At 49.2% G+C, this 72,089-nt stretch overlaps 1 protein-coding gene across 1 annotated transcript; it reads left to right on the top strand.

The window, feature by feature from the left end:
* The first annotated feature begins 15,418 nt into the window (after positions 1 to 15,418).
* On the top strand, positions 15,419 to 44,255 carry LOC140736279 (neuronal acetylcholine receptor subunit alpha-2-like). Its single transcript, XM_073062234.1, has 6 exons — positions 15,419 to 15,549; positions 23,231 to 23,382; positions 31,406 to 31,450; positions 31,547 to 31,656; positions 38,496 to 39,783; positions 40,711 to 44,255. The coding sequence occupies exons 1-6, from the start codon at positions 15,468 to 15,470 to the stop codon at positions 40,834 to 40,836; spliced, it is 1,803 nt and encodes a 600-aa protein (XP_072918335.1). The 5' UTR covers positions 15,419 to 15,467; the 3' UTR covers positions 40,837 to 44,255.
* The last annotated feature ends 27,834 nt before the right edge of the window (positions 44,256 to 72,089 follow it).

Genomic DNA, 72,089 nt, shown 5'->3' with positions numbered 1-72,089 from the left:
ATATTGAATTGAGCTTTTCCCCCAGCAATGGGGGCTGTGTGGTATTGAATTGAGCTTTTCCCCAGCAATGGGGGCTGTGTGGTATTGAATGGAGCTTTTTCCCCAGCAATGGGGGCTGTGTGGTATTGAACGGAGCTTTTCCCCAGCAATGGGGGCTGTGTGATATTGAATTGAGCTTTTCCCCAGCAATGGGGGCTGTGTGGTATTGAATTGAGCTTTTCCCCAGCAATGGGGGTTGTGTGATATTGAATTGAGCTTTTCCCCAGCAATGGGGGCAGTGTGGTATTGAATGGAGCTTTTCCCCAGCAATGGGGGCTGTGTGGTATTGAACGGAGCTTTTCCCCCAGCAATGGGGGTTGTGTGGTATTGAACGGAGCTTTTTACCCAGCAATGGGGGCTGTGTGGTATTGAACGGAGCTTTTCCCCATCAATGGGGGCTGTGTGATATTGAATTGAGCTTTTCCCCCAGCAATGGGGGCTGTGTGGTATTGAACGGAGCTTTTCCCCCAGCAATGGGGGCTGTGTGGTATTGAATTGAGCTTTTCCCCAGCAATGGGGGCTGTGTGGTATTGAACGGAGCTTTTCCCCAGCAATGGGGGCTGTGTGGTATTGAATTGAGCTTTTCCCCAGCAATGGGGGCTGTGTGGTATTGAACGGAGCTTTTCCCCAGCAATGGGGGCTGTGTGGTATTGAACGGAGCTTTTCCCCAGCAATGGGGGCTGTGTGGTATTGAACGGAGCTTTTCCCCAGCAATGGGGGCTGTGTGGTATTGAATTGAGATTTTCCCCAGCAATGGGGGCTGTGTGGTATTGAATTGAGGCTTTTCCCCAGCAATGGGGGCTGTGTGGTATTGAATTGAGCTTTTCCCCAGCAATGGGGGCTGTGTGGTATTGAATGGAGCTTTTCCCCAGCAATGGGGGCTGTGTGATATGAATTGAGCTTTTCCCCAGCAATGGGGTCTGTGTGGTATTGAACGGAGCTTTTCCCCAGCAATGGGGGCTGTGTGGAATTGAACGGAGCTTTTCCCCAGCAATGGGGGCTGTGTGGTATTGAACGGAGCTTTTCCCCAGCAATGGGGGCTGTGTGGTATTGAATTGAGCTTTTCCCCAGCAATGGGGGCTGTGTGGTATTGAATTGAGCTTTTCCCCAGCAATGGGGGCTGTGTGGTATTGAATTGAGCTTTTCCCCAGCAATGGGGGCTGTGTGGTATTGAATTGAGCTTTTCCCCAGCAATGGGGGCTGTGTGGTATTGAACGGAGCTTTTCCCCAGCAATGGGGGTTGTGTGGTATTGAACGGAGCTTTTCCCCCAGCAATGGGGGCTGTGTGGTATTGAATTGAGCTTTTCCCCAGCAATGGGGGCTGTGTGGTATTGAACGGAGCTTTTCCCCAGCAATGGGGGCTGTTGTGGTATTGAATTGAGCTTTTCCCCAGCAATGGGGGCTGTGTGGTATTGAACGGAGCTTTTCCCCAGCAATGGGGGCTGTGTGGTATTGAATTGAGCTTTTCCCCAGCAATGGGGGGCTGTGTGGTATTGAATTGAGCTTTTCCCCCAGCAATGGGGGCTGTGTGGTATTGAATTGAGCTTTTCCCCAGCAATGGGGGCTGTGTGGTATTGAACGGAGCTTTTCCCCAGCAATGGGGCCTGTGTGGTATTGAATGGAGCTTTTTCCCCAGCAATGGGGGCTGTGTGGTATTGAATTGAGCTTTTTCCCCAGCAATGGGGGCTGTGTGGTATTGAACGGAGCTTTTTCCCCCAGCATGGGGGCTGTGTGGTATTGAATTGAGCTTTTCCCCAGCAATGGGGGCTGTGTGGTATTGAATTGAGCTTTTCCCCAGCAATGGGGGCTGTGTGGTATTGAATTGAGCTTTTCCCCAGCAATGGGGGCTGTGTGGTATTGAACGGAGCTTTTCCCCAGCAATGGGGGCTGTGTGGTATTGAACGGAGCTTTTCCCCAGCAATGGGGGCTGTGTGGTATTGAACGGAGCTTTTCCCCAGCAATGGGGCCTGTGTGGTATTGAACGGAGCTTTTCCCCCAGCAATGGGGGTTGTGTGGTATTGAACGGAGCTTTTCCCCAGCAATGGGGGCTGTGTGGTATTGAACGGAGCTTTTCCCCAGCAATGGGGGCTGTGTGGTATTGAATGGAGCTTTTCCCCAGCAATGGGGGCTGTGTGGTATTGAATTGAGCTTTTCCCCAGCAATGGGGGCTGTGTGGTATTGAATTGAGCTTTTCCCCAGCAATGGGGGCTGTGTGGTATTGAACGGAGCTTTTCCCCAGCAATGGGGCCTGTGTGGTATTGAACGGAGCTTTTCCCCAGCAATGGGGGTTGTGTGGTATTGAACGGAGCTTTTCCCCAGCAATGGGGGCTGTGTGATATTGAATTGAGCTTTTCCCCAGCAATGGGGGCTGTGTGGTATTGAATTGAGCTTTTCCCCAGCAATGGGGGCTGTGGTGGTATTGAACGGAGCTTTTCCCCAGCAATGGGGCGTGTGTGGTATTGAACGGGAGCTTTTCCCCCAGCAATGGGGGCTGTGTGGTATTGAACGGAGCCTTTTCCCCAGCAATGGGGGCTGTGTGGTATTGAATTGAGCTTTTCCCCAGCAATGGGGGCTGTGTGGTATTGAATTGAGCTTTTCCCCAGCAATGGGGGGCTGTGTGGTATTGAATTGAGCTTTTCCCCAGCAATGGGGGCTGTGTGGTATTGAATTGAGCTTTTCCCCAGCAATGGGGGCTGTGTGGTATTGAATTGAGCTTTTCCCCAGCAATGGGGGCTGTGTGGTATTGAACGGAGCTTTTCCCCAGCAATGGGGGTTGTGTGGTATTGAACGGAGCTTTTCCCCCAGCAATGGGGGCTGTGTGGTATTGAATTGAGCTTTTCCCTCCCCAGCAATGGGGGCTGTGTGGTATTGAACGGAGCTTTTCCCCAGCAATGGGGGCTGTGTGGTATTGAATTGAGCTTTTTCCCCAGCAATGGGGGCTGTGTGGTATTGAACGGAGCTTTTCCCCAGCAATGGGGGGCTGTGTGGTATTGAATTGAGCTTTTCCCCAGCAATGGGGGCTGTGTGGTATTGAATTGAGCTTTTCCCCAGCAATGGGGGCTGTGTCGGTATTGAATTGAGCTTTTCCCCAGCAATGGGGGCTGTGTGGTATTGAACGGAGCTTTTCCCCCAGCAATGGGGCCTGTGTGGTATTGAATGGAGCTTTTCCCAGCAATGGGGGGCTGTGTGGTATTGAATTGAGCTTTTCCCCAGCAATGGGGGCTGTGTGGTATTGAACGGAGCTTTTCCCCAGCAATGGGGGCTGTGTGGTATTGAATTGAGCTTTTCCCCAGCAATGGGGGCTGTGTGGTATTGAATTGAGCTTTTCCCCAGCAATGGGGGCTGTGTGGTATTGAATTGAGCTTTTCCCCAGCAATGGGGGCTGTGTGGTATTGAACGGAGCTTTTCCCCAGCAATGGGGGCTGTGTGGTATTGAACGGAGCTTTTCCCCCAGCAATGGGGGCTGTGTGGTATTGAACGGAGCTTTTCCCCAGCAATGGGGCCTGTGTGGTATTGAACGGAGCTTTTCCCCCAGCAATGGGGGTTGTGTGGTATTGAACGGAGCTTTTCCCCAGCAATGGGGGCTGTGTGGTATTGAACGGAGCTTTTCCCCAGCAATGGGGGCTGTGTTGGTATTGAATGGAGCTTTTCCCCAGCAATGGGGGCTGTGTGGTATTGAATTGAGCTTTTCCCCAGCAATGGGGGCTGTGTGGTATTGAATTGAGCTTTTCCCCAGCAATGGGGGCTGTGTGGTATTGAACGGAGCTTTTCCCCCCAGCAATGGGGCCTGTGTGGTATTGAACGGAGCTTTTCCCCAGCAATGGGGGTTGTGTGGTATTGAACGGAGCTTTTCCCCAGCAATGGGGGCTGTGTGATATTGAATTGAGCTTTTCCCCCAGCAATGGGGGCTGTGTGGTATTGAATTGAGCTTTTCCCCAGCAATGGGGGCTGTGTGGTATTGAACGGAGCTTTTCCCCAGCAATGGGGCCTGTGTGGTATTGAACGGAGCTTTTCCCCCAGCAATGGGGGTTGTGTGGTATTGAACGGAGCTTTTCCCCAGCAATGGGGGCTGTGTGGTATTGAATTGAGCTTTTCCCCCAGCAATGGGGGCTGTGTGGTATTGAACGGAGCTTTTCCCCCAGCAATGGGGGCTGTGTGGTATTGAATTGAGCTTTTCCCCAGCAATGGGGGCTGTGTGGTATTGAACGGAGCTTTTCCCCAGCAATGGGGGCTGTGTGGTATTGAATGGAGCTTTTCCCCCAGCAATGGGGGGCTGTGTGGTATTGAATTGAGGTTTTCCCCCAGCAATGGGGGCTGTGTGGTATTGAATTGAGCTTTTCCCCAGCAATGAGGGCTGTGTGGTATTGAACGGAGCTTTTCCCCAGCAATGGGGGCTGTGTGTTATTGAACGAGCTTTTCCCCAGCAATGGGGGCTGTGTGGTATTGAATTGAGCTTTTCCCCAGCAATGGGGGGCTGTGTGGTATTGAATTGAGCTTTTCCCCCAGCAATGGGGGTTGTGTGGTATTGAACGGAGCTTTTCCCCAGCAATGGGGGCTGTGTGGTATTGAATTGAGCTTTTCCCCAGCAATGGGGGCTGTGTGGTATTGAACGGAGCTTTTCCCCCAGCAATGGGGGCTGTGTGGTATTGAATTGAGCTTTTCCCCAGCAATGGGGGCTGTGTGGTATTGAACGGAGCTTTTCCCCAGCAATGGGGGCTGTGTGGTATTGAATGGAGCTTTTCCCCAGCAATGGGGGCTGTGTGATATTGAATTGAGCTTTTTCCCCAGCAATGGGGGCTGTGTGGTATTGAATTGAGCTTTTCCCCCAGCAATGGGGGCTGTGTGGTATTGAACGGAGCTTTCCCCAGAAATGGGGGCTGTGTGATATTGAATTGAGCTTTTCCCCAGCAATGGGGGCTGTGTGGTATTGAACGGAGCTTTTCGCCCAGCAATGGGGGCTGTGTGATATTGAATTGAGCTTTTCCCCAGCAATGGGGCCTGTGTGGTATTGAACGGAGCTTTTCCCAGCAATGGGGGCTGTGTGGTATTGAACGGAGCTTTTCCCCAGCAATGGGGGCTGTGTGGTATTGAACGGAGCTTTTCCCCAGCAATGGGGGCTGTGTGGTATTGAATTGAGCTTTTTCCCCAGCAATGGGGGCTGTGTGATATTGAATTGAGCTTTTCCCCAGCAATGGGGGCTGTGTGGTATTGAACGGTAGCTTTTCCCCAGCAATGGGGGCTGTGTGATATTGAATTGAGCTTTTCCCCAGCAATGGGGGCTGTGTGGTATTGAATTGAGCTTTTCCCAGCAATGGGGGCTGTGTGGTATTGAATTGAGCTTTTCCCCAGCAATGGGGGCTGTGTTGTATTGAACGGAGCTTTTCCCCAGCAATGGGGGCTGTGTGGTATTGAACGGAGCTTTTCCCCAGCAATGGGGGCTGTGTGGTATTGAACGGAGCTTTTCCCCAGCAATGGGGGCTGTGTGGTATTGAACGGAGCTTTTCCCCAGCAATGGGGGCTGTGTGGTATTGAACGGAGCTTTTCCCCAGCAATGTGGGCTGTGTGGTATTGATCGGAGCTTTTCCCCCAGCAATGGGGGCTGTGTGGTATTGAATTGAGCTTTTCCCCAGCAATGGGGGCTGTGTGGTATTGAATTGAGCTTTTCCCCAGCAATGGGGGCTGTGTGGTATTGAATTGAGCTTTTCCCCCAGCAATGGGGGCTGTGTGGTATTGAATTGAGCTTTTCCCCAGCAATGGGGGCTGTGTGGTATTGAACGGAGCTTTTCCCCAGCAATGGGGGCTGTGTGGTATTGAATTGAGCTTTTCCCCAGCAATGGGGGCTGTGTGGTATTGAATTGAGCTTTTCCCCAGCAATGGGGGCTGTGTGGTATTGAATTGAGCTTTTCCCCAGCAATGGGGGCTGTGTGGTATTGAACGGAGCTTTTCCCCAGCAATGGGGCTGTGTGGTATTGAACGGAGCTTTTCCCCAGCAATGGGGGCTGTGTGGTATTGAATTGAGCTTTTCCCCCAGCAATGGGAGCTGTGTGGTATTGAATTGAGCTTTTCCCCAGCAATGGGGGCTGTGTGATATTGAATTCAGCTTTTCCCCAGCAATGGGGGCTGTGTGGTATTGAACGGAGCTTTTCCCCAGCAATGGGGGCTGTGTGGATATTGAATTGAGCTTTTCCCCAGCAATGAGGGCTGTGTGTTATTGAACGGAGCTTTTCCCCAGCAATGGGGGGCTGTGTGATATTGAATTGAGCTTTTCCCCAGCAATGAGGGGCTGTGTGTTATTGAACGGAGCTTTTCCCCAGCAATGGGGGCTGTGTGGTATTGAATGGAGCTTTTCCCCAGCAATGGGGGCTGTGTGGTATTGAGCGGTAGCTTTTCCCCAGCAATGGGGGCTGTGTGGTATTGAATTGAGCTTTTCCCCAGCAATGGGGGCTGTGTGGTATTGAATTGAGCTTTTCCCCAGCAATGGGGGGCTGTGTGGTATTGAATTGAGCTTTTCCCCCAGCAATGGGGGCTGTGTGGTATTGAACGGAGCTTTTCCCCAGCAATGGGGGCTGTGTGGTATTGAATGGAGCTTTTCCCCAGCAATGGGGGCTGTGTGGTATTGAATGGAGCTTTTCCCCAGCAATGGGGGCTGTGTGATATTGAACGGAGCTTTTCCCCAGCAATGGGGGCTGTGTGGTATTGAATGGAGCTTTTCCCCAGCAATGGGGGCTGTGTGGTATTGAATGGAGCTTTTCCCCAGCAATGGGGGCTGTGTGATATTGAATTGAGCTTTTCCCCAGCAATGGGGCTGTGTGGTATTGAACGGAGCTTTTCCCCAGCAATGGGGGCCTGTGTGGTATTGAACGGAGCTTTTCCCCAGCAATGGGGGCTGTGTGGTATTGAATGGAGCTTTTCCCCAGCAATGGGGCTGTGTGGTATTGAATGGAGCTTTTCCCCCAGCTATGGGGGCTGTGTGGTATTGAATTGAGCTTTTCCCCAGCAATGGGGGCTGTGTGGTATTGAACGGAGCTTTTCCCCAGCTATGAGGGCTGTGTGGTATTGAATTGAGCTTTTCCCCAGCAATGGGGGCTGTGTGGTATTGAATTGAGCTTTTCCCCAGCAATGGGGGCTGTGTGGTATTGAACGGAGCTTTTCCCCAGCAATGGGGGCTGTGTGGTATTGGAACGGGCAGCTTTTCCCCAGCAATGGGGGCTGTGTGGTATTGAACGGAGCTTTTCCCCAGCAATGGGGGCTGTGTGGTATTGAATTGAGGCTTTTCCCCAGCAATGGGGGCTGTGTGGTATTGAATTGAGCTTTCCCCAGCAATGGGGGCTGTGTGGTATTGAATTGAGCTTTTCCCCAGCAATGGGGGCTGTGTGGTATTGAATTGAGCTTTTTCCCCAGCAATGGGGGCTGTGTGGTATTGAATGGAGCTTTTCCCCAGCAATGGGGGCTGTGTGGTATTGAATTGAGCTTTTCCACCAGCAATGGGGGCTGTGTGGTATTGAATGGAGCTTTTCCCCAGCAATGGGGGCTGTGTGGTATTTGAATTGAGCTTTTCCCCAGCAATGGGGGCTGTGTGGTATTGAATTGAGCTTTTCCCCAGCAATGGGGGCTGTGTGGTATTGAATGGAGCTTTTTCCCCAGCAATGGGGGCTGTGTGGGTATTGAATTGAGCTTTTCCCCAGCAATGGGGGCTGTGTGGTATTGAACGGAGCTTTTCCCCCAGCAATGGGGGGGGGGGGGCTGTGTGATATTGAATTGAGCTTTTCCCCAGCAATGGGGGCTGTGTGGTATTGAATGGAGCTTTTCCCCAGCAATGGGGGCTGTGTGTTATTGACGGAGCTTTTCCCCAGCAATGGGGGCTGTGTGGTATTGAACGGAGCTTTTCCCCAGCAATGGGGCCTGTGTGGTATTGAACGGAGCTTTTCCCCAGCAATGGGGGTTGTGTGGTATTGAACGGAGCTTTTCTCCAGCAATGGGGGCTGTGTGATATTGAATGAGCTTTTCCCCAGCAATGGGGGCTGTGTGGTAATGGAATTGAGCTTTTCCCCAGCAATGGGGGCTGTGTGGTATTGAATGGAGCTTTTCCCCAGCAATGGGGCCCTGTGTGGTATTGAACGGAGCTTTTCCCCAGCAATGGGGGTTGTGTGGTATTGAACGGAAGCTTTTCCCCAGCAATGGGGGCTGTGTGGTATTGAATTGAGCTTTTCCCCAGCAATGGGGGCTGTGTGGTATTGAACGGAGCTTTTCCCCAGCAATGGGGGCTGTGTGGTATTGAATGAGCTTTTCCCCAGCAATGGGGGCTGTGTGGTATTGAACGGAGCTTTTTCCCCAGCAATGGGGGCTGTGTGGTATTGAATGGAGCTTTTCCCCAGCAATGGTGGCTGTGTATATTGAATTGAGCTTTTCCCCAGCAATGGGGGCTGTGTGGTATTGAATTGAGCTTTTCCCAGCAATGGGGGCTGTGTGTTATTGAACGGAGCTTTTCCCCAGCAATGGGGGCTGTGTGGTATTGAACGGAGCTTTTCCCCCCAGCAATGGGGGCTGTGTGTTATTGAACGGAGCTTTTTCCCCAGCAATGGGGGCTGTGTGGTATTGAATTGAGCTTTTCCCCAGCAATGGGGGCTGTGTGGTATTGAATTGGCTTTTCCCCAGCAATGGGGGTTGTGTGGTATTGAACGGAGCTTTTCCCCAGCAATGGGGGCTGTGTGGTATTGAATTGAGCTTTTCCCAGCAATGGGGGCTGTGTGGTATTGAACGGGAGCTTTTCCCCAGCAATGGGGGCTGTGTGGTATTTAATTGAGCTTTTCCCCAGCAATGGGGGCTGTGTGGGTATTGAACGGAGCTTTTCCCCAGCAATGGGGGCTGTGTGGTATTGAATGGAGCTTTTCCCCAGCAATGGGGGCTGTGTGATATTGAATTGAGCTTTTCCCCAGCAATGGGGGCTGTGTGGTATTGAATTGAGCCTTTTCCCCAGCAATGGGGGCTGTGTGGTATTGAACGGAGCTTCTTCCCCAGCAATGGGGGCTGTGTGATATTGAATTGAGCTTTTCCCCAGCAATGGGGGCTGTGTGGTATTGAACGGAGCTTTTCCCCAGCAATGGGGGCTGTGTGATATTGAATTGAGCTTTTCCCCAGCAATGGGGCCTGTGTGGTATTGAACGGAGCTTTTCCCCCCAGCAATGGGGGCTGTGTGGTATTGAACGGAGCTTTTCCCCAGCCAATGGGGGGCGTGGTGTGGTATTGAACGGAGCTTTCCCCAGCAATGGGGCTGTGTGGTATTGAATTGAGCTTTTCCCCAGCAATGGGGGCAGTGTGATATTGAATTGAGCTTTTCCCCAGCAATGGGGGCTGTGTGGTATTGAACGGAGCTTTTCCCCAGCAATGGGGGCTGTGTGATATTGAATTGAGCTTTTCCCCAGCAATGGGGGGCTGTGTGGTATTGAATTGAGCTTTTCCCCAGCAATGGGGGCTGTGTGGTATTGAATTGAGCTTTTCCCCAGCAATGGGGGCTGTGTGGGTATTGAACGGAGCTTTTCCCCTGCAATGGGGGCTGTGTGGTATTGAACGGAGCTTTTCCCCAGCAATGGGGGCTGTGTGGTATTGAACGGAGCTTTTCCCCAGCAATGGGGGCTGTGTGGTATTGAACGGAGCTTTTCCCCAGCAATGGGGCTGTGTGGTATTGAACGGAGCTTTTCCCCCAGCAATGTGGGCTGTGTGGTATTGAACCGAGCTTTTCCCCAGCAATGGGGGCTGTGTGGTATTGAATTGAGCTTTTCCCCCAGCAATGGGGGCTGTGTGGTATTGAATTGAGCTTTTCCCCAGCAATGGGGGCTGTGTGGTATTGAATTGAGCTTTTCCCCAGCAATGGGGGCTGTGTGGTATTGAATTGAGCTTTTCCCCAGCAATGGGGGCTGTGTGGTATTGAACGGAGCTTTTCCCCAGCAATGGGGGCTGTGTGGTATTGAATTGAGCTTTTCCCCCAGCAATGGGGGCTGTGTGGTATTGAATTGAGCTTTTCCCCAGCAATGGGGGCTGTGTGGTATTGAATTGAGCTTTTCCCCCAGCAAATGGGGGGCTGTGTGGTATTGAACGAGCTTTTCCCCAGCAATGGGGGCTGTGTGGTATTGAATGGAGCTTTTCCCCAGCAATGGGGCTGTCGTGGTATTGAATTGAGCTTTTCCCCAGCAATGGGGGCTGTGTGGTATTGAATTGAGCTTTTCCCCAGCAATGGGGGCTGTGTGGTATTGATGGAGCTTTTCCCCAGCAATGGGGGCTGTGTGGTATTGAGCGGAGCTTTTCCCCAGCAATGGGGGCTGTGTGGTATTGAATTGAGCTTTTCCCCAGCCAATGGGGGCTGTGTGGTATTGAATTGAGCTTTTCCCCAGCAATGGGGGCTGTGTGGTATTGAATTGAGCTTTTCCCCAGCAATGGGGGCTGTGTGGTATTGAACGGAGCTTTTCCCCAGCAATGGGGGCTGTGTGGTATTGAATGGAGCTTTTCCCCAGCAATGGGGGCTGTGTGGGTATTGAATGGAGCTTTTCCCCAGCAATGGGGGCTGTGTGATATTGAATTGAGCTTTTCCCCAGCAATGGGGGCTGTGTGGTATTGAACGGAGCTTTTCCCCAGCAATTGGGGCTGTGTGGTATTGAACGGAGCTTTTCCCCAGCAATGGGGGCTGTGTGATATTGAATGGAGCTTTTCCCCAGCAATGGGGGCTGTGTGGTATTGAACGGAGCTTTTCCCCAGCAATGGGGGCTGTGTGGTATTGAATGGAGCTTTTCCCCAGCAATGGGGGCTGTGTGGTATTGAATGGAGCTTTTCCCCAGCTATGGGGGCTGTGTGGTATTGAATTGAGCTTTCCCAGCAATGAGGCCTGTGTGGTATTGAACGGAGCTTTTCCCCAGCTATGAGGGCTGTGTGGTATTGAATTGAGCTTTTCCCCAGCAATGGGGGCTGTGTGGTATTGAATTGAGCTTTTCCCCAGCAATGGGGGCTGTGTGGTATTGAACGGAGCTTTTCCCCAGCAATGGGGGCTGTGTGGTATTGAACGGAGCTTTTCCCCAGCAATGGGGGGCTGTGTGGTATTGAACGGAGCTTTTCCCCAGCAATGGGGGCTGTGTGGTATTGAATTGAGCTTTTCCCCAGCAATGGGGGCTGTGTGGTATTGAATTGAGCTTTTCCCCAGCAATGGGGGCTGTGTGTATTGAATTGAGCTTTTCCCCAGCAATGGGGGCTATGTGGTATTGAATGAGCTTTTCCCCCAGCAATGGGGGCTGTGTGGTATTGAATTGAGCTTTTCCCCAGCAATGGGGGCTGTGTGGTATTGAATGGAGCTTTTCCCCAGCAATGGGGGCTGTGTGGTATTGAATTGAGCTTTTCCCCAGCAATGGGGGCTGTGTGGTATTGAATGGAGCTTTTCCCCAGCAATGGGGGCTGTGTGGTATTTGAATTGAGCTTTTCCCCAGCAATGGGGGCTGTGTGGTATTGAATTGAGCTTTTCCCCAGCAATGGGGGCTGTGTGGTATTGAATGGAGCTTTTCCCCAGCAATGGGGGCTGTGTGTTATTGAACGGAGCTTTTCCCCAGCAATGGGGGCTGTGTGGTATTGAATGGAGCTTTTCCCCAGCAATGGGGGCTGTGTGTTATTGAACGGAGCTTTTCCCCCAGCAATGGGGTGCTGTGTGGTATTGAATTGAGCTTTTCCCCTCAATGGGGGCTGTGTGGTATTGAACGGAGCTTTTCCCCAGCAATGGGGGCTGTGTGGTATTGAATTGAGCTTTTCCCCAGCAATGGGGGCTGTGTATTATTGAACGGAGCTTTTTCCCCAGCAGTGGGGGCTGTGTGGTATTGAATGGAGCTTTTCCCCCAGCAATGAGGGCTGTGTGGTATTGAACGGAGCTTTTCCCCAGCAATGGGGGCTGTGTGGTATTGAACGGAGCTTTTCCCCAGCAATGGGGGCTGTGTGGTATTGAATGGAGCTTTTCCCCAGCAATGGGGGCTGTGTGTATTGAATTGAGCTTTTCCCCAGCAATGGGGGCTGTGTGGTATTGAACGGAGCTTTTCCCCCAGCAATGGGGGCTGTGTGGTATTGAACGGAGCTTTTCCCCAGCAATGGGGGCTGTGTGGTATTGAATTGAGCTTTTTCCCCAGCAATGGGGGCTGTGTGGTATTGAATTGAGCTTTTCCCCAGCAATGGGGGCTGTGTGGTATTGAATTGAGCTTTTCCCCAGCAATGGGGGCTGTGTGGTATTGAACGGAGCTTTTCCCCAGCAATGGGGGCTGTGTGGTATTGAACGGAGCTTTTCCCCAGCAATGGGGGCTGTGTGGTATTGAATTGAGCTTTTCCCCAGCAATGGGGGCTGTGTGGTATTGATCGGAGCTTTTCCCCAGCAATGGGGGCTGTGTGGTATTGAACGGAGCTTTTCCCCCAGCAATGGGGGCTGTGTGGTATTGAACGGAGCTTTTCCCCAGCAATGGGGGCTGTGTGGTATTGAACGGAGCTTTTCCCCAGCAATGGGGGCTGTGTGTATTGAATTGAGCTTTTCCCCAGCAATGGGGGTTGTGTGGTATTGAAGGCACTTGAGAATTCACAAAACATGAACCTCACTATGCTGCCCTGCTTATCAAATGGGAGCAGGCTCTGTCCAACATGTAGGTGACAGCAATCATCGACTCCTGGTATGGGGGCTGATCTGGACAGGGGTCAGAGGTGAGCCAGGACCAGCCTCTCTAGGGTCATCATGATTGTATGAGGTCGAGGCCACTGGACGGTAGTTATTCAAGGCTTTCAGTTGGCCCTTCTTGGGCGCTGGGACCACACATGAATGTTTTCCACACAGTCGGGACCTTTCCCAGCTGAGACTCAGATTGGAAAATGCGCTGGGAAAACTCCACACAACTGCCCAGCGCACTCCTCAGGACCCTGTGCTTCACACCGATACCTTGCTGTGTCTGAAGGTGGGGGCTGGGGAGGTGAAGATTGGGACAATAGTGGTTGGTATGTGGAGGTGTGGATGGTAGGCGCCGGGTAAGGAGGGGATGTAGACAGTGATAGCCTGTGCTGTTCATCCACATGTTGAACTGGAGGGGGTCTAGGGAGGAGGGGAAGCATTGGGTGCCTCGGTACCTGGACTGGTGTGCTGAGGAAGGTGGTGAAAAGGAACAGGGCAATTGTCAATCCTATTGAAGAATTAGTTTAACTCATTAACCCATTCACAGCTGCATTCTGAGGCTAGGCTGACTGAACGATGTTCTTCATGCCTCCCCTGTGCTACACTGTCCAAGTTTGTTCTCCAGCTCTCTCCTGTACTCCACCTTGATCTTCTCCTTTAGCTCCCTCTGCACGTTTCAATTCCTCCCTGTCTCCTGATCGAAAGGCTCTCTCTTTGTGGTTAAAGCTGTTTGCCCACCGCTATAAACTCTCAGAGGTTCAGTTGTTGTTCACACCAAACATCAGGATGGGGAAGAAATGTGATCTAAGCGACTTTGACGGTGGAATGATTGTGGTGCCAGAATGGGGAGGTTTGAGTATCTCAGAAACTGATGATACTCCAGGATTTTCACACACAACTGTCTTTAGAGTTTACAGAAAATGGTGTGAAAAATAAAAAAAATCCAGTGAGTGACAGTTCTGAGGATGAAAGCACCTCTTTACTGAGAGAGGTCAGAGGAGAATGGCCAGACGGTTCAAGCTGTCAGGAAGGTGACAGTAACTCAAATAACCAACAGTGGTGTGCAGAAGAGCATCTCTGAAAAGCTTCACAAAAGTTAGTCCACAGCCACAAAGCCAATCACAGCCGATCCAGGAGCCGTTAGTTTCAAGCCACAATTTCAGTTCAGTGCAGAGACAAGTAAATCTCGCAGAGCAGCAAGCTGAATACAGTACTGGCCTGATCCTTGCATCCGGCCCTGATACCCCGACCCTTTACAATCAGACCTGGTGCTTAAAATTGGCCAAACCTCGGCTCATGCCTCATCCTTGGACCTGGGCCCTGTCGCATTGGCCCGACATTTTCAATCTGGCCCAGTGTTTAAATTAGGCCATCATTCCTCTGGCATTTTGTGGGTGTTGGTTAGTTGGACATTATGATTTAGCATAGTCCTGGTGGCTGAATGGCCTGTTCCTGTGTTGTTCCATTGCAATATGTTACCTGGAGTTGGAATATTTACCAAGATACAGTGAAAAGCTCGACTGTATACTGTTTGTACAGACGAGTGAGGGAGAACAAGGCAAAAATAAAAACAGAATGCAGATTAAAGCATCACAGATAGGGAGAATAAACCTGGTTCATTAATACCTCTGGTGAGGAACTGCTCAGCCCTTTCACAGTTTAATACCTCCATCAGCTCCTCAGTCCAGGGGCAATTAATGCTGCACTGACCGCTTTCCATTGGGTATACAGGAAAGATTCTAGCATGGATAAAGCAGTGACTGATTGGCAGGGGGCAAAGAGGGGGGACAAAGGGGGCCTTTTCTAGTTGGCTGTCAGTGACAGTGATGTTCCACAGGGGACTGTGCCGGAACTGATTCTTTTTACATTATATGTCAGTGATTTGGATGATGGAATGGTGGCTTTGTGCAAGGTTTGCAAGCGATATGAAGATAGGTGGAGGGGCAGGTAGTTTTGAGGAATTGGAGAGGCTACAGAAGGATTTAGACGGATTAGGAGAATGGGAAAGAAATGACAGATGGAATACAGTGTTGGACAGTGTACCGTTATGCACTTTGGTAAAATAAATGAAAGGGTGACTATTTCCTAAATTGAGAGAAAATACAAAAAAACTTGGGAGATCTTGTGCAGGGTTCCTCAAGGGTTAATTTGCGGGTTGGGTCTGTGGCAAGGAAGGCTATGCGATTACATTTACCTTCCTCCCCACCCAGTCAACCTGCAAATTAATCCTTAAGGACTCCCCAAGACCCTTGGCATCTTTGATTTTTGAAACTTCTCCCTGTTTAGACTGTCCGTCCTGAGGATAATTCCTCCCCTGCCCCGGGGAAGGTTAATCCTGCTCCCTCTGTGGGCGGGCAGTACCGACACTTTGGGGGTCCAGGTGGGTGAATGGAGATCTTTAAACCTCCGTGTCCGGCCCGATGTCGTGCAGGAGACTCCCCTTCCCACCAGTCCCGTTTCACCGGGGTGGGGACAGTCTGTCCGGGGAGAGAGAGGTGTATTCGGGGCTGGAGTGTCCGTTTCTCCTGCGTCCCGGGGGTGGGTGTCCGGAAGCAAAGGTGACCGCTATTTCTATCTGGGTGGAGTGTCCGTGTGTTTGGAGAGGGAGGGAGGGAGGTGCTGTCTGTCCTCAGAGGGGGAGGGCTCGGGAGGTGGAGTTACAGCCGGCCGACCGCCCGCTGGCACTGACCGGGGGAAAGCGCCCCGGCGGAGCCTCAAGTCCTGGGAGGACCGCGGAAGGTGCGGGGGACTGGGAATGGAGATTCCTGACAGGACAGAAGCCACTTGGAGTCGCGGCTCCGCTCCGACGCTTCTCCTCCTCTTCCTGACGGCCCCAGGTAGGGTTCGGACCAGGGGCACGAAGCAGGTATTAGGCTGGGGGGTGTTGGGGAGAGTAGAGGTTGCTGTGGGGGGCATGAAGGGAGAGCGGAGCACTTGTGGACGGGGTATGAAGGAATCCAGTAAAATCCGTCTCTTCAGAAATGGTGGACCCGTCCGTCTGATACAAACTCTCTTTCTCATCAAATTATGTCTCTCTTTGCCCACAACTCTGGCCTCTCTGCCCCCGTGTCCACTAAGCTCCCTGTGTCTCGGCTCCCACCAAGTCCCCCTGTTCCCCGGCTGCTCCACCTTCTGGCCCTTACTCTGCCCCCCCCCCCCCCGCCGCCCGTCTGCCCGCTTAACTACCACTCTCTCTGCCCCCTTCCCTCTCCCCCTCCACTCTCCCTCCCCTCTCCCCCACTCTCCCTCCCCCTCTCCCCTCCACTCTCCCCTCCCCTCTCCCCCTCCCCCTCTCCCCCTCCCCTCTCCCCCTCACCCTCTCCCCCTCCCCTCTCCCCTCCCCCCCTCTCCCCCCTCCCCCCCCCTCCCCCCCTCTCCCCCCCTCCCCCCCCCTCCCCCCCTCTCCCCCCCCCTCTCCCCCCCCTCTCCCCCCCCTCTCCCCCCCTCTTCCCTCCCCCCCTCTCCCCCCCCCCTCTCCCCCCCCTCTCCCTCCCCCCCTCTCCCTCCCCCCTCTCCCTCCCCCCCCTCTCCCCCCCCCCTCTCTCCCCCCCCCTCTCTCCCCCCTCTCTCCCCCCCCTCTCCCCCCCCCTCTCCCCCCCTCTCTCTCTCCCTCCCCTCCTGTTCAGAGATCTAGGTAATGTTAGAGATCTAGAAGATTATAAGGTTAACAGGAAGGAGCTTAAGAAGGAAATTAAGAGAGCCAGAAGGGGCCATGAGAAGGTCTTGGTGGGCAGGATTAAGGAAAACCCCAAGGCATTCTACAAGTATGTGAAGAGCAAGAGGATAAGACTTGAAAGAATAGGACCAACCAAGTGTGACAGTGGGAAAGTGTGTATGGAATCGGAGGACATAGCAGAGGCACTTAATGAATACTTCAGTATTCACTATGGAAAAGGATCTTGGTAATGGTGGTGATGACTGAAAAGCTTAAGCATGTAGATATTAAGAAAGAAGATGAGCTGGAGCTTTTGGAAAGCATCAAGTTGGATAAGTCACGGATGGGATGTACCATAGGCTACTGTGAGAGCTGAGGGAGGAGATTGCTGAGCCTCTGGCAATGATCTTTGCATCATCAATGAGGACAGGAGAGGTTCTGGAGGATTTGAGGGTTGTGAATGTTGTTCCTTTATTCAAGAAAGGGAGTAGAGACAGCCCAGGAAATTATAGACCACTGAGTCTTACCTCAGTGGTTGGTAAGTTGATGGAGAAGATCTTGAGAGGCAGGATTTATGAACATTTGGAGAGGTATAATATGATTAGAAATAGTCCGCATGGCTTTGTCAAGAAACCTTCCTGAACACACCTAACAAACTCCACCCCATCTAAACCCCTTGCTGTAGGAAGATGCCAATCAATATTTGGGAAATTAAAATCTCCCACCACGACAACCCTGTTATTATTATACCATTCCAGGATCTGTTTCCCTATCTGCTCCTCGATATCCCTGTTACTATTGGGCAGCCTATAAAAAACACCCAGTAAAGTTATTGACTCCTTCCTGTTCCTAACCTCCACCCACACAGACGCCTAGAAACAATCCCTCCATGGCGTTCACCTTTTCTGTAGCCGTGACACTATCTCTGATCAACAGTGCCACGCCCCCACCTCTTTTGCCTCCCTCCCTGTTCTTTCTGAATCATCTAAAACCCGGCACTTGAAGTAACCATTCCTGTCCCTGGCCACCACATCATATCTCCAAGTACTGATGTTGCCTAGATTGAAGATCATACCTTATGAGAATAGGTTGAGTGAACTTGGCTTTTTCTCCCCCCATCACTAGTCTTTCTGATAAGAAGTACAGCCTATCCAATCTCTCCCCAATGGTAAAGTCTTTCCCATAACAAGCACTGGCTCTTCAATTTCTTTCCATGACGAGACTTCACCCCATAACAATGCCTATCTGTCCCCTCTCTCCCAATCATTAAAGTCCTCCCCATTATATGCCTAGCCTGTCCAATCACTCCCCATGACAAAAGCCCTCCCTATTGCAAGCCCACCCTGTTGAATCTCTCCTATCACTGGTTCTCCATATAACAAGCCCGGCCTGAAAAATCACTACCCATCACTAAAGTCCTTGCAATAACAAGCAGAGCCTGTCCAATCTCTCCCCTTCACTGCTGTCCTTCCCATAAGAAGCCCAGCCCATCACTAAATCCCCCATAAGCCCAGCCTCTCCAATCTCTCTCCATCACGAAAGTCCAGCCCATAACAACTCCAGCTTGTCCCCTCTCTTCCCATCACTAAAGACCTCACCTTAATAAGCCCATCCTCTCCAATCTCTCTCCATCATGAAAGATCAGCCCTTAACAACTCCAGCCTGTCCCCACTCTCCACACCACTAAAGTGCTCCCCTTAACAATCCCAGCCTGACCAATTACTCCCTGTCACTAAAGTCCTTCCATAACTAGCCTGGCCTCTCCAATCTCTCCACATCACCAAAGTCCTGCCTACAAAAAGCCCAGCCTCTCCAATCTCTCCCCGTTACTAGCATCCTCTCGAAACCAAGTCCAGCCTGTCCAATTCTCCCCATCACTAAACTCCTTACCATAACAAACAGCCTGACCAATCTCTCCCCATTAGTGAAGTCCTTCACATACCAAGCCCAACTTCCCATCACAAATATCCTCCCCATTACTAGTCCAGCCCGAGCAAAATCTCACCATCACCAGAGTCCTTTCCATAACCAGCCCAGCCTGACCAACCTCTCCCCATCAGTAAAGTTGTCCAGAACAGACAATAGATGTTTAAGGGGATGCTGAGGGGGAACCCCTTCACTCAGAATGAGTTGTGAGTGTGGAACAAGTTGTAAATGGAAATGATGGATGCAGGTTTGATTGCCGCACTTTAATTCAAGTTCATGTTTAATTATCACTCAACCATACATTGATACCCATGAATACAGCCAAATGAAGCACAACTCCTGCAGGGCCAAAGTGCATAAGTTGTTACCAACAGTCACACACAGCTAAGGCACACAGCATATATAAGATTGCAGTATACAGTCACAAAAAATATATATCATAGCCCAGGTCCCTGAGTCGTGTTCTGTCGATTGTTGCTGCCTGGATGTTATTAGCAAGAACAAGCCCGCAGCAGTCCGCAAACAAACGCAACCCAGCTTGTCTTTCACTGAGCAAACACTGGAGGGCAGCACCAGTGGGAGGGGCCAGAAGAAATTAAGAAACATTTGCATAAGTACATGGATGGGAAGGGTATGGAGGGCTATGTTCAGGTGATGAGGTACAAACGTGTAGAATAACTCTTTGGAATGGACTAAATTTGTCAAAGGCATGTTCATGTGCTTTGTGACACTATAGCATTCTGTACCCTCAGACTCAGATTGCTGCACCGGTGGCAAATCTTTCCCACTGGGTCACTGTCCTTGAGGCTGAGAGTATTCACGGCTTCTGGCCTCATCAAGGATGAACTTTATTCACTATATACATTTACATGTGTCAGGAGTTTGCGGTGGTCTGATGGTCAGGATGAGTCATGCAACAAAAACAACATTCAACAGTTATAAAGAATTAAATTAAACATATAGTTTATGTGCATAAATACATAAACACCACATACAGTGCCCATAAAAAAAATTCAGCCCTTTAATATGACACATCAAATCATCACTGGTGCGGCCAACTGGGTTTAGAAGTCACATAATTAGTGAAATGGAGATCACCTGTGTGCAGTCAAGGTGTTTCAATTGATTGTAGTAAAAATACACCTGAATCTGGAAGGTCCAACTACTGGTGAGTCAGTATCCTGGGAAAAACTACACCATGAAGACAAAAGAACATTCCAAGCAACTCCACAAAAAGGTTTTTGAAAAGCACAAGTCAGGAGATGGATACAAGAAAATTTCTAAGTCACTGAATATCCCTTGGAGTACAGTTGTCAATCATCAAGAAATGGAAAGAATATGGCACAGCTGTAAATCTGCCTAGAGCAGGCCATCCTCAAAAACTGAGTGACCGTGCGAGAAGGGGACGAGTGAGAGAGGCCACCAAGAGACCCATGACAACTCTGGAGGAGTTACAAGTTTCATTATCTGAGATGAGAGAGACTGCACATACAACAACTGTTGCCCGGGTGCTTCACCAATCACAGCTTTATGTGAGAGTGGCAAAGAGGGAAGCCACTATTGGAAAAAACTCACATGAAATCTCAGCTGGAGTTTGCCAGAAGGCACATGGGAGACTGAAGTCAGCTGGAAGAAGGTTCTATGGTCTGATGAAACCAAAAATGATTTTTCTGGCCATCAGATTACATGCTTTGTTTGGTGTAAGCCAAACACTGCACATCATCAAAAACACACCATCCCTGTCATGAAACACGGTGATGGCTGCATTATGCTGTGGGGATGCTTCACTGCAGCAGGACCTGGAAGGCTTGTGAAGGTGGAGGGTAAAATGAATGCAGCAAAATACAGGGAAATCCTGGAGGAAAACCTGGTGCAGTCTGCAAGAGAACTGTGACTTTGGAGAAGATTTGTTTTCCAGCAAGACAATGATCCATAGCAAAAAGCCAAAGCTACACAGGAATGGCTTAAAAAGAACAAAATTAATGTCCTGGGGTGGCCAAGTCAGAGTCTAGACCTCAATCCAATTGAGAATTTGTGACTGGACTTGAAAAGGGCTGTTAACTCATGATCCCCATGCAATCTGAATGAGCTTCTGCAGTTTTGTAAAGAATGGGGAAAAATTGCAGTATCTGGATGTGCAAAGCTGATAGAGACCTATCCACACAGACTCAAGGCTGTAATTGCTGCCAAAGGTGCATCTACTAAATACTGACTTGAAAGGAGTGAATACTGTACTTATGCAATCAATTATTTTGTATTTTAAATTTGTAACTAATTTAGAACACTCTGTAGAGATATTTTTTCACTTTGACAAGAAAGAGTCAAAAAAGCCAAATTAAATCCAGAGTGATTCAGTGTTGTTAAAACAGTAAAACATGAAAACCTCCAGGGGTTTGTCTTTACAATATAAACAGCTTTATAAAACATGGTTTAAAATGCTTGCAGTGCAGTAATGGGATAACTAATAGAGGGGGTGGGGGTGTAATTAAAATGGTTGATCAGATTAACTGGGGAAAGAAACTTTTAAGATGGTGTAAAGTTTTTGTTGTAATAACCTGATAGCACTTTGCAGAAGGGAGCTTTTGGAAAAGGCAGTTTGCAGGGTGGGTAGTGTCCACAGTGACTTTTCCTGCCCACTTCTTTCTCAGACACATACAAGCCTTGCAGTGATGGTAGACTGCAGCCGATGACCTTTTCAACTGACCTGACTGTAGTTTGTATACATTGTGAGAGGATGCTGCACCCAACCAGATGGTAATGGCTGATGTGAGGATACTGTCTGTGACGCCAGTGTAGAATCACACCAGGATGTTGTGGGGAAGATGGAATCAGTAACCAGACGGTAATGTCTGATGTGAGGATGCCAGTGTAGAATCACACCAGGATGTTGTGGGGAAGATGGAATCAGTAACCAGACGGTAATGTCTGATGTGAGGATGCCAGTGTAGAATCACACCAGGATGTTGTGGGGAAGATGGAATCAGTAACCAGACGGTAATGGCTGATGTGAGGATGCCAGTGTAGAATGACACCAGGATGTTGTGGGGAAGATGGAATCAGTAACCAGACGGTAATGGCTGATGTGAGGATGCCAGTGTAGAATGACACCAGGATGTTGTGGGGAAGATGGAATCAGTAACCAGACGGTAATGTCTGATGTGAGGATGCCAGTGTAGAATCACACCAGGATGTTGTGGGGAAGATGGAATCAGTAACCAGACGGTAATGGCTGATGTGAGGATGCCAGTGTAGAATCACACCAGGATGTTGTGGGGAAGATGGAATCAGTAACCAGACGGTAATGGCTGATGTGAGGATGCCAGTGTAGAATGACACCAGGATGTTGTGGGAAGATGGAATCAGTAACCAGACGGTAATGTCTGATGTGAGGATGCCAGTGTAGAATCACACCAGGATGTTGTGGGGAAGATGGAATCAGTAACCAGACGGTAATGTCTGATGTGAGGATGCCAGTGTAGAATCACACCAGGATGTTGTGGGGAAGATGGAATCAGTAACCAGACGGTAATGTCTGATGTGAGGATGCCAGTGTAGAATGACACCAGGATGTTGTGGGGAAGATGGAATCAGTAGCCAGACGGTAATGGCTGATGTGAGGATGCCAGTGTAGAATGACACCAGGATGTTGTGGGGAAGATGGAATCAGTAACCAGACGGTAATGGCTGATGTGAGGACGCCAGTGTAGAATGACACCAGGATGTTGTGGGGAAGATGGAATCAGTAGCCAGACGGTAATGGCTGATGTGAGGATGCCAGTGTAGAATGACACCAGGATGTTGTGGGGAAGATGGAATCAGTAACCAGACGGTAATGGCTGATGTGAGGACGCCAGTGTAGAATGACACCAGGATGTTGTGGGGAAGATGGAATCAGTAACCAGACGGTAATGTTTGATGTGAGGACGCCAGTGTAGAATCACACCAGGATGTTGTGGGGAAGATGGAATCAGTAACCAGACGGTAATGTTTGATGTGAGGATGCCAGTGTAGAATCACACCAGGATGTTGTGGGGAAGATGGAATCAGTAACCAGACGGTAATGTCTGATGTGAGGATGCCAGTGTAGAATGACACCAGGATGTTGTGGGGAAGATGGAATCAGTAACCAGACGGTAATGTCTGATGTGAGGATGCCAGTGTAGAATGACACCAGGATGTTGTGGGGAAGATGGAATCAGTAACCAGACGGTAATGTCTGATGTGAGGACGCCAGTGTAGAATGACACCAGGATGTTGTGGGGAAGATGGAATCAGTAGCCAGACGGTAATGTCTGATGTGAGGATGCCAGTGTAGAATCACACCAGGATGTTGTGGGGAAGATGGAATCAGTAACCAGACGGTAATGTCTGATGTGAGGACGCCAGTGTAGAATCACACCAGGATGTTGTGGGGAAGATGGAATCAGTAACCAGACGGTAATGTCTGATGTGAGGATGCCAGTGTAGAATCACACCAGGATGTTGTGGGGAAGATGGAATCAGTAACCAGACGGTAATGGCTGATGTGAGGATGCCAGTGTAGAATGACACCAGGATGTTGTGGGGAAGATGGAATCAGTAGCCAGACGGTAATGGCTGATGTGAGGATACTGTCTGTGACGCCAGTGTAGAATCACACCAGGATGTTGTGGGGAAGATGGAATCAGTAGCCAGACGGTAATGGCTGATGTGAGGATACTGTCTGTGACGCCAGTGTAGAATCACACCAGGATGTTGTGGGGAAGATGGAATCAGTAGCCAGACGGTAATGGCTGATGTGAGGATGCCAGTGTAGAATCACACCAGGATGTTGTGGGGAAGATGGAATCAGTAACCAGACGGTAATGGCTGATGTGAGGATGCCAGTGTAGAATCACACCAGGATGTTGTGGGGAAGATGGTGTGTACTCTGTACTGAATAACCTCTCTGTTGTCAGTTTGTTGTAAGGAGGGAACTCACCCACAGGCGGAGGAACTACTGCTGAAGACACTCTTCACCGGCTACAACAAGTTATCCCGACCCGTGGCCAACTCTTCTGACACTGTCTTCGTCCACCTGGGACTGTCCATTGCCCAACTGGTAGATGTGGTATGTGGATGAAATGAGAGGAACTAGAGGTGGTGGGAAGGGTTGGAATGATCAAGAGCGTGCACACTTCAGAGTCTTGCTCTGTACCTGTGTGTGTTGTAGGGGTGGAAAGGTGACAGATACAGTCTGCAGGCCATTTGCTCCATCAACATAACCCCACTATATATATATATATATATATATATAAAATGTCTGATATGGGGGGGCATAATTTTAAGGTGACTGGAGGAAAATACAGTGGGGATTGTCGGAGATTTTTTACACACAGTGGTGGGTGTGTGGAACACGTTGCCAGGGATGGTGGTAGAGGCAGATACTTCGAAGCATTTAAGAAACTTTTAGATAGGCAAATGGATGATAGAAAAAGAGAAGGCTATTTAGGAAGGAAAGGTTAGATTGATCTTTGAGTATGTCATATTGTGGGCTGAAGACCCTGTACTGTACTGTTCTATATTCATTGCAGTTGTTACTTAGTTTGTTGTGGCTAGGTACATGGATGGGAGGGGTATGGGGTCTATGGTCCGGGTGTGGGTCGATGGGACCAGGGAGAAGTTTGGATAAGTACACGGATGGGAGGGGTATGGGGTCTATGGTCCAGGTGTGGGTCGATGGTACCAGGGTGAAGTTTGGATGTACATGGATGGGAGGGGTATGGGGTCTATGGTCCGGGTGTGGGTCGATGGGACCAGGGAGAAGTTTGGTTAGGTACATGGATGGGAGGGGTATGGGGTCTATGGTCTGGGTGTGGGTCGATGGGACCATGGAGAAGTTTGGATAGGTACATGGATGGGAGGGGTATGGGGTCTATGGTCCGGGTGTGGGTCGATGGGATCAGGGAGAAGTTTGGATAGGTACATGGATGGGAGGGGTATGGGGTCTATGGTCCGGGTGTGGGTCGATGGGATCAGGGAGAAGTTTGGATAGGTACATGGATGGGAGGGGTATGGGGTCTATGGTCTGGGTGTGGTTCAATGGGACCAGGGAGAAGTTTGGATAGGTACATGGATGGGAGGGGTATGGAGTCTATGGTCTGGGTGTGGGTCAATGGGACCAGGGTGAAGTTTGGATAGGTACATGGATGGGGGGGTATGGGGTCTATGGTCCGGATGTGGGTCGATGGGACCAGGGAGAAGTTTGGATAGGTACATGGATGGGAGGGGTATGGGGTCTATGGTCCGGATGTGGGTCGATGGGACCAGGGAGAAGTTTGGATAGGTACATGGATGGGAGGGGTATGGGGTCTATGGTCTGGGTGTGGGTCGATGGGACCATGGAGAAGTTTGGATAGGTACATGGATGGGAGGGGTATGGGGTCTATGGTCCGGGTGTGGGTCGATGGGACCAGGGAGAAGTTTGGATGTACATGGATGGGAGGGGTATGGGGTCTATGGTCCGGGTGTGGGTCGATGGGACCAGGGAGAAGTTTGGATGTACATGGATGGGAGGGGTATGGGGTCTATGGTCCGGGTGTGGGTCGATGGGACGAGGGAGAAGTTTGGATGTACATGGATGGGAGGGGTATGGGGTCTATGGTCCGGGTGTGGGTCGATGGGACCAGGGAGAAGTTTGGATAGGTACACGGATGGGAGGGGTATGGGGTCTATGGTCTGGGTGTGGGTCGATGGGACCAGGGAGAAGTTTGGATGTACATGGATGGGAGGGGTATGGGGTCTATGGTCCAGGTGTGGGTCGATGGGACCAGGGAGAAGTTTGGATAAGTACATGGATGGGAGGGGTATGGGGTCTATGGTCTGGGTGTGGGTCGATGGGACCAGGGAGAAGTTTGGATGTACATGGATGGGAGGGGTATGGGGTCTATGGTCCGGGTGTGGGCCGATGGGACCAGGGAGAAGTTTGGATAGGTACATGGATGGGAGGGGTATGGGGTCTATGGTCCGGGTGTGGGTCGATGGGACCAGGGAGAAGTTTGGATTTACATGTATGGGAGGGGTATGGGGTCTATGGTCCAGGTGTGGGTCGATGGGACCAGGGAGAAGTTTGGATGTACATGTATGGGAGGGGTATGGGGTCTATGGTCTGGGTGTGGGTCGATGAGACTGGGCAGTATAATAGTTCGGCATGGACTAGATGGGCCAAAGGGCCTATTTCTGTGCTGTAGTGATCTATGACTCTGATCTCCCATTGATGTTGGTCAGTGATATTTACAGAAAGTCCCCCTTGTGAATCAGGGACTCCACCCTCTTGTGAAATCGAGGTAGAGGCCCGCCCTGGGTGTAGATCGTGGAGTTTTGATCTGACTCCCATGCCAACCTGGAGAGTGAGAGATGCAGAGTGTGACTGGGGGAGCACTGTTCACATGATGCCAGTGTCCGTCTGATGTGCCCCTGGCCATCCTGCTAACGGGACGTAAACAATCGGTGACCATTCTGGGGCAGCTGGATGAGGGGAGTCCCAGCCAACAGTGAGATGAGACGCCGGGTCACACAGTTCTGAGTTAAGTTGGGTAACTCATTGTGTGAAGGTAGCTGTGGTTACATCACTGGAGTGCCTGCACCCTGGCGAAGGTGGGGATCGGGTTGTATTCTGGGGAGGGTCGGGGGCTGATTCAGAAAAGATCAAGAAGGCTGTCCTGGGGGTGGTCAGGGTGGGGGGTGTATGTATAGATGTTCAGAAGGCATTCTGGGTAGGGTTAGAGGTGAGGTATTCCAGGTAGGGTTAGAGGGTGGACTGGTGAGGCATTCCAGGTAGGGTTAGAGGGTGGGCTGGAGGTGAGGTATTCCAGGTAGGGTTAGAGGGTGGGAGGTGAGGCATTCCAGGTAGGGTTAGAGGGTGGGCTGGAGGTGAGGCATTCCAGGTAGGGTTAGAGGGTGGGCTGGAGGTGAGGCATTCCAGGTAGGGTTAGAGGGTGGGAGGTGAGGCATTCCAGGTAGGGTTAGAGGGTGGGCTGGAGGTGAGGCATTCCAGGTAGGGTTAGAGGGTGGGCTGGAGGTGAGGCATTCCAGGTAGGGTTAGAGGGTGGGAGGTGAGGCATTCCAGGTAGGGTTAGAGGGTGGGCTGGAGGTGAGGCATTCCAGGTAGGGTTAGAGGGTGGGCTGGAGGTGAGGCATTCTAGGTAGGGTTAGAGGGTGGACTGGTTAGGTGAGGCATTCCAGGTAGGGTTAGAGGGTGGACTGGTGAGGTGAGGCATTCCAGGTAGGGTTAGAGGGTGGGAGGTGAGGTATTCCAGGTAGGGTTAGAGGGTGGGTGGATGAGGTATTCCAGGTAGGGTTAGAGGGTGGGTGGGTGAGGCATTCCAGGTAGGGTCAGAGGTTGGGTGGGTGAGGCATTCCAGGTAGGGTCAGAGGGTGGGCTGGAGGTGAGGTATTCCAGGTAGGGTTAGAGGGTGGGAGGTGAGGCATTCCAGGTAGGGTTAGAGGGTGGGCTGGAGGTGAGGCATTCCAGGTAGGGTTAGAGGGTGGGCTGGAGGTGAGGCATTCCAGGTAGGGTTAGAGGGTGGGAGGTGAGGCATTCCAGGTAGGGTTAGAGGGTGGGCTGGAGGTGAGGCATTCCAGGTAGGGTTAGAGGGTGGGCTGGAGGTGAGGCATTCCAGGTAGGGTTAGAGGGTGGGAGGTGAGGCATTCCAGGTAGGGTTAGAGGGTGGGCTGGAGGTGAGGCATTCCAGGTAGGGTTAGAGGGTGGGCTGGAGGTGAGGCATTCTAGGTAGGGTTAGAGGGTGGACTGGTTAGGTGAGGCATTCCAGGTAGGGTTAGAGGGTGGACTGGTGAGGTGAGGCATTCCAGGTAGGGTTAGAGGGTGGGAGGTGAGGTATTCCAGGTAGGGTTAGAGGGTGGGTGGATGAGGTATTCCAGGTAGGGTTAGAGGGTGGGTGGGTGAGGCATTCCAGGTAGGGTCAGAGGTTGGGTGGGTGAGGCATTCCAGGTAGGGTCAGAGGGTGGGTGGGAGGTGAGGTATTCCAGGTAGGGTTAGAGGGTGGGTGGGAGGTGAGGCATTCCAGGTAGGGTCAGAGGGTGGGTGGGTGAGGCATTCCAGGTAGGGTCAGAGGGTGGGTGGGAGGTGAGGTATTCCAGTTAGGGTCAGAGGGTGGGTGGGAGGTGAGGCATTCCAGGTAGGGTCAGAGGGTGGACTGGTGAGGTGAGGCATTCCAGGTAGGGTTAGAGGGTGGGAGGTGAGGTATTCCAGGTAGGGTTAGAGGGTGGACTGGTGAGGAGAGGCATTCCAGGTAGGGTTAGAGGGTGGACTGGTGAGGTGAGGTATTCCAGGTAGGGTTAGAGGGTGGGTGGGTGAGGCATTCCAGGTAGGGTTAGAGGGTGGGTGGGTGAGGCATTCCAGGTAGGGTCAGAGGGTGGGTGGGAGGTGAGGTATTCCAGTTAGGGTCAGAGGGTGGGTGGGAGGTGAGGCATTCCAGGTAGGGTCAGAGGGTGGACTGGTGAGGTGAGGCATTCCAGGTAGGGTTAGAGGGTGGGAGGTGAGGTATTCCAGGTAGGGTTAGAGGGTGGACTGGTGAGGTGAGGCATTCCAGGTAGGGTTAGAGGGTGGACTGGTGAGGTGAGGTATTCCAGGTAGGGTTAGAGGGTGGACTGGTGAGGTGAGGCATTCCAGGTAGGGTTAGAGGGTGGACTGGTGAGGTGAGGTATTCCAGGTAGGGTTAGAGGGTGGGTGGGTGAGGCATTCCAGGTAGGGTTAGAGGGTGGGTGGGTGAGGCATTCCAGGTAGGGTTAGAGGGTGGGTGGGTGAGGCATTCCAGGTAGGGTTAGAGGGTGGGAGGTGAGGTATTCCAGGTAGGGTTAGAGGGTGGACTGGTGAGGTGAGGCATTCCAGGTAGGGTTAGAGGGTGGACTGGTGAGGTGAGGTATTCCAGGTAGGGTTAGAGGGTGGGTGGGTGAGGCATTCCAGGTAGGGTCAGAGGTTGGGTGGGTGAGGCATTCCAGGTAGGGTCAGAGGGTTGGTGGAGGTGAGGCATTCCAGGTAGGATCAGAGGGTGGGTGGGAGGTGAGGTATTCCAGGTAGGGTTAGAGGGTGGGTGGGAGGTGAGGTATTCCAGGTAGGGTCAGAGGGTGGGTGGGTGAGGCATTCCAGGTAGGGTCAGAGGGTGGGAGGTGAGGCATTCCAGGTAGGGTCAGAGGGTGGGAGGTGAGGCATTCCAGGTAGGGTCAGAGGGTGGGTGGGTGAGGCATTCCAGGTAGGGTCAGAGGGTGGGTGGGAGGTGAGGTATTCCAGGTAGGGTCAGAGGGTGGGTGGATGAGGCATTCCAGGTAGGGTCAGAGGGTGGGTGGGAGGTGAGGCATTCCAGGTAGGGTCAGAGGGTGGGTGGGTGAGGCATTCCAGGTAGGGTCAGAGGGTGGGTGGGGGAGGTATTCCAGGTAGGGTCAGAGGGTGGGTGGGTGAGGCATTCCAGGTAGGGTCAGAGGGTGGGTGGGGGAGGCATTCCAGGTAGGGTCAGAGGGTGGGTGGGGGAGGTATTCCAGGTAGGGTCAGAGGGTGGGTGGGTGAGGCATTCCAGGTAGGGTCAGAGGGTGGGTGGGAGGTGAGGCATTCCAGGTAGGGTCAGAGGGTGGGTGGGAGGTGAGGCATTCCAGGTAGGGTCAGAGGGTGGGTGGGAGGTGAGGCATTCCAGGTAGGGTCAGAGGGTGGGTGGGTGAGGTATTCCAGGTAGGGTCAGAGGGTGGGCTGGAGGTGAGGCATTCCAGGCAGGGTCAGAGGGTGGGTGGAGGTGAGGCATTCCAGGTAGGGTCAGAGGGTGGGCTGGAGGTGAGGCATTCCAGGTAGGGTCAGAGGGTGGGCTGGAGGTGAGGCATTCCAGGTAGGGTCAGAGGGTGGGCTGGAGGTGAGGCATTCCAGGTAGGGTCCGAGGGTGGGTGGGTGTGGCATCCCAGGTAAGGTCAGAGGGTGGGCTGGAGGTGAGGCATTCCAGGTAGGGTCAGAGGGTGGGTGGGTGTGGCATTCCAGGTAGGGTCCGAGGGTGGGTGGGTGTGGCATCCCAGGTAGGGTCAGAGGGTGGGCTGGAGGTGAGGCATCCCAGGTAGGGTCAGAGGGTGGGCTGGAGGTGAGGCATCCCAGGTAGGGTCAGAGGGTGGGCTGGAGGTGAGGCATTCCATGTAGGGTCAGAGGGTGGGCTGGAGGTGAGGCATTCCAGGTAGGGTCAGAGGGTGGGTGGGAGGTGAGGCATTCCAGGTCGGGTCAGAGGGTGGGCTGGAGGTGAGGCATTCCAGGTCGGGTCAGAGGGTGGGTGGGAGCTGAGGCATTCCAGGTAGGGTCAGAGGATGGGTGGAGGTGAGGCATTCCAGGTAGGGTCAGAGGGTGGGCTGGAGGTGAGGCATTCCAGGTCGGGTCAGAGGGTGGGTGGGAGCTGAGGCATTCCAGGTAGGGTTAGAGGATGGGTGGAGGTGAGGCATTCCAGGTAGTGTTAGAGGGTGGTCTGGAGGTGAGGCATTCCAGGTAGGGTCAGAGGGTGGGCTGGAGGTGAGGCATTCCAGGTAGGGTCAGAGGGTGGGAGGTGAGGCATTCCAGGTAGGGTTAGAGGATGGGTGGAGGTGAGGCATTCCAGGTAGGGTCAGAGGGTGGGTGGGTGTGGCATTCCAGGTAGGGTTAGAGGGTGGGTGGGAGGTGAGGCATTCCAGTAAGGTTTGTAGGGTTGGGCATCCCTGAGAGTGTTGAGGGGCTGGGCGGGTATCCTGGAGTGTTGGGGGGGGGGGGTGGTTTGCTGGGTAGTGGGGGAAGGGATGCCCTGGAGAGGGACCGGGGCCCTAGAGAAACCCCGCTGACTCTGGAGTACTCTACAGTGTCTGAACCCGGTCTGTCTCCAATGGGAAATCCAGCCAGTGCAGACACTTCATAGTCTCCTATGCTCAGCTAACTCTAAAGCTGATCCCCAAAAACTGAATGAGGCAGGTCCTTCAGAGGTCAAATGCCTCACCTTCCCCCCCCAGTCACACACTGGGAGTGTCAGGGTTCGATTAAGAGCTCTGCTCTCTGCAACCTCAGCTTCAGAGTGTCAGGTAAAACTCCTCAAGTAATATTCAGTTTCATCGAGCAATGTTCCCAGAGACAATACATGTTTTATTAATTACTTCATTTCACTTTAACTTTATTTAGAGGTACAGTGCAATAACAGGCCCTTCGGCCCAATAATCCTGTGCTGTCCATTTATACCCATGTGACCAATTAATCTCCTACTCACTGGATTTTAGAAAAATGAGGGGGGGATCTCATTGAAACCTATCGAATGTTGAGTGGATATGAAAAGGATATTTCCTACAATGGTTTGTCTAGAATCAGAGGGCACAGCCTCAGAATAGAGGGATGTTCATCTGGAGCAGAGATGGGGAGGATTTTCACCAGCCAAAGGGTAGTGAATTAGTGGAATCCATTGCCAAAGACAGCTGTGAAGTTGAAGTCATTGGGTATATTAAAAGTGGAGGGTGATAGGTTCTTTGGGTGGTGAAGGGAGATGTGTCCCTACCAAAGGAGGTGCAAGGTGCTCCTTCCCTCTGCTAGCCTGCAGGTCACCCTTGGGCGAGGTGTAGCACCTGCCTCCCTCCCCCCCGATCGTGGTCACATGAAGCCATGAGAGCAGGTTGTCTGAGCATCTGGTGCGTATCACGAGTCCTGGTTATGCGACCACTGATGACAGGTAGACAAACTTTGGAGGGTATTGATAATGGCTGGGGTCACCCATCTTGTAAAGACACTGTCCAGAAGAAAGCAATGACAAACCATTTCTGTGGAAAAATTTGCCAAGAGCAATCATGGTCATGGAAAGACCATGATTGCCCACATCATACAACTCAGCATATAATGAGTGAATGATGGGTCCTTGATTGTTCAGGGTGTCAAAGGTTATGGGGAGAAGGCAGGAGAATGGGGTTGAGAGGGAAAATAAATCAGCCACGATGGAGCAGACCCAATGGGTCAAAGGGCCTAATTCTGCACCTATGTCTTTGGGTCTTATAACCTTTGGAAAGTGGGAGGAAACCTGTGCAGTCACTTGCAGAATGTACAAATTGCTTGTATCCTTTATTCAGTTTAAATTTTCCACTTGTGACAGCTTGTGTTCTCCACACAGGATGAAAAGAATCAAATGATGACGACCAACGTCTGGGTGAAGCAGGTCTGTTTTCCTCGTGGTCCTCCACCCCCTCTCGCGGTTCTGTGCCATTGACATCCTGCGTCATCTGAAGCCTGATCTGTCTGATCGATTTTTCAGGAATGGAATGATTTCAAGCTCCGCTGGGACCCCTCGGAATATGAGAACGTGACTTCAATCAGAGTTCCATCGGAGCTTCTCTGGAGACCTGACATCATCCTTTACAACAAGTGGGTGGCGAGGCGATGACATGATGTTGTTTTACAGCTGGTGTCTGTTTGCCCCTTTCTGCAGAGCGCTGACACTGGGGCTCAGTCCCGGGGGTAGCCTTGTAGTTAGTGTAACATTATTACAGACCCAGTGACCCAGATTCAACTCCCGTCGCTGTCTGTAAGGAGTTTTCTTGCTCTCCCTGCGAACGTGTGGATTTTCCTCCCACGTTCCAAAGACCTATGGGTTAGTGTTAATAAACTGTGGGTGTGCTCGGTTGGCATGTTAGTCAGTTGGTCACGTGGTGTATAGGGTGAGTTCGAAGGGCTGTCACTGTGCTGTGTCTCTAAATAAAATGAAATAAGCAGAGAGACCAGGCTAAACTTGTTACAAAAACTTGGCAAGGCCAGGACAGTGTCTATACTTTGTTAGGAGGTTGAAGAGATTTGGTATGTCAACATATGCACTCAAATGGAGAGCATTCTGACAGGCTGCATCACTGTCTGGTTTGGAGGGGCTACTGCACAGGACCAAAAGAAGCTTCAGAGGGTTGTAAATCTAGTCAGCTCCATCTTGGGCACTAGCCTACAAAATACCCAGGACATCTTCAGGGAGCGGTGTTTCAGAAAGGCAGTGTCCATTATTAGGGACCTCCAGCACCCAGGGCATGCCCTTTTCTCACTGTTACCATCAGGTAGGAGGTACAGAAGCCTGAAGGCACACACTCAGCGATTCAGGAACAGCTTCTTCCCCTCTGCCATCTGATTCCAAAACGGATATTGAAGCTTTGGACACTACCTCACTTTTTTTAAATATACAGTATTGCTGTTTTTGCACATTTTTAAATCTATTCAATATATGTAATTGATTTACTTGTTTGTTTGTTTATTTATTATTATTATTCTTATTTATTATTTTTTCTCTGCTAGATATGTATTGCATTGAACTGCTGCTGTTAAGTTAATATATTTCCCGTCTAACGTCAGTGACATTAAACCTGATTGTCAATTGTCACTCTTGCCATTTGGGCACAGCTTGGGTCTATGTTCTGAACAGTGGGCAGACAGATGGTGAAAATTTGACAAGGGTGATATCAGAGCCAAGAGGCAATAAAAACTCCACGATCCTGACCGCATTCCCTGCGATCCCGACCGCATTCCCTACATCCCAAGCGCATTCCCTGCGATCCCGACCATGTTCCCTGCGATCCCAACCGCGTTCCCCACATCCCAAATGCATTCCCTGCGATCCCAACCACGTTCCCCACATCCCAAACCCATTCCCTGCGATCCCGACCGTGTTCCCTGCGATCCCAACCGCGTTCCCCACATCCCAAACGCATTCCCTGCGATCCCGACCGCGTTCCCAACCGCGTTCCCCACATCCCGACCGCGTTCCCCGCTATCCCGACCACGTTCCCCGCGATCCCAACCGCGTTCCCCACATCCCAAACGCATTCCCTGCGATCCCGACCGCGTTCCCCACCGCGTTCCCCACATCCCGACTGCATTCCCCGCTATCCCGACCGCGTTCCCCGCTATCCCAACCGCGTTCCCCACATCCCAAACGCATTCCCTGTGATCCCGACCGCATTCCCTGCGATTCCAACCGTGTTCCCCACATCCCAAACGCATTCCCTGCGATCCCGACCACGTTCCCCACATCCCGACTGCATTCCCTGCGATCCCGACCGCGTTCCCCACATCCCAAACGCGTTCCCTGCGATCCCGACCACGTTCCCCACATCCCAAACGCGTTCCCTGCGATCCCGACCACGTTCCCCACATCCCAAACGCATTCCCTGCGATCCCGACTGCATTCCCTGCGATCCTGACCACGTTCCCCATATCCCAAACGCGTTCCCTGCGATCCCGACCACGTTCCCCACATCCCAAACGCGTTCCCTGCGATCTCGACCACGTTCCCCACATCCCAAACGCGTTCCCTGCGATCCCGACCACGTTCCCCACATCCCAAACGCGTTCCCTGCGATCCCGACCACGTTCCCCACATCCCAAACGCATTCCCTGCAATCCCGACCGCATTCCCTGCGATCCTGACCACGTTCCCCATATCCCAAACGCGTTCCCTGCGATCCCGACCACGTTCCCCACATCCCAAACGCGTTCCCTGCGATCTCGACCACGTTCCCCACATCCCAAACGCGTTCCCTGCGATCCCGACCACGTTCCCCACATCCCAAACGCCCGTTCCCTGCGATCCCGACCACGTTCCCCACATCCCAAACGCGTTCCCTGCGATCCCGACCACGTTCCCCACATCCCAAACGCGTTCCCTGCGATCTCGACCACGTTCCCCACATCCCAAACGCATTCCCTGCGATCCCGACCACGTTCCCCACATCCCAAATGCATTCCCTGTGATCCCGACCGCGTTCCCCACATCCCAAACACATTCCCTGCGATCCCGACCACGTTCCCCACATCCCAAACGCATTCCCTGTGATCCCGACCGCGTTCCCTGCGATCCCGACCACGTTCCCCACATCCCAAACGCATTCCCTGCGATCCCGACCGCATTCCCTGCGATCCTGACCACGTTCCCCATATCCCAAACGCGTTCCCTGCGATCCCGACCACGTTCCCCACATCCCAAACGCGTTCCCTGCGATCTCGACCACGTTCCCCACATCCCAAACGCGTTCCCTGCGATCCCGACCACGTTCCCCACATCCCAAACGCCCGTTCCCTGCGATCCCGACCACGTTCCCCACATCCCAAACGCGTTCCCTGCGATCCCGACCACGTTCCCCACATCCCAAACGCGTTCCCTGCGATCCCGACCACGTTCCCCACATCCCAAACGCGTTCCCTGCGATCTCGACCACGTTCCCCACATCCCAAACGCGTTCCCTGCGATCCCGACCACGTTCCCCACATCCCAAACGCCCGTTCCCTGCGATCCCGACCACGTTCCCCACATCCCAAACGCGTTCCCTGCGATCCCGATCACGTTCCCCACATCCCAAACGCGTTCCCTGCGATCCCGACCACGTTCCCCACATCCCAAATGCCCGTTCCCTGCGATCCCGACCACGTTCCCCACATCCCAAACGCGTTCCCTGCGATCCCGATCATGTTCCCCACATCCCAAACGCGTTCCCTGCGATCCCGACCACGTTCCCCACATCCCAAATGCATTCCCTGCGATCCCGACCGCGTTCCCCACATCCCAAACACATTCCCTGCGATCCCGACCACGTTCCCCACATCCCAAACGCATTCCCTGTGATCCCGACCGCGTTCCCTGCGATCCCGACCACGTTCCCCACATCCCAAACGCATTCCCTGCGATCCCGACCGCGTTCCCCACATCCCAAACGCATTCCCTGTGATCCCGACCGCGTTCCCCACATCCCAAACGCATTCCCAATCTGGAGCTGATGCAGCATAAGGAACATAACAAAAAAGCACAATAAATGTAAATAGTGGCCCCTTTATCAGATACACTGTACACATGATCAGCTAATCATGTGGCAGCAACTCAATGCATAAATGCATGCCGACATGGTCAAGAGGTTCATTTGTTGACCAAACTAAACATCAGAATGGGGAAGAAGGATAGTCTAAGTGACTTTGACTGTGGAATGTGTTATATACCCCTTGGGTTCATTTTTTCTGTGGACTGTCACTTTAAAATGTCGGGAGAATGAGACTGACTTTTGCTCTATTGGATTTCTACTGACTACAGTGTGTTTGGACTTACGCACGGACACTGCCTGTTTCTGAATTGCTATGGCAAAGAGAGGTGGAGTTATTTGATGGACAATTGATGTTATGGTTTCTCTGCAGCGTGTTTACATTTTTCCTGCAGCTTATTTCGGATATACAAGGACACACAGACACTCACAGATAGAGTCAAGATGGATTCGGTCAATGGACGACATCAGTGAGTCGGTCGCTGGTTTAAACTTTCAGGAGCCCAAAAGGGGTGAGTTGAGATTGATCCTGAGTATCGATAAATGACTCTCTCAAGTTTTCTGCAACTAGAACAAGTTTGCAGGAAGAGAAGAGAGGAGAGGAAGGTTTGGAACAGAAGAAACCTAGTGACAAAGAGATCACTGTCTGGACTCTCTCTCGAAGTAGCCCGTGAGGGTGAGTTTGTTTCCATTTGGCTACGGAAGTGTGATTGTCACTTAGTTAATCCACAGGAGTGGGTTCTCTGGTGAGGGGAAAACCTTTGTGAATACTATATGTGTGTTTACCCTTTGTCTGGGTGTGGTAGTTCACTGAAGAAAGGCACCCCTGTGGCAAATCACTGTTGGAGTTATTTCGTACGTCGTGGAACTGGATAAGTGGCTATCACGTTGTGTGTGTTGGGGAACCGTGTGGAATGTACCGGTGTGTCGACCCTTGCCTGGGTGGTGGTTCCCCTGAAGATGGTCCCCTTTGTGATAAGCTACTGTTGGTGATAATCCATACGTGGATTCTGTTTGAGTATCCTGTGGCCATCACTTTGAGATGTCCCGTAGCTGAATTCGGGTGTGGTACCACTTGTGTTGAAAGGATATTCGTTGAAGATCAATATCGGTGATACTTAGTGTGTGGAGTGGAACAACTTCGGAGATAAAACCTACTGCTGTTGTTATTTAGTATTGCTGTCGTGGAATCTGTGGAATATCGATGTAATTGCCTTCTCACAACATTCCCCTTTGGATTACAAATCTCTCTCTCCTCGGTTTGTCTGATTTGAAGTTTACTATGTTACGTACCCCATAATGGGTTAAAAGAACCAGCAGAAATGGAACACACCTGGAGACTGGTTTTGTTATTAACAAAACTCTATTAGTATCTACCAATAATAGTAAACTTCAAACCAGACAAACCGAGGATTAACAGTGTTAGGCATATATAAGCATATATATGTTTCCCAAACTCATTCAAGCTCAGGTGGTAAATGATACAGTCTTACGATGGTGAAGGAATGAAATCAGTTCAGTTCGTGATATTGAGTTGAGTAGAATCGAGGAGAGAGAGAGAGATTTGTAATCCAAAGGCGTATGTTGTGAGAAGGCAATTACATCGATATTCCACAGATTCCACGACAGCAATACAAAATAACATTAGCAGTAGGTTTTATCTTTGAAGTTGTTCCACTCCACACACACGAAGTATCACCGACAGTGATCTTCAACGAATATCCTTTCAACACAAGTGGTACCACACCCGAATTCAGCTACGGGACATCTCAAAGTGATGGCCACAGGATACTCAATCAAAATCCACGTATGGATTATCACCAACAGTAGCTTATCACAAAGGGGACCATCTTCCAGGGAACCACCACCCGGGCAAGGGTCGACACACCGGTACATTCCACAGGTTACCCCAATCACTCACAACATGATAGTCGCTTATCCAGTTCCACGACGTACGAAATAACTCCAACAGTGATTTGCCACAGGGGTGCCTTTCTTCAGTGAACTACCACACCCAGACAAAGGGTAAACACACATATAGTATTCACAAAGGTTTTCCCCTCACCAGAGAACCCACTCCTGTGGATTAACTAAGTGACAATCACACTTCCGTAGACAAATGGAAACAAACTCACCCTCACAGGCTACTTCAAGAGAGAGTCCAGACAGTGACCTCTTTGTCACTAGGTTTCTTCTGTTCCAAACCTTCCTCTCCTCTCTTCTCTTCCTGCAAACTTGTTCTAGTTGCAGAAAACTTGTGAGAGTCATTTATCGATACTCAGGATCAATCTCAACTCACCCCTTTTGGGCTCCTGAAAGTTTAAACCAGCGACCGACTCACTGGTGTCGTCCATTGACCGAATCCATCTTGACTCTATCTGTGAGTGTCTGTGTGTCCTTGTATATCCGAAATAAGCTGCAGGAAAAATGTAAACAAGCTGCAGAGAAACCATAACATAACATAACCATAACCATAACATCAATAACATCAATTGTCCATCAAATAACTCCACCTCTCTTTGCCATAGCAACTCAGAAGCAGGCAGAAGAAATCAGTAGAAATCCAATAGAGCAAAAGTCAGTCTCATTCTCCCGACATTTTAAAGTGACAGTCCACAGAAAAAATGAACCTTAGGGGTACATAACAAATAATTGTTGGTGCCAGACAGGGTGGTTTGAGTATCTCAGAAACTGCTGGTCTCCTGGGACATTAACAGACAACGGTCTCCAGGGTTTACAGAGAACAGTGCAAGAAACAAAAAAACACATCCAGTGAGCAGCAGTTCAGTGGCAGAAAATACCTTGTTAATGAGAGAGGTCAGAGGAGACTGGCTCAAACTGACAGTAACTCATATTGCCAAGTGTTACAACGGTGGTGTGCAGAAGAGCATCTCTGAATGCAGAGCATGTCGAACCTGGAAGTGGACGGGCTACAGCAGCAGACCATGAGTGTACATGCAGTGGCCACTTTATTAGGAACAGGAGGTTATGAATAAAGTGGCCTCTGAGTGTCGATAGTCAGTACATAGGATTAGTTTACATGCATAGACCAGAGGACAGATTATACACAATGTTTTTCCCAGAAAGAACACAATTGGAACAGAAAGGAAAACAAAGTCCATGGTGGTGCCCGGTGATCGGAGAGGTCACGGTGCTGCTGTACTGATTACGATTGTGCGTGTTGATTCAAGGAGTGGCCTGCAGCGTTGAATCACGGCCTTCGTTCTGCCACACCATGGGCTCTATAGTCCTTGAGAGTGGGTCTGTAGGTTATGGAATCAGCTGGGTGCTGTGGTTCCTGACCCTGGTGGTGTGGGACTTCAGGCTTGTTGTAGCTGTGAGCAGACGGGCTGGCCTGGAGGGTGGAGATACCATCTTTGTGTTCGCCTTTGCTGATGCTGTGGGGCTTTCCTCCCGCAGTGCCGACGGGGACTTTGCGGTCACTCGCCTGACCAAAGCCCAGCTCTTCCACACCGGCAGGATTCGGTGGGTCCCTCCGGCCATCTACAAGAGCTCCTGCCACATCGACGTCACCTTCTTCCCGTTCGACCAGCAGAACTGCACCATGAAGTTTGGATCGTGGACGTTTGACAAAGCCAAGATTGATCTAATAAGCATGCACAGGCATGTGGACCAGCAGGACTACTGGGAAAGCGGAGAGTGGGCCATCGTCAGTGCCGTCGGGAACTACAACATCAAGAAGTATGAGTGCTGTGCTGAAGTGTACTCCGATATTACCTACTCCTTCATCATCAGACGGCTCCCTCTCTTCTACACCATCAACCTCATCGTGCCCTGTCTGCTGATATCGTTTCTGACTGTGCTGGTCTTCTACCTGCCGTCAGACTGTGGTGAGAAGATCACCCTCTGTATCTCCGTCCTGCTCTCACTCACCGTCTTCCTGCTGCTCATCACAGAGATCATCCCCTCCACCTCGCTCGTCATCCCCCTCATCGGGGAGTACCTCCTCTTCACCATGATCTTCGTCACGCTCTCTATTATCATCACGGTGTTCGTACTGAACGTCCACCACCGCTCGCCCCGCACCCACACCATGCCCGGCTGGGTGCGGGGGTCCTTCCTCCGCCTCATCCCTCGCCTCCTGTTCATGGAGAGGCCGCCGCTGGCGAGCCGGAGTTGCAGGGAGCTGCTCAGACTCTCCTACGTGGCCGCGGGTCACTCGGCTGAAGCTGGCCGGAGGCACCTCGACTGGGAATCTGATCGGCCATCCTTGGCCCCGGCACAGGCCGCTCAGCTGCAGTGTGGGGTACTTTGCGAGGTGCCAGCTGTTCAGTGCGCTGTGCTGATGGGCGACCTGGCGAAAGTCGGCCGCGCACCCTGCCAGGTAAGTGAGCAGCCCGATGGGACGCCAGTGGGTTTTCATCACCCCTCTGGGCCGGAGAGTAACCCATTGACCAGCACTGGACGCCAGTACAGCGACCTGCTTGAGGATTGTCCCCAAGCTAATGGCCTCTCCAGGTCCATAGCTGACCCTCCAAGCTATGAAGGGGAAGACCACGCCCGGACCACCTCACCCCCATCGAGATGCAAGCCTGCCTACAAAGAGCGGGGCAGAGGCTCGGGCGGGAGACGACGTGCAGGCGGAGGGAGTCCCAGGAGTGTGATGCTGGACCCTGCGATAGAGAGAGCGGTGGAAGGTGTCCACTACATCGCTGACCACCTCCGTGCAGAGGACGCCGATTCCTCGGTGAGTAGTGACACCATGGGGGAGTGTCGATACAAACAGCAGAGATAGTGTAAGGGACTGCCCACAACTCGTGTCCTGAGTATGGGTTTTATTTCCACACTTTGTCATCTTTTGCTCATTGGTTGTCCGTCTTTGTCTGCTTACGTTGAGTTAACACAGAACACTACAGCACGGTACAGGCCCTTCGGCCCACAATGCTGTTCCAGCCTTCTAACCTACTTCATGATCAATCTAACCCTTCCCTCCTACCTAGCCTCATTTTTCTATCCATGTGCTTAGCTAAGAGTCTCTTAAATGCCTCTAATGTATCTGCCTCTATCACCGCCCCTGGCAGGGTGTTCCACGCACACCTCTCTGTGTGTGAAAAAACACGTACCTCTGACATCCCCCATACTTTCCTTCAATCACCTTAAAATTATGTCCCCATGTATTAGCCATTTCCACTCTGGGGAAAAGTCTCTGACCGTCTACTCGATTTATGCCTCTTATCATCTTGTACACCTCTATCAGATTACCTCTCACCCTCTTCACTCCAGAGAGAAAAGTCCTAGCTCGCTCAGCCTTTCCTCATAAGACATGCCCTCTAATACACGCAGCATCCTGGTAAATCTCCTCTGCACCCTCTAAAGCTTCCACATCCTTCCTGTAATGAGGCGACCAGAACTGAACACAAAACCCTGTGGTTTAACCAGGGTTTTAGAGAGCTGCAATATTACCCCGTGGCTCTTGAACTCAGTCCCCTGACTAGTGCCACTCACCACCTTAACCACCCTATCAACTTGTGCGATAGGTAAGTTATGGTTAGTGAATTACTTAAACAGGATACCTCCTGCTCTGGTGGTTGGTTAATCAGAGGCCAGGAACTGACTTCCAGTGCTCATACATGGTTGCCCTAGTAACCTGGGAACTTCTTGCTCTCTGTTGCAGATAAAGGAAGATTGGAAGTATGTTGCCATGGTGATTGACAGGATCTTCCTTTGGATATTTATCATCATTTGCTTGCTGGGAATACTGGGCCTCTTCCTGCCCCCCTGGAAGGCGGGAATGCTGTGAGCTGAATCGGGCTCTGCCAGGATTCTGTTGTCGTGGTGTTCCCTGTCAGCTGGGAGACCCCTTCATCTGTCCAGCGAAGATAAGATCAGATCAACTTTATTTGTCACGAGTACATGGAAACTTGCAGTGAAATGCATCATTTGCGTAAAGAACCACACAGTGCGAGGATGTGCTGGGGGCAGCATGCAAACACAGCCACAGCTCGATAACATTAACCTGTAGGCCTTTGGGAAGTGGGAGGGAACTGGAGCTGACGGGGGACTTCCACATGGTCACGGGGAGAAGGCACAAACTCCTTACAGTTAGCGGCCGGAATCGAGCTCGGGTCTCTGGCGCTGTAATGCATTACGCTAACAGCTATGCCAGCATTCTGTATCATGGATCAGAGGCGTCAGATGGAAGTTGGCAGCACACCTGGGACACCAGTGGGGTCGAAGGCTGAGAAGGGACTGCAAAGTTATAGCCACTGGCACAAAATGGAAAGGTTTCCCATGCACACTGTTCACTGTGCTCCTCCCCTCCCCTCTCATCCCACCCTCCCTATCCAAGAGTCCATCCACCCGGAGATTCGGGTTTAGGGACCACGATGTGGACAAGTTGGAGGTCAGGCCTCCATTCTGTGGTCCATGTTGAAATCCAGCAACATGGCCAGTGATGAAGGGCATCTACTCAAAGTAAATTTATTATCAAAGTACATATATGTCACCAGATACTACCCTGAGATTCACTTTCTCGCAGGCATTCATAGGAAACATGATAGAATCAACGAAATGCCACACTCAACAGAACAAACAACCAAAGTGTCAAAAAGACAACAAACCGTGAAAACACAAAAAAGAAAGACAGATAAATAAACAATAAATATCAAGAACATGAGATGAAGAGTCCTTATAAATGAGTCCATGGGTTGTGGGAACAGTTCAGTGATGGGGCAAGTGAAGTTATCCCTTCTGGTTCAAAAGGCTGATGGCTGAGGGGTAATAACTGCTCCTGAGCCTGGTGGTGTGGGTCATGAGGCTCCTCTACCACCTTCATCGTGGCAGCAGTGAGAAGAGAGCAAGGCCTGGACTGTGGATGTCAGGATATCCTAGCTGGGTGTGTCCCGGGCTACATGAGGATCATTCAGTTAGCCTGCCTGCAGTACTGGGTCCCATCACTGCTATAGTGTCTTCAGGCTCCTGTACCACCTCCTTGATGGTCACAATGAGAAGAGGGCATGTCCTAGTTGATGAGGGTCATTAACGATGGTGCTGCCTTTTTGAGTCATCACCTTTAGATGATGTCCTCAATGCCAGAGAGGCTAGTGCAAATGATGGAGCTGGCTGAGTTTACAACTTACTGCAGTTTATTTTTCCGATCCTGTGCAGTGGCCTCTCCGTATCAGACAGTGATACAACCAGTTAGGATGTCTGCCACAGTACATCTGTAGAAATTTGTGAGTCTTTGGTGACATGCCAAGTCTCCTCAAACTCCAGATGAAGTATAATAATTGCATTGATATGTTGGGCCCTGGATAGATATTCAGAGATGTTGACACCCAGGAACTTGAAACTGCTCACCCTTTCCACTGCTGATCTCTCACTGAGGACTGATATGTGTTCCCTCGATTTCCCCTTCCTGAAGTCCACAATCAATTCCTTGGTCTAACTGATGTTGAGTGCCAGATTGTTGTGGCACCACTCATCTAGCTGATATATCTTGCTCATGTATGCCCTCTTGCCACGTTCTGAAATTCTGCTAATGAAAGCTGAGAAGCAGAATGTCTGGGGTAGTCATTTCTGGATTGTTGCCTGTGCCGTGCTCCAGTGAGGGTAGAAACAGGACGATTTGGCAGATAAATGCGTGGCTGAGAAGCAGGTGCAGGGGGCAGGGCTTCAGGATCCTGGATCATTCGGATCACTTTTGGGGGAGGTATGACCTGTACAAAAGGGACAGGTTGCACTTGAACCTGAGGGGGACCAATATTCTCGCGGGCAGGTTTGTTGGAACTGTTGGGGAGGGTTTAAACTAATTTGGCAGGGTGGTGGGAACTGGAGTGAAGGGATGGTATAGGATGAATGGTAAAAAAGCAAAAATAGCATGTAGTCAAATTGTCAGGAAGGGCAGGCAGATGATAGGACAAAGTTGCACCCAACAGAGTGAGTATCAATCAAAAAGGGTAGCAAATACAGCACTCGGTGTTACATCTCCATGCATGGAGTACAAGAAATAAGGTGGATGATCTTGTCATAAGTAAGGACTTCCAGTAATGCCTCCCGCCCTCTCCTTCACCATTCCCCATCCCCTCTTCCCTCTCTCACCTCATCTCCTTGTCTGCCCATTGCCTCCCTTGGGTGCTCCTCACCCTTTTCTTTCTTCTGTCCTCTTATCAGACTCCCCCTTCTCCAGCCCTGTATCTCTTTCACCAATCAACCTCCCAGGTATTTACTTCATCCCTCCCTCTCCCAGTTTCACCTATCACCTTGTGTTTCTCTTTCTCCTTTCCCTACCTTTTAAATCTACTCTTCATCTTTCTCCTCCAGTCCTCCTGAAGGGTCTCAGCCCAAAATGTCGACTGAACTCTTTTCCATAGATGCTAACACAAAGTACACTGCAGATGCTGTGGTCAAATCAAGATGTACAAAAAAGCTGGATGAACTCAGCAGGTCGGGCAGCATCCGTTGGAAGAAGCAGTCAACGTTTCGGGTCAATAGACAATAGGTGCAGAAGTAGACCATTCGGTCCTTCGAGCCTGCACTGCCATTTTGAGATCATGGCTGATCAACTACTATCAATACCCGGTTCCTGCCTTGTCCCCATATCTCTTGATTCCCCCTATCCATAAGATACCTATCTAGCTCCTTCTTGAAAGCATCCAGAGAATTGGCCTCCACTACCTTCCGAGGCAGTGCATTCCAGATCCCCACAACTCTCTGGGAGAAGAAGTTTTTCCTTAAATCTGTCCTAAATGACCTACCCCTTATTCTCAAACCATGCCCTCTGGTACTGGACTCTCCCAGCATCTGGAACATATTTCCTGCCTCTATCTTGTCCAATCCCTTAATAATCTTATATGTTTCAATCAGATCCCCTCTCAATCTCCTTAATTCCAGCGTGTACAAGCCAGTCTCTCTAACCTCTCTGCGTAAGACAGTCCAGACATCCCAGGAATTAACCTTGTGAATCTACGCTGCACTTCCTGTACAGCCAGGATGTCCTTCCTTAACCCTGGAGACCAAAACTGTACACAATACTCCAGGTGTGGTCTCACCAGGGCTCTGTACAAATGCAAGAGGATTTCCTTGCTCTTGTACTCAACTCCCTTCGTCGAGACCCTTCGTCAGGACTAAAGAAGGAAGGGGCAGGGACCCTATAAAGAAGGTGGGGAGAGGGTGGAAAACCAATCAGAGAAAAGATCAAGGGGTGGGGGAGGGGATAGGCAGGAGAGGTGAAGAAGGAGGTGAAGGTGAAGGGGAAAGTACTATGGGTAGTAGAAGAAGGCAGAGTCATGAGAGGTGATAGGCAGCTAGAAGAGGAGACAGAGTGAAGGTGGGATGGGGAAGGGAGAGGGAGGGAATTACCGGAAGTTGGAGAATTCAATGACAGTATATAAGAGGTTGTTCCTCCAACCTGAGTTTGGCCTCACCATGGCAGTAGAGGAGGTCATGTATGGACATATCCGAATGGGAATGAGAGGGAGAGTTGAAGTGAGTGGCAACCGGGAGATCCTGTCTGTTGTGGCGGATGGAGCGTAGGTGCTCCATAGATGCTGTCTGGCCTGCTGAGTTCCTCCAGTATTTTGTGTGTGTTGCTCGAATGATCTTGTTGCACTTTTACAGATTATCGGGTATGATGTGTGGTCATCACTGAATCATGGTTGAAGGATGTTTGTAGTTGGGAACTGACTATCCAAGGTTACATATTGTATCAGAGGGATAGGAAGGTAGGCAGAGAGGGTGGTGTGGCTCTGTTGGTAAAGAATGGCATTAAATAAGTAAAAAGATGTGACGTTGGATCAGAAAATGTTGAATCCTTATGGGTTGAGTTAAGAAACTGCAAGGGTAAAAGGACCCTGATGGAGTTATATATAGGCCTCCCAACAGTGACCACAGATTAAAATGGGAAATAGAAAAGGCATGTCAAAAAGGCAATGTTATGATAGTCATGGGAGCTTTAAGCATGCAGGTTGATTAGGAAAATTAGATTGGTAATGGATCTCAAGAGAGTGAGTTTGTTGAATGCCTACGAGATGGCTTTTTAGAGCAGTTTGTTGTTGACCCTACATGGGGATTACAGCTACACTGGATTGGGTGTCATATAATAAACTCAATCACAACATGATTGAGTTCTACTTGAAATCTGATGGGGAGAAAGTAAAGTCTGATGTAGCAGTATTTTAATGGAGTAAGGTCATTACAATGGTACGAGAGAGGAGTTGGCCAGGGATGACAGCAGAGCAGCAATGACTTGAGTTTCTTGGAAAAATGAGGAAGGTACAGTATAGATGTATTCCAAAAATGAAGAAATACTCAAATGGTAAACTAGTACAACCATGCTGACTAGGGATGACAAAGCCAATGTAAAAGCAAAAGAAAGGGCAAAATTAGTGGTAAGACAGAGGATTGGGAAGCTTTTAAAAACCCATAGAAAGCAACTGAAAGAATCATTAGGAGGGAAAGGATGAAATATGAAAGTGAGGTAGCAAACAATATCAAAGTGGAAAGAAAAACCCTTTTCAAGTATATATAAAAAAAGAGAGAGATGAGAGTGGATATAGGACCGCTAGAAATTGAGGCAGGAGAAATAATAACGACAGACATGGAGATGGCAGATGAACTAAACGAGTATTTCAGAATTGGGATTATTATCACCGGCATGTGTCATGAGTCTGTCTTCACTGTGGAAGACACAAGCAGTGTGCCAGATATTGAAGGTGTGAGGGAAGAGAAGTGGGTGCAGTACTATTACAAGGGAGAAGGTGCTCAAAAAGCTGAAAGACCTAAGGGTACATAAGTCACGGAACCAGATGAACTGCCCCTAGGATTCTGAAAGAGGTAGCGGTAGAGATTGTGGAGGCATTAGTAATGAACTTTCAAAAATCATTGGATTCCGTCTTGGTGCTGGAAGACTGGAAGATTGAAAAAGTCACTCCACTCTTTTAAAAAAAGAGGATGACAGCAGATGGGAAATTGCTGACCAGTTAGCCTGACCTCAGTGTTTGGGAGGATGTTAGAGTTAATTGTTAAGGATGAGGTGATGGAGCACTTGGTGACACAGGACAAGATAGGACAAAGTCAGCATGGTTTCCTTAAGGGATAATCTTGTCTGATGAACCTGTTGGAATTCTTTGAAGAGATTACCAGTAGGATAGATAAAGGGATGCAGTGGATGTTGTAAATTTGGACTTTTAGAAGGTCTTCGATAAGTTGCTATTTGTGAGGCTATATACAAAGTTAAGAGCTCATGGTATTACAGGAAAGTTACTAGCATAGTTAGAGCATTGGCTGATTGGTAGGAGGCAGCGAGTGGGAATAAAAGGATCCTTTTCTGCTTGGCTGCGGACTAGGTGTTCCACGGGTCAATGTTGGGACTGCTTTTTATGATGTATATCAATGATTTTGTTGATGGAATAGATGGTTTTGTTGCCAAGTTTGCAGATGATATGAAGATTGGTGGAGGGGCAGGTAGTGTTGAGGAAATGGGTAGGCTGCAGAAGGACTTAGATTAGGGGAATGGTCAAGAAAGTGGCAAATGAAATACAATGATGGAAAATGCATGGTCATGCACTTTTGTTGTAGAAATAAAGGTGCCGACTATTTTCCAAATAGACAGAAAATTGAGGAATATGAGATGCAAGGGGACTTGGGAGTCCTTGTGCAAAACACACTAAAAGTTAATGCAGGTTGAGTCGGTGAGGAGGAAGGCAAATGCCATGTTCACATTCATTTCAAGAGGTCTAGAATACAAGAGTAGGGATGTGATACTAAGGCCTCGGCACTGGTGAGGCCTTACCTTGAGTTTTGTGAACAGTTTTGGGCCCCTCATCTTAGAAAAGATGTGCTGGTGTTGGAGAGGGTCCAAAGGAGGTTCACAAGGATGATTCTGGGAATGAAAGGGTTATCGTACGAGGAATACTTGATGGCTCTGGGCCTGTACTCACTGGAATTTTGAAGGATGAAGGTGGATCTCATTGAAACCTTTCAAATGTTAAAAGCCTAAACAGAGTAGGTGTGGAAGGGATGTTTCCCATGGTGGGGGAGTCTAGGACAAGAGGGGTGTCCATTTAAAACAGAGTTGCTCAGAACTTTCTTTAGCCAGAGGGTGGTGAATTTGTGGAATTTGTTGCCATATGTACCTGTGGAGGCCAGGTCGTTGGGTGTATTTAAGGCAGAGATTGATGGCTTCTTGATTGGCCACGGCATCAAAGGTTACAGGGAGGAGGCTGGGAAGTGGGGCTGAGAAGGGGAAAACTGGACCAGCCATGATTGAATGGCAGAGCAGACTGAGTGGGCCAAACGTTCTAATTCTGCTCATGTGTTGTATGGCCTTAAGGTCTAGTTGTGTCCTTGGCAAAGTTATAGATGCCATTCCAACAACACACACAAAATGCTGGTGGAACACAGCAGGCCAGGCAGCATCTATAGGGAGGAGCAGTGTCGACGTTTCGGGCCGAGACCCTTCGTCCTGACCGAAACGTCGACAGTGCTTCTCCTTATAGATGCTGCCTGGCCTGCTGTGTTCCACCAGCATTTTGTGTGTTGTTTGAATTTTCAGCATCTGCAGATTTCCTCATGAGATGCCATTTGAGCTGTGTCCAGCCACACAGTCATAGGTGTAGATGCAGTAGAGTAGTGGGCTAAGCACACATCCCTGAGGTGCACCAGTGTTAATTGTAAGTGTGAAGGAGATTTTTTTTCCCAATCGGCACTGACTGGTCTCCTGATGGGGAAGTCAAGGATGGATAAATCCCTATTCCTCTGGATACTGAAAGGCCTGGATAGAACCATAGAACATTACAGCACAGAAACAGGCCTTTTAGCCCTTCTTGGCTGTGCCGAACCATTTTTCTGCCTAGTCCCACTGACCTGCACCTGGACCATATCCCTCCATACACCTCTCATCCATGTACCTGTCCAAGTTTTTCTTAAAGTGAGCCTGCATTTACCACTTCATCCAGCAGTTCATTCCACACTCCCACCACTCTCTGTGTGAAGAAGTCCCCCCCAATGTTCCCATTAAACTTTTCCCCCTTCACCCTTAACCCATGTCCTCTGGTTTTTTTCTCCCCTAGCCTCAGTGGAAAAAGCCTGCTTGCATTCACTCTATCTATACCCATCATAATTTTATATACCTCTATCAAATCTCCCCTCATTCTTCTACGCTCCAGGGAATAAAGTCCTAACCTATTGAACCTTTCTCTGTAACTCAGTTTCTCAAGTCCCGGCAACATCCTTGTAAACATTCTCTGCACTCTTTCAACCTTATTAATATCCTTCCTGTAATTCAGTGACCAAAACTGCACACAATATTCCAAATTCGGCATCACCAATGTCTTATACAACCTCACCATTACATTCCAACTCTTATACTCAATACTTTGATTTATAAAGGCCAATGTACTAAAAGCTCTCTTTACAACCCTATCTACTTGTGATGCCACTTTTAGGGAATTTTGTATCTGTATTCCCAGATCCCTCTGTTCCACTGCACTCCTCAGTGCCCTACCATTTACCTTGTATGTTCTACCTTGGTTTTTCCTTCCAAAGTGCAATACCTCACACTTGTCCGCATTAAACTCCATCTGCCATTTGTTAGCCCATTCCTCCAACTGGTCCAAATCCCTCTGCAAGCTTTGAAAACCTTCCTCACTATCCACTACACCTCCAATCTTTGTATCATCAGCAAATTTGCTGATCCAATTTGCCACATTATCATCCAGATCATTGATATAGATGACAAATAACAATGGACCCAGCACTGATCCCTATGGCACACCACTAGTCACAAGTGGAAAGGATGTTTCCATTGGTTGGAGACTCTAGGATCCAAGGGATCCTAAGAAACCCTTCAGAATCGAGATGAGGAGGAATTTCTTCCGACAGACAGTGGCGAATCTGTGGAAATAATTGCCACAGAGAACTGAGGTGAAGTGATTGGTTATATTTAAGGCAGAGGTTGTAGGTTCTTGATTGGTAAGGGTGTTAAGGATTATAACGAGAAGGCAAGCAGAATGGAATTTTTAAAATGGCAGCTATGATTGAATGGGAGAGTAGATTTGAGGGGCATAATGGCCTCATTCTGCTCCTATGTCATATGGTCTGTAGCCCTAGTCTCTCCCCAGCTCTGAAAAGCCCATTGTTGGACTGATGCAGCCTCACCCTCAACTGAATGTTAGTCAATAAATTGGAGCAACACTGCCCTCTGGAGTGCGAGCAGTCCAACTATTTCTTCTTGAAAATGGTTTTCCTGTTTAGCTTTTTTAAGAACAAAGTAACTGCGTTTCTTCGCAACGTCACTACACCCCAGTGCATTTTGCAGCCTGTGAAGACCCTTTGAAGGGTCACCTTTGTTGTAAGGTAGGAAATTCAGTAGTCCGTATGAGCACAGCAAGATTACACAAACAGCAACACTACCGTCAAGTCTGATAGTGTTATAGAACACAGGCCCTTCAGCCCACAATACTGTACTGACTTTTTAACCAACCCCAAGATCAATCTAACCCTTCCCTCCTGCATAGCCCTCAGAATCAAGTTTATCACAGGCCTATGTTGCTTTATTGCAGTAGTACAGTGCATTACATAAAAAAGTTACTAAAAGTTGCAATTTGAAATATATAAAAATATAGATACGTAGTGCAGAAAGAGAGCAAAAGTAGGGTAGTGTTCATGGACTGTTCTGAAATCTGATGCTGGAGGCGAAGAATCAGTGACCGAGATGTGGAGTATGTGTCTTCAGGCTCCTGTACCTCCATGTTGTCGATAACAATGAGAAGAGGGCATGTCCTGGATGGCAAAGGTCACTCCCTTGAGAAATTGCCTACTGAGATGTTTCTGATGATGAGTAGGCTAGTTAATACGACGGAACTGGCTGAGTTCACAACCGTCAGTAATACAGTCACAATGCTAGAGAGACTCAGCAGGTCAGGCAGCATCTGTTGAAAAGAGTAATCAGTCAGCGGTTTGGGCTGAGACCCTTCATCGGGACCCCTGCCCCTGCAACCCTTTGCAGCCTCTTCTGACCCTGTGCAGGTGATCATGTTTCCTTTCATTCATGTTGTTTGAGGTCTAAGTTCGTCCCCTGGGTAGGTACCCCAATAGAAACCTCGGGTATGCTTCACAGTAGTGCCCTTGTCAAAGAGCAGAGTGGGATCATCAAGCCACAGGGTTGTACAGCACAGAAACAACCCCTCTACCCCAACACCTTTCCTGCCTATCAGTCTACATTTGTATGTACGCCACGAGGACCCCCTGTGTGCATCGGGTCGCTGTACCTCTCTCCCTTCCAGATCGCAGATGGAGCTGTACAAGATGATTAGAGGCATACATCCAGTGGACAGTCAGAGACCTTTTCCCAGGGTGGAAATGACTGATGCCAGGGCCATCATTTTAAGGTGATTGGAGGAAAGTACAGGAGGATGTCAAAGGTAAATTTATTGTACACAGAGTGTGGTGGGTGCAATGAAGAGGCAGATACATTAGGGACATTTAAGAGACTCTTAGATAGACACATGGCTGATAGAAAAGTGGAGGGCTGTGTGGGAAGGGAGTGTTAGATTGATCTTAGAGTAGGTTAAAAGGTTGGCACAACATTATGGGCCGAAGGGCCTGTACTGTGCTGTAGTGTTCTATGATGCTTTAACACCGTCTTTGCCTTCTCCACCTCTTCAGATATTGCATTCCAGATTCCAACTCTGCTCTCCCCAGGTGAAAGAAAATCCTCCTCAGATCACATTTAACTGCAGAATGGTACAGCACAGAAGCAGGCCCTTCTGCCCACCACATTCATACTAACCCTTTTTGGTTCAACTACACAAATAAAACCCCTACTTCTCAGCTTATACTTCTTAACTAAGTCCAGCACCCTACGGGGGCATCGGCCGCTGACAGCTGCTCGCCAGAGTCCTCTGTCCTGGGCCTAGTGTACCATTCCTTTCCCAGGGAAGAGCTTCTGTAGCTCTGGGTTTGTACAGAATGGGGTTGTTAGCCCCGTGCCCAACTGGGCTTGGACTGTCTCTGGCAGAGTTCCACCGCATAAAAGACCCTCGCTCTCTATGTCCATCATAATCTGTCCTGACACCCATCAGCCTCTGCTCCAGAAAAAACAGCTCGAGCCTGACTGAACTGCGCCAATCCAGGCCACATCCTGGAGAATCCCTTCTCTACCCTTTCCTGTGCTGTCGTGTTCTTCCAGAATGTGGGACGGGAACTGACGTAACACACTTGGTCAGGGGTTCCCAACTGTTTTTATGCCAAAGACCAAAGCCATTAGCAAGGGGTCTGTGGAGCCAGGTTGGGAACCCCTGTTCTAGGTATAGCCTAACCAAGCTTTTATAAAGTTGTGACTCAGGATTTGGGGAGGGTTAATGGTGCCAATGTCGTGTACAGGTAAAGATCAGCTTTATGTAATCAAAACACGCAGTGAAATTTGTTTCATTTTTGTTTATACAGTGTGGAACAGGCCTTTCTGGCTCAACAAACTACACTGCCCAGCAACCCCCTAGCCCAATCACAGGACAGTTTACAATAACCAATGAACCTACTAACCGGGACGTCTTTGGAATGTGGGTGGAACCAAAGCACCTGGAGGAAACCCACATGCATATGAGAAGGAACTTACAAACTTCCTTAAAGAGGGCACTGGAATTGAACTCCTAACTCTGATGCCCTGAGCTGTGATTGGGTCAAGCTACCATTGATCAACACGTTCCAAGGATATTTTGGGGTCTGCCTGCAAGTGTCGCTATGACACGGCATCTCCCTAACTCTAACCCATAAGTCTTTGCAATGTGGTAGCAGAGCAGAAACCCAGGTGATCATGGGGAGAATGTACAAACTCCCTGCAGACAGCGATGGCAATTGAATCCCCAACAAGCGTTGCCAGGTTTGGGGAGGGGACTGAGAAGGTCAGAGACGGGTGATGGAGGGAATGGGCTGACACACAAAGGGCTACCAAGTACTGGACTCTTATAAGAGAAGGTGGTGAGAACTGGAAGCATTAGGAGAGGCATCAGCTGTGTCGTGCATACACTTGTGGCCTCTACACCTGCTCAATACTGCAAATATCTAATCAGCCAATCATGTGGAAGGAACTCAATACGTGAAAGCATGCAGACGTGGTCAAGAGGTTCAATTGTTGTTCCGACCAAACATCAGAATGGGGAAAGACTGTGATCTAAGTGACCGTGGAATGATTGTCGGTGCCAGACAGGGTGGTTTGAGTATCCCAGAAACTGCCGATCTAGGATTTTCACATACAACAGTCTCTAGAGTTTACAGAGAATGGTGTGAGAAACAAGAAAACATCCAAGGTGGCAGTTCTGTGGGCAAAAACACCTTGTTTTTGAGAGAGGTCAGAGGAGAATGGCCAGACCTGGAACTGAAATAAGCATGTGTTACCAGTGCGGTGTGCAGAAGAGCATCTCTGAACGGACAGCACATTGAACTTTGAAGTGGATGGACTACAGCAGTGGCCACTTCGTTAGGTGTCATATGCACTGGAAGCTGATTAATAGGGCACAAGTACAGGGGCATCAGCTGTACCCCATGATCCTGAATCAATTCTCAGCCCCTACTCCCAGATCGTTCCTCTTTGTCCCATGTGATCGGGGCGACACAGACGTGTAGTGGTTAGCGCAGGGCATTACAGTGCCAGCAATCACTGCCGGGTTCAATTCCCACTGCTGTTGGTAAGGAGCTTGAACGTTTGCCCTGTGAACATGTCAGATTCCCCCAAGTGCTCCTGTTTCTAAAGACGTACCGGTTAGGGTTAGCGAGCTGTGGGCATGGAAGCATGGTGAAACTTGTGGACTGCCCCCAGCACAATCCTTGGACTGTGTTGGTCAATGATGCAAATGACGTTTCATTGTATGTTTCGATATTTTGATGTACACGTGACAAATAAAGTTAATCTTTAATCTGTAGACACATCCCAATTTATTCTCATCAAGGTGCTGCAGTACTAATGATGCCCTCTGAGTGGCAGTAGTGACACACCAGACTCACGGAGTTCTGCATCTCCAAGTGCAAAAGTAGTTTTCACAGAAATTCACTAAACAGAAATAAAATTTTGGAAGTTTCAGTCAAATAAAATAGTATGGTAAAGGGGGGAAATAGCTTGAGAAACTCACACACAAAATGCTGGAGGAACTCAGCAGATCAGGTAGAATCTATGGAAACGAATAAACAATTGACGATTTGGGCCAAAACATTTTAGCAGGACTGGAGAGGACGGGGAATGGTGCCAGAATAGGAGGTGGGAGGAGAGGAAGGAGGACAAGCCAGAACATAATAAAGTAAAGCAGGTGGGTGGGGTAGGGGGTGAAATAAGAAGCAGGGAGGTGATAAGTGGAAAAGGCTAGAGAAGGAGGAATCTGATAGGAATGGAGAGCGGATCATGGGAGGAAGGAGGGTCACCGGGGGAGGTGATAGGCAGATGAAGGGAAGTGGTGGGAGGCCAGCATGCAGACATGAAGAGGTAAGCGGGAGGAGAAAATTACCGGAAGTTGGAAAATTCGATCTTCATGCCATCAGGTTCAAGGCTATCTAGATGGAATATGAGGTGTTGCTCCTCCAACCAGAGAGTGGCCTTATCGTGGCGGAAGAGGACGCCAATAGCTTGGGAACAAGACCTATTTATTTTTAATGTCAGTAAATGTTTGCTTTGAAATTGGCTTTTTTCCCAGTTGTAATTCTTGGGCTAAAATTCATGTGAAAATGTCCTCCTGATTTCCTTAATCAACAAATTAAACTTCAGCAGTAACAGTGTGATGTGGCTACCCTCCTCTTCAAGGAATCATGGAGAATTCAGCACAGATTTAGGCCATTGGTGGCGGTAAATTCCTGTAGCATTTTGGGTATTGCTAATCGATGATCCATACCCAGCTATCTCTCTGCATCAATACCTCCCCCTGCCAACACCTCCTCCCACCAACCTCTCCCCACACCAATATATCTCCTCCAACATCTAACCCACCAACTCCCACAACACCTTTCCACATTAACATACCCCCATCAAAATCTCCAGTTGGAATCACCCTCACCAACATGAGCATTTTCCCTACCAACATATTCTCCACACCTTCTATCATCTCTCCCACCAGCATCTCTCCTACATCAATTTCTCTCCATCAACCTCTCTTCCCTCAACATCGCTCCCCGACATCTCTCCCACCAACATCTCCTCCAGCAGCATTTCCCTCCACCCACATCTCCCTCAACATTCCCCCCCAGCGTCTTCTGCCAGACAATATCTTCCCACACAAAACTCTCACCCAAACAACATCTCACCCATTACCTCTCCTCACCATCTTCCCACCAATATCACCCCCACTATCTTTGCACTCTATCTTCCCCTACTATCTTCCCCCACTATTCCCCCACTATCTTTCCCCCACCACTTCCATGACTTACATCTTCCCCCAACGTAGCTCCCCGAACCACCACTCCCCCACTAATACCTCCCCCACTATCATTTCCCCACCACCTCCTTCCATCAATGGCTCCCCTCACCAATATCTCCACCCCCACCATCTCCCACACCACCACCTTCTGCACCATCATTTCCCCCACTGACATCTCCCTTCCACCAGTATTACACCCCCCAAAACTCTCCGAATATGTCACTTCATCATCTCCCCTCACCAACATCTCCCCACCAATATTTCCTCCACAAAACTCTCACCCCAACATCTTCCCCACCTATATTACTACCCCCATCAATATCTCTGGGCACCAAACCAAACCCTACCAATATCTCCTCCCCACCATCTCCCCCTCTAACTTCCCCCACTATCTCCCGCACTGTGTCCCTCCATTATCAATCCCCCGCTATTCCCCCACTATCTCCTCCGCACTATCTTCCCCTACTATCTCCCACATTATCTCCCCATTCTATCTTCCTACAACTATCTCCCCACCACTATCCCCCTCTATCTTCACCCTATCTTACCCTTCTAGCTCCTCTAACTATCTCCCACATCTCCATCCACTATCTTCCCCCAACCAACATCTCTACCTACCAGTATCTCCCCAACCAACTTCTCTCCCACCAACATCTCCCTTACCAACTTCTCCCCCACCAACATCTCCCCGACCAACTTCTCCCCCACCAACATCTCCCTCCAAAGACTCACCCCATCAATAAATCCCCACTATTATCTCCCCTCACAAGGATCCTCACCATCAAACCCACCCCCACCATCTCCCCCAACGTACACCCACTAACATTTACCATGATCAACACTCCCCCACCAACATCTCCCACCACCATGTCCCCATCGCCATCACTATCTCCTTAACTAACATCTCCCCCACTGACACAACTCCATGCATACATCTCACTCCACCAATGTATCACCTAGTAATATCTCCCCATCAACATCTTCCCCCACAAGTTTCCCCTACTACCATTCCCCACCATCATCGCCCTACCACAATTTTCTCCACCACCATCTTGCCCCATCAACATCTCCATCATCAACATCTCACCCACCAACATCTCACCTAGTAATATCTGCCCCAACCAAAATCACCGCACCATTATCTGCTCCTCTAAGACCACCAGCATCTTCCCCCGCCATTATTTCCTACAACTCTTGGCCGTGGCAGATTTAAAATATGGAAGAAAATGTTGAATTGTATGGGTCAACGACAGTGGAAGCCATGTGTTTGGAGATGGAGACTACCATTTTACATCCTCTATTTTGTGAGATGAAGTTGCTTTGCTTTCTGGGTTTTATAGTAAAAACAATGTTGCTTCAGGTAATCTGCTGGATTAGAGATATTTTCAAAATAAATTATTTGCGAGGTGTTTTTGATAAAACATGCAGGTTTGTGAACGTTGGGGTCTATCTCTGCCTGGAGTGATTCGAGCCGGTCACTGAAGCGAACAAAGAGCCGTAAATTACCGATTGTCACTTGCTGGGAAGTGACAATCAGTGGATGCTGGTCTAGAGCAAAGCCAGTAAAAAGGTGTTAAAGGTTAGACACATGACCTATAGTCTGGAATGCAATATTTGAACTGTTAGGAACAAATATAAAAGAGGATACTTCGGTGCTGCTATCAGGGATAACTCTCTCAAGAGACCCACTATCAGAAGGAAGAGCCCCCATGCCAGGGTCTGGGAGAAGAAAGGATCTGGCCAATGGAGATCTGATTTAAAACTTGGACAGTTGTTTGAGTATTGGCAGAGACAGAACAACAGAATTCATGTTCTAAGTTGTTGGCCTGGGTCAGCTTAGCTCCGTTACCGTTTGTGCAGGGACAATAAAGTGTGAGCTTCCGCTAATTACAAGTTGCGTAGTGTTTTCTAACCTAGGTTCTGTTAGTGAATGGTCAACAACTCCACTGCACCTCCACTACCAACATCTTCCCACTACAGTAACACTTCCTCCAACACCTTCCCCTCCAAAATCTCCCCCACCAATATCTCCCCTCATCACATTTCCAAAACTGCACATACTAACATCTCCCACCACTAACAACACCCCTACCAAAACCTCCCCCACTAAAATCTTTCCCTCTGACATCTTCCCTAACAACTGCCCTCCAACAACTACCATATCAATACCAACCCCACAAAAAAGCACACCAACATCTCCCCATCAACATCACCCCCACAAATAAATCTGCCCACTGACACCACACCCACAAATATCTTCGTCACCAACATCTCCCCACTCAAGCTTCTCCCTCCACCAATTTCTCCAGCAACTTCTCCCCACCATCTCCCCGATGAACTGTTCTGCACTCTGACCCTACCCCCACAAGCATCTCCCCGTCAATGTATCCCTCTTCCAAAATATCCCTCACCCACAACTGTACCTCCCTTAAATTTCCCGTGATTCAGGTAATTTACAAAGACAGGTGTGTAAAAAGGGCTCGTAGGATCATTGGGGACCCGAGTCACCCAAACCACAATCTATTCCAGCTGCTACCATCCAGGCAACAGGCTCCCGGACAGCTCCTTCCACCAGGCCATCAGACTGCCTAACTCACGCTGATTTGAGTGTATTCTATGCTACATTGACTGCTCTATTTATTATAAATTGCTATGATTACACATTGCACATTTAGACAGAGATGTAACATAAAGATTTTTACTCCTCATGTATGTGAAGGATGTAAGAAATAAAGTCAATTCAACTCAATTCCCCCACCAATACCACCTACAGAAATATCTCCCATTTTATCACCCCAACCAACTGCCATCTCCCCAACTAACATCTCTCCCCCCACCGATATCTCCCTCCCCAATATCTCCCACCACCAATATCACCCCTAACAATATCTCGCCTCACCTAAATCTCCCCTCTTGAAACTCTCCCCCACCAAAATCTCCCCAACCAACATCTGCCCCCACTAGTTTCACCTCCCAGCAATCTCTGTCTCCAACAACAACTCCTCTACCAACATCACCCCACCATCACCCCCATCAATATCTCCCCACACCAATATCTACCTCCACAACCACCCACTAGAAAATCCACAAGATAAGATTGGATAGATTTTTGCATAGTAGGGGAATTAAGGGAAGAGGCAGGTAGGTGGAGATGGGTCCATGGCCAGATCAGCCATGATCTTATTGAATGGTGTAGCAGGCTTGATGGGCCAAATGGCCTACTCCTGCTCCTATCTCTTATGTTCTTATGTTTTTGACGATGCTCGCTGCTTTACTGAGGTAATGAGGAGTGTGGAGGGAGGCTGTTTTCTGTGATGTACTGAGGTAATGAGGAGTGTGGAGGGAGGCTGTTTTCTGTGATGTACTGAGGTAATGAGGAGTGTGGAGGGAGGCTGTTTTCTGTGATGTACTGAGGTAATGAGGAGTGTGGAGGGAGGCTGTTTTCTGTGATGTACTGAGGTAATGAGGAGTGTGGAGGGAGGCTGTTTTCTGTGATGTACTGAGGTAATGAGGAGTGTGGAGGGAGGCTGTTTTCTGTGATGTACTGAGGTACTTTCACATGGATAGAGATGGTTCTCAATTGGGCCAGTCACCCCAAATGACTCTCCTGTCTATTCAGATGAACGATGCAACCAGGTCTGGATGCAGGGGAAAGAGCATGTTCATTCTTTATAACAAGGCAGCTTCACGTGTGGACCTTCCTGCAAGGTTTATTGGGTGTTACTGATGTATTGTGAAGCTACAGATCCCTTTTTATACCAGTAGGCTGCCTCCAGTCCCTGTGGAGGTAATTGTAACTCTGCACACATTCTTGTTGCCCTGACTACAGTTGGGCGCTGCGTGCCCAGCCATCTGTCACTGTGCAAAGGAAACTTTGGTCTTTCTAACCAAAGAGCTTTGGCTGACCTGTTCTGTGAACATGAGGAGAACGTGCAGAGGACATCAGCCCAATTCCGCCTTGTTCTGTCTATGTACTTCAGTGCCAGCAGCTGCCCTCAGACCAGTGTCAGAGTGTGGGGTTGTGAGCACTGTGGCCACCAAACAGCTGGAAGAAATGCATTCCAGCTGCACATCTGGTAAAACAGAGATGAGGAGGAAATTCTTTAGCCGGAGGGTGGTGAATCTATGGAATTCATTGCCATATAGAACATAGCACAGTACAGGCCCTTCAGCCCACGATGTTGTGCCGACCCTTTAACCTACTCCAAAATCAATCTAACACTTACCTCCCACATGGCTCTCCATTTTCTTCATCCATTGCTTATCTAGGAGCCTATTGAATGTCCCTAATGTATCTGCCTTTACCCATTACCCCTGGCAGGGCTTACAATGCACCCACCACTCTCTGTGTTAAAAAAATCTTACCTCTAACATACACCCCCCATACTTCCCTTAAATTTATGCCCACTTGTATGAACTATTTGTGGCTTGGTTGAAGGCTCTGGCTGGCCACTTCATTAGGTTCACCTGTACACCTCGTTATTGCAAATATCACGTGGCAGCAGCTTAATGAATAAAATCATACAGTCGCAGTTCAGTTGCTGTTCAGACCAAACATCAAAATGGGGAAGAAATGTGATCTAAGTGACTTTGACCCTGGGATGATTGTTGGTGCCAGATGGGGTGGTCTGAGTATCTCAGAAACTGCTGATCTCCTGGGATTTTCATGCACAACAGTCTCTAGAGTTTACAGAGAAAGGTGTGAAAAACAGAAAATACCCAGTGAGTGACAGTTCTGAGGGTGAAAATGCCTTGTTAATGAGAGAGGTCAGAGTTGAAGTGCATGGGCTACAGAAGCAGACATCCACATTGGGTTCCACTCCTGTACCCAGTAGCATGGCCATTGAGTGCCCGCCTCTTGCCATCTTGTACAACTCTATCAAGTTTAACAACAGCAACTGCCATCGTGTCGGTCTGGGTGGAAAATGTGGATTTTATCACCGACCCTATTCCCATGGAAACCAGCTGCAGGGAATTGGTGCTTTGGGAGATTGAGTGAGTGTCCTGAGGCAGGGGACAAATTTAAATTTCAAAAAGTTCAAAGTAAATTTATTATCTAAGTACATATATGTCACCCTATACAACCCTGAGATTCATTTATTTTTCAGGGCATTCCCAGTAAGTAGAAAGACAGACAATACAATCAATGGAAAACCACACATCAGGGACAAACAACCAACGTGCAAAAGGCAACAAGCTGTGTAGATACAAAAAATGGAAATAAATAATTCATAAATAATAAATTGGATAGTTCAGCCAGAGAGCTAGTACAAGGACGATGGTTGAACAGCCTTTGAATATGAAATCTAAGGAAATGTACAGAGCATTTTCCACAGGCGGTGTCTGAGCTGAGGGCAGGCCCTGTGTAACTCATGGGCACTGGCTCTGTCGTAATCTTTGCTCACTAGCAGGCTGGAGCCCTTAGGGAACCTGGCACCTCAGTCCAGCCAAGTTGACGTCTGTCAGGACGTGTCACCCTGATATGTGATCTTCTACACCGCTGGGCTGGGGGTGGGAAGGAACGCCGCTTTGAAATGGCTTGACGGTAATCCGTTACGACCTTCAGCTTCAGATGCAGTTCCAAAGGAGAAAGGGTTTGTCAGCGGTGTGGGAGCATTCTCTCTGTGCCTGAGTTAGCCCTTTCTTCCTTGGGGTGAACCTAATAGAGATCTCTAAGGTCACGAGGGCTCAGATCGGGTGAACATACACAGTTTTTCCTCCAGGAAAGGAGAACCCAAAACTAGGGGACATAAGTTTAAGAGATTTAGCAAGAATCTGAGGGGCACTTACTCTGTCTGGCCACTGCAGAGGTGAGGAAGTTCCTAACTAGGGTCCACCTACGTAAACTTGTGGGGCTGATATTATACCTGGTGGGGTGCTGAGGGACTATGCAGCAAAATGGCTCGACCTCACAATCTACCTGATCCACCTGCACTGCACTCTCTGTCACTGCAACACTTTATTCTGCATTCTGTTTTGTTTTCCCTTCTACCTACCTCAAGGCACTGATGTGATGAAATGATCTGACTGGAGGACATGCAAATCAAAGGTTTTCACTGGACCTCATAACATGTGGTAATAATACACCAATTTGCAAATTTAATGATCTCGTCCGAGATAGCAACCTGAACTAGTCCCATTTCAAGTTCAAGTTTATTGTCATTCAGCTATACACACCAAATGGAACAATGTTCCTCCAGGCCAAAGTCCACAACACAGTACATATCTCACACAAAACACTTTGAACCATAGAACATAGAACATTACAGCACAGAAACAGGCCTTTTGGCCCTTCTTGGCAGTGCTGAACCATTTTTCTGCCTAGTCCCACTGACCTGCCCCTGGACCATATCCCTCCATACACTTCTCATCCATGTACCTGTCCAAGTTTTTCTTAAATGTTAAAAGTGAGCCCGCATTTACCACTTCATCTGGCAGCTCATTCCGTACTCCCACCACTCTCTGTGTGAAGAAGCCCCCCCCAATGTTCCCGTTAAACTTTTCCCCCTTCACCCTTAACCCATGTCCTCTAGTTTTTTTCTCCCCCAGCCTCAGTGGAAAAAGCTTGCTTGCATTCACTCTATCTATACCCATCATAATTTTATATACCTCTATCAAATCTCCCCTCATTCTTCTATGCTCCAAGTCCTAACCTATTCAACCTTTCTCTGTAACTCAGTTTCTCAAGTCCCAGCAACATCCTTGTAAACCTTCTCTGCACTCTTTCAACCTTATTAATATCCTTCCTGTAATTAGGTGACCAATACTCCAAATTCGGCCTCACTGATGTCTTATACAATCTCACCATAACGTTCCAACTCTTATACTCAATACTTTGATTTATAAAGGCCAATGTACTAAAAGCTCTCTTTACGACCCTATCTACTTGTGACACCACTTTTGGGGAATTATGTATCTGTATTCCCAGATCCCTCTGTTCTACTGCACTCCTCAGTGCCCTACCTTTTACCTTGTATGTTCTACCTTGGTTTTTCCTTCCAAAGTGCAATACCTCACACTTGTCTGCATTAAACTCCATCTGCCATTTGTCAGCCCATTTTTCCAGCTGGTCCAAATCCCTCTGCAAGCTTTGAAAACCTTCCTCACTTTCCACTACACCTCCATTCTTTGTATCATCAGCAAATTTGCTGATCCAATTTACCACATTATCATCCAGATCATTGATATAGATGACAAATAACAATGGACCCAGCACTGATCCCTGTGGCACACCACTAGTCACAGGCCTCCACTCAGAGAAGCAATCCTCCACTACCACTCTCTGGCTTCTCCCATTCAGCCAATGTCTAATCTGATTTACTACCTCTCCATGTATACCTAGCGACTGAATCTTCCTAACTAACCTCCCATGCGGGACCTTGTCAAAGGCCTTACTGAAGTCCATGTAGACAACATCCACTGCCTTCTCTTCATCCACTTTCCTGGTAACCTCCTCGAGAAACTCTAATGGATTTGTTAAACATGACCCACCACACACAAAGCCATGTTGACTCTCCCTAATAAGTCCCTGTCTATCCAAATACTTGTAGATCCTATCTCTTAATACTCCTTCCAATAATTTACCTACTACTGACATCAAACTTACCGGCCTATAATTTCCTGGATTACTTTTGGAGCCTTTTTTAAACAACGGAACAACATGAGCTATCCTCCAATCCTCCAGCACCTCACCCGTAAATACTGACATTTTAAATATATCTGCCAGGGCCCCTGCAATTTCAACACTAGTTTCCTTCAAGGTTCGATGGAATACCCTGTCAGGTCCTGGGGATTTATCTACTCTGATTTGCCTCAAGATAGCAAGCACCTCCTCCTCTTTCATCTGTATAGGTTCCGTGACCTCACTACCCGTTTGCCTTATTTCCATTGACTCCATACCAGTTTCCTTAGTAAATACAGATGCAAAAAACCCATTTAAGATCTCCCCCATTTCTTTTGGTTACATACATAGCCGACCACTCTGATCTTCAAGAGGACCAATTTTATCCCTTACTCTTTTGCTCTTAATATACCTGTAGAAGCTCTTAGAAGCTCTTATCCTTCACCTTGATTGCCAAAGCAACCTCATGTCTTCTTTTAGCCATCCTGATTTCTTTAAGTATTTTTTTGCACTTTTTATACTCCTCAAGCACCTTATTTGCTCCTTGTTGCCTATACATGTCAAACATCTCTCTCTTCTTCTTTATCAGAGTTCCAATGTCCCTAGAGAACCAAGGTTCCTTATTCTTATTCACTTTGCCTTTAATCCTGACAGGGACATACAAACTCTGCGCTCTCAAAATTTCTCCTTTGAAGGCCTCCCATTTACCAATCACATCTTTGCCAAAGAACAACCTGTCCCAATCCACGCTTTTTAGATCTTTTCTCATTTCTTCAAATTTGGCCTTTTTCAGTTTACAACCTCAACCCGAGGACCAGATCTAGGTTTATCCATGATCAAGTTGAAACTAATGGTGTTATGCTCACTGGAACCAAAGTGTTCCCTTACACACACTTCCGTCATCTGTCTTAACTCGTTTCCTAATAGGAGAATAGTTATATTTAGAATAGTTATACTTAGAATAGCATAACCACAAATAAATTAACAAATAATAAGGTGCATTTATGACAAGTGTTAAAAAGAAAACAGTATAACGCTATTGGAACTTCACACGTCTTCGGACCTGGGTTGTGTCAGGGAGTTCAGCAGTCTCACAGCCTGGGGGAAGAAGCTGTTTCCCATCCTGACAGTCCTTGTCCTAATGTTATGGCACCTCCCGTCTGATGGTAGGGGTCAAGGAGATTGTGGGAGGATGGGAGGGATCATTGACAATACTAACGATCCAGTGTGCGGAGCACTCCTGATAAATATCTCTGACGGGTGGATGAAAGTCTCAAATGCAGTCCACACAATCCTTTGTGGGATCTTGCAGTCAGATGCCTTGCAACTCCCGTACCAGGTGGTGATGGAGCTGGTCAGGACACTTTCGATGGTGCTTCTGTAAAAATTTATTAAAATAAGGGAGTGAAGCCTCTCTTGCCTAAATCTCCTCAGAAAGCAGAGAATTTGCTGTGCTTTCCAGACATAAGAGGCGGTTTTCAAGGACCAGGTGAGATTGACTGTTAAGAGCATTCTGGAAACTTGGTGCTCCGAACGCTCTCTGTGGAGGAGCCATTTAATTGGTCAGTCTGCACCCTCCTAAAGTCCAAATCATCTCTTTAGTTTTGTCCATGTTCAGACTCAGCCTCAATGCGTGCACCATTCTACCAGTTGCTCTACCCCCATGCTGTCTCGTCGTTGTTGTTGATGAACCCCACCAGTTATGTCATCCACAAACTTGGTGATTCAGTTGGAACTGGATCTAGCAGTACAGGCATGTGTCAGCAGAGTAAACAGTAGTGAGCTGAGCACTCTGCCAGTGTGTCAGGGAAAGGTCAGGGCTGTGCCAGTGCTCAGCATTAAGATGCAGCTGCCAACTTGGACTGACTGTGGTCTTTCTGTCAAGAAGTCCAAGATCCAGTTACAGAGAGAAGCGTTGAGAGCCAATGAGGACATTTACCAACCGGCTTCTGAGGGTGATCGTAGTCAATGCCAATCTGAAATCGGTAAACAGCATCCTGGCATAAGAGGCACCATTTTCCAGGTGGGACAGGATGGAGTGGAGGGCCGAGGTTATGGCAACTTCAATGGACCGATTTGAGTGACAAGCAAACTGGAAAGGGTCCAGTATAGAAGGAAGATGGGATTCATAACTAGCCACTCATTACTGCTGACTTCAGTGCCACTGGAGGTAGTCATTAAGGCAGTTTACTGTTGCCCTCTTGGGCACAGGGATGGTGGTAGCTGTCCTGAAGCCTGCGGGGACAGTGGACTGTTCCAGAGAGATATTGTTAGAACCTCCATCAATTAGACTGCACAGTATCTGAGCACCCAACCAGGTATATCATCAGGCCCCACAAGTTTACATGGGTTGACCCGGGCTAGGGTCTTCCTCACATCAGCAGTGGCCAGAGTACCCCTCAGGACTCCACCAAGCCCATGTCCCGAGAAGGCAGGAGAGTGGCGTTGAGAGGGATAATTAATCAGCCCTGATGGAATAGTGGAGACAGGCAATCTGGTTTTCCAGTGATCACAACCTGCAATCTTTCATGTGCTCTGTTCCATTGTACACAGAATCAGATTTATCATCACTGACATAGAGTCGTAAAACACTACAGTGCAGAAACAGGCCCTTCAGCCCATCTAGTCCATCAAACTATTAATCTGCCTAGTCCCATCGACCCACACCCAGACCATAGACCCCATACCCCTCCCATCCATGTACCTATCCAAACTTCTCCCTTGTCCCATCGACACACACCCGGACCATAGACCCCATACCCCTCCCATCCATGTACCTATCCAAACTTCTCCCTTGTCCCATCGACCCACACCCAGACCATAGACCCCATACCCCTCCCATCCATGTACCTATCCAAATTTCTCCCTTGTCCCATCGACACACACCCGGACCATAGACCCCATACCCCTCCCATCCATGTACCTATCCAAACTTCTCCCTTGTCCCATCGACACACACCCGGACCATAGACCCCATACCCCTCCCATCCATGTACCTATCCAAACTTCTCCCTTGTCCCATCGACCCACACCCAGACCATAGACCCCATACCCCTCCCATCCATGTACCTATCCAAACTTCTCCCTTGTCCCATCGACACACACCCGGACCATAGACCCCATACCCCTCCCATCCATGTACCTATCCAAACTTCTCCCTTGTCCCATCGACCCACACCCAGACCATAGACCCCATACCCCTCCCATCCATGTACCTATCCAAACTTCTCCCTGGTCCCATCGACCCACACCCTGACCATAGACCCCATACCCCTCCCATCCATGTACCTATCCAAACTTCTCCCTGGTCCCATCGACCCACACCCGGACCACAGACCCCATACCCCTCCCATCCATGTACATCCAAACTTCTCCCTGGTCCCATCGACCCACACCCGGACCATAGACCCCATACCCCTCCCATCCATGTACCTATCCAAACTTCTCCCTGGTCCCATCGACCCACACCCAGACCATAGACCCCATACCCCTCCCATCCATGTACCTATCCAAACTTCTCCCTGATCCCATCGACCCACACCCGGACCATAGACCCCATACCCCTCCCATCCATGTACCTATCCAAACTTCTCCCTGATCCCATCGACCCACACCCGGACCACAGACCCCATACCCCTCCCATCCATGTACCCATCCAAACTTCTCCCTGGTCCCATCGACCCACACCCAGACCATAGACCCCCATACCCCTCCCATCCATGTACATCCAAACTTCTCCCTGGTCCCATCGACCCACACCCGGACTATAGACCCCATACCCCTCCCATCCATGTACATCCAAACTTCTCCCTGGTCCCATCGACCCACACCCGGACCATAGACCCCATACCCCTCCCATCCACATACCTATCCAAACTTCTCCCTGGTCCCATCGACCCACACCCAGACCATAGACCCCATACCCCTCCCATCCATGTACATCCAAACTTCTCCCTGATCCCATCGACCCACACCCGGACCATAGACCCCATACCCCTCCCATCCATGTACCTATCCAAACTTCTCCATGGTCCCATCGACCCACACCCAGACCATAGACCCCGTACCCCTCCCATCCATGTACCTATCCAAACTTCTTTTAAATGTTGAAATCAATCCCACATCCACCACTCCCGCTGGCGGCTCGTTCCACACTCTCACCACCCTCTGAGTGAAGAATTTCCCTCTCAGCTTCCAGTGAAACATTTTACTTTCCACCCTTAACACATGACCTCCAGTTTTAACTCAGTAGAAAAAGCCTGCTTGCATTTACCCTATCTATGCCCCTCATAATTCTGTATACCTCATTCAAATCTCCCCTCACTCTCCCACACTTCAGGAAATCAAGTCCTTACCTATTCCACCTTTCCCTATAACTCAGCCCCTCCAGTCCCAGCAACTTCCTTTGTAAGTTTTCTCTGCACTTTTTCAATCTTATTGATGTCTTTCCTGTAGAGAGGAGACCAGAACTACACACAATACTTCAAATTCGGCCTCACCTACTGTGAAATGTGTAGTTTTCTGACAGCAATACAGTGCAAGATACTGAAAAAATTAATATAAGTTAAAATCCAAAGTGCAATTTGTAAATAGAGCAGAGAGGAATAATGAGGTCGTGTTTATGGGTTCATAGACCGTTCAGGGATCTGACAGTGGATTTGGGCTGACTGAGTAGCTGTGGTTTTAATTTCCCTTCTCGTCTACCTTGTGGAATTGACCCCAGCTGTGCCGAGAGCACCTTCACCTGAAAGGCCTCCTCTTGTTCATTTACAGTTCTACCTGCCAGGCTCCCAGTCATAGGTCGTGTAATGTTGATTGGGGTTAAGGAGGAGATGTGTGCTTGCTAATACGCCTTGATAGCCTGTCACTTCACAAGGAAGCCAGGCCGAGATGGGCCACGTGAGGTCATGCCTCATTACACCAGCACTACAAATGGCTTTGTCGTGACTATTTACGGACACAGAGGTCAGCAAAGAGAAACAAGACTAATTACTGCAAGGCAAGTTACTGCAGAGAGCCAAGAGAAAGCTAAGCTTATCGTTCATTAAATAAACTGTAGGTGTGATGTCGAAATGTAGCCACAACACTACCAATATAAACCTTAACCAGCCTTGGGTTTGGTTAAACCCATGATCAGCGTGTCCTGGGTCGATACCCAGAGGATGGTGATCTGGAGGGAAAAGCCTATATACAGTATACCCTCATAATTTTGTATATCCCTATCAAATCTCCCCACATTCTCCTAAGCTCAGGGAATAAAGTCCTAACCTAACTCATCTTTCCCTAAAACTCACCTCTCAAGTGCCGGCAACATCCTTGTAAATTTCTGTGCACTCTTTAAAGCTTATTAGTATCTTTCCTGTAGCTAGGTGACCAGAACTACACACAATTCAGCTGTATGAATGTCTCACGTAACTTCGACAGAACATCTGAACTCCTGTATTCAATGCCTGATTTATAAATGCCAATGTGCCATAAGTTCTCTTTACAACCCCACCTCCCTGTGATGCCACTTCCAAGGATTTTTGGATCTGTATTCCCAGATCCCTCTGACCTATTGCACTGCTCGGTGCCCTACCGCTCACCATGTAAGACTAACCCTGGTTTGTCCTCACACACAAAAGACATCGAATAACCACTCTGATTGATACAGGAGACAAACCGGAGGATCCTGTAAATACTCGGCAGGTTGGGCAGCATCTGGGGAGAGGGAGATGATGAAAGTTTTAGGTGAAAGGCCAATACTAGATAATGTTACAGATGACCAACCATCAAGATTCAGAAGACACTGTAAATAGTCTGCAGGTCAGACAGCATCTATGGAGGGAGGAAAAGAGTTACATTCAAGTTCATGTATATTGTCCCTTATACCAGATGATGACAGGAAGCCTGTGCGGGAGACTTTTAAAGTGGAGCAGTTCCTCTCTCTCAACCTCAGAAGTCCAGGTCCAGTGGTATGAACAAACATCTTCTTCAGTTGCAGAGGATGACCATGACTTCTCCTGTGCCTGTCATGTCCTTCGCTCTCTGCAGAATGTTGCAGAACCACTATCCTGGCCATGTAGTCACAGACAGCACACTGAAACCTCCCTGGTTTCCTTGGCTAGGGAATACACATTCCAATCCCACCAAACCCACGAGATTGAGGTGGCTGTCCCACTCCAAACCCCGGTTTCTGTGGAAGCTCTGTAATTTTACTACTCTGTTACAACTCAGTGCCACGAAATAACAGACAGCACACTTAACTTAATGTTAGTAAAAGAAATAAAGAAAAAAAGCAAAAAGTATATATAATTAAACAGTCAAATGTGCACAAGTTGGAGCTCAACTCTTTCGAAAGTCATATTCACTGATCGTCAGTCAACTACGGCACCTTGCTCCATCGAATCACCGTCCCCTCCGGGTCGAATCCTAAGACTGTTTCTCTCCTGTGCCTTCCTTCTTCATCTGCGCTGAACAAGGACCCAGCTCACATTGCAAAGCACCCGTTGTCTCTGACCATAACCCAAACACTGCTTCCACAGAAAGACCATTCCATTAGCGGTGAAACCTCTCCCACGTATAATTATGATCCAGCACATACCGTCACAAGTTATTAGCACAAGCCCTTGAGCGGCACGGCCTGAAGGCTCAGATTGACATAAAGTGTGAGGTTCGTGTTTATGTAAATCTGTGGCGTTTCAGGCCCAGAACCTGTGTCAGGATTGGTTCTTGCTGAATGGAGTGCTGCAACTTTAGAGTGAGTGAGGGGAGTGTGAAGATCAGTGCGGTAGTGAGCAGTGACCTCATCGATGTGCCGAGGTCCTGAGGTGTATAGATTGGGTGAATGGACTTGGTCTTTTTTTCCGGAGTTGGAGAGAATCACCAACTAAAGGGTACATGTTTGAGGTGAGAGGAGAGAGATTGGAAAGGGACCTGAGCGGCATTTTTTTTTTACACAGAAAGTGGTACGTACACTCAGGGGCCGCGATATGAATAAAGTGGCCAGTGAGTGTATGTTCATGGTCCCCTGTTGCTGTAGCCCATCACTTCAAGGTTTCATGTGTTGTGCATTCAGAGATGCTCTTCTGCATGACCACTGTTGGTTATTTGAGTTACTGACTCCTTCCTGTCAGCTTGAACCAGACTGGCCATTCTCCTCTGACCTCTCTCATTAACAAGCTGTTTTCACCCACAGAACTGCACAGAACCAGATGTTTTCTGTTTCTCACACCATTCTCTGTAAATTCTGGAGACTGCTGTGCTTGAAAATTCCAGGATATCAGTGGTTTCTAACTCAAACCACCCCATCTGGCACCAACATTCATTCCATAGTCAAAGTCACTTGGATCACATTTCTTCCCCATTCTGAGGTTTGGTCTGAACAACAACTGAACCTCTTGACCATGTCTGCATGCTTTTTGCATTGAGTCGTTGCCACATGATTGGCTGATTAGATATTTGCATTAAGGAGCAGGTCTGCAGGAATACGTAATGAAGGGGCCACTGAGTGTGTGTGTGGAATGAGCTGTAGAGGAAATGTTTGAGGCAGATACACCATTGAAAAGACAGTTGGACAGGGACATGTACTGGAAATGTTTAGGGAGATGTGTGTCAAATGCTGGCTAATGGGACGAGGCCGGATCACAAGACAAAGGAGCAGAAGTAGGCCATTTGGCCCATCGAGTCTGCTTCACCACTCCACCATGAACTAAACTATTCTCCCATCTAGTTCCAATTTCCGGCTTTTTCCCCATATCCCTTGATACCTATCAATCTCCTCCTTAAACACCCTCAATGATTGGGCCTTCAAAGCTGTATGTGGATAACGAATTCCATAAATCCACGACCCTCTGGCTAAAAAAATTTCTCCTCATCTCTGTTTTAAATGGGTACCCTCTAATTCTAAGACTGTGGCCTCTTGTCCTGGACTCACCCACCAAGGGAAACAGCCTTTCCACATCTACTCTGTCCAACCCTTTCAACATTCAAAATGTTTCTATGAGATCCCCTCTCATTCTTCTATACTCTAATGAATACAATCCAAGAGCCGATAAACGCTCCTCATATGTTAGTCCCTGCATTCCAGGAATCATCCTCGTGAATCTTCTCTGAACTCTCTCCAACATCAGCACATCCTTTCTAAGATAGGGGGCCCAAAACTGCACACACTATTCCAGATGGGGTCTCACCAGTGCCCCATAGAGCCTCATCAACACCTCCTTACTCTTATACACTATTCCTCTTGAAATGAATGCCAACATAGCATTCGCTTTCCTTACTGCCGATCCAACCTGGTGGTTAACCTTCAGGGTATCCTGCACTATGACCCCCAAGTCCCTTTGCACTTCCGAATTTTGAATTTTCTCCCCATCTAAATAATAATCTGCCCGATTGTTTCTTCTTCCAAAATGTACAACTGTACATTTCTCAACATTGTATCTCATCTGCCATTTCTTTGTCCACTCTCCTAAACTGACCAAGTCTCTCTGCAACCTTTCTGTTTCCTCAACACTTCCTGCTCCTCCACCTATCTCGGTGTCATCTGCAAACTTATTTAATCCATAATCTAAATCATCGATATACAGTGAGAGGCATGAGCCATCTTGGTTGGCATAGACCATGCGGGCTGAAGGGCCTGTGTTTGTGCTGTGTGACTCCATGACTCTAGTGAGTGATGAATAAGTTAAGAGGATGTAAAAGGTTTGAGGGTGGCTGGATGGGAAATGTAGAGAAAGGAATATTTTTATTTTATTTAGACATACAACAGAGTAACAGGTCCTTCCGGCCCAACGAGCCTACACCGCCCAGTTACACCCATGAGACTGATTAGCCTACTAACCCGTATCTCTGTGTAATGTGCACCTGGAAGATGGAAGGTTATCAGCCGGGATTGAGCGGTGGAGCAGATTTAATGGGGCAAATGGCCTCTCCCCCATGACTGTCCAAAGGACAGGAACAGTGGCTGATCTGACATTTGATCCTGGAGGAACGGGATTAGATTAAGATCAAAGATTAGCTTTATTTGTCACATGTACATCAATATGTGGAGTGAAATGCGTAATTTTGCATCAATGAGCAACACAAGTGTCGCCATGCTTCCGGCAACAACCCGGCCTGCCCCCAGGCTACTAACTCGAACTCGGACGTCTTTGGGGTGTGGGCGGAAACTGGAGCACCCGGAGGAAACCCACACAGCAGCTCCTTGCAGACAGTGATGGAAATTGAATTTGGATCTCGGGGGCTGCAGAGCGTCTGTGCTACCTTGCTGTGGCCACTGGAGAGCTGAGGACGGTGAACGGGATGGAGTACGAGGGTAACCTATGACCGGTTCAGAGGCTGCCTGACCCCATCAACGGCTCCCACGTCCATGATCTGTGTCTACCCAGCCCAGTGCCTGGTAGAACCCAGCAGAAGCTGACACTCCTAACCCATTTAGTCGCACCACGTGGTTGATATGATCTGCTATGAGCTGTGTGAGCTCGTGGTGTTTTTGAAATGCAGAGTTTATGCCTCCTGGCGCTCAGACTTCCTGGGAAAAGATGTAGAGCAAACAGTAATTAACCTCAGCACAAAGCTCAGACATTGGACTGACAATGCGGCCAGCTCCCATCTGACTCCTGTCACACTATTGTACCTGTGGGCTCGTTACACTGAAGGTTATCGGTGCTGGAAACAGCATAGCTTTGCATTTCTTTTCCTGCCTCTGTGTCTATCAAAGTATGGATCACATGTGGTTTGGCTTAACTTGTGCTACTGAGCAGGAAACAGGCCAAGCTAAGTTAATGGTTTCTGAATACTTTATGGTATTAACACCATCTTAAAAAATAGTCAATACAAATTTTCATCTGTCACATTTTATATCGCTTTCAATTTCCCCCTCCTGTCTCTCTGATGGCAATAATTTTGAGGTAAAGTGCTGAGCTTTGGAGAGAGAGATTGTTTAATCCAGTGAAAAAGATTCTTAGGGACAGGATTAACTCACTTTCAGAAACTCACTGATTTGTTAGGGCAGGTCATTGTGGTTTTGTGCGGGGCAGATTCTGTCCACAGATT

The sequence above is a fragment of the Hemitrygon akajei genome, chromosome 11 (genome assembly GCF_048418815.1).
Source record: "Hemitrygon akajei chromosome 11, sHemAka1.3, whole genome shotgun sequence".
Taxonomy (NCBI): Eukaryota; Metazoa; Chordata; class Chondrichthyes; order Myliobatiformes; family Dasyatidae; genus Hemitrygon; species Hemitrygon akajei.
This window is presented reverse-complemented; position numbering and strand designations above follow the sequence as displayed.

Excerpts from the sequence above, each read along its gene's own strand:
- LOC140736279 (XM_073062234.1), top strand. The coding sequence starts at position 15,468 with ATGGAGATTCCTGACAGGACAGAAGCCACTTGGAGTCGCGGCTCCGCT. Across the intron at positions 31,451-31,546 it reads CCAACGTCTGGGTGAAGCAG|GAATGGAATGATTTCAAGCT; the intron begins GTCTGTTTTCCT and ends TCGATTTTTCAG. Across the intron at positions 31,657-38,495 it reads GACATCATCCTTTACAACAA|TGCCGACGGGGACTTTGCGG; the intron begins GTGGGTGGCGAG and ends TTCCTCCCGCAG.